The sequence below is a fragment of the Cydia splendana genome, unplaced genomic scaffold (genome assembly GCF_910591565.1).
Source record: "Cydia splendana unplaced genomic scaffold, ilCydSple1.2 scaffold_66_ctg1, whole genome shotgun sequence".
NCBI classification, from domain to species: Eukaryota; Metazoa; Arthropoda; class Insecta; order Lepidoptera; family Tortricidae; genus Cydia; species Cydia splendana.
Genome location: NW_026946897.1, coordinates 663,434 through 735,522, shown reverse-complemented (window position 1 = coordinate 735,522; position 72,089 = coordinate 663,434). Strand labels below are relative to the sequence as shown.

Sequence of the window (72,089 nt, the reverse complement as noted above, 5' to 3'; positions counted from 1 at the left end):
ACGCATGAGTGATATATTTACACGGGGATGTAACTCGGTAAAAACAAGTTGTTGGTAGATCTTGTAGCAAATGGCAAAAATAAATTGTTTCATATCATGCACAAAATAAAGTACCAGAGGATTATTGGGAAAACGTAGACCGCAGTTATTATGGTATGAATTTGTGTCGGTGACTTGGAAGGAAAAAGAACAGAACAGAAGACGTCACTTTTCTGTTTTAACACAGATCCTTTACAGTTCTAAAAATATGTAATACATCATTAGAAGAATATTATGGTTTTCTCAAATTGTGAATACTACTTACATTGTAGCTTGTAATCCTTTATGGAAATTGCGATCTTCCCTGAGTTGGGGAGGGCTGCCGAGTATGGCGCATGTCGGCAGTAGATTAAAGTACTTTACAAGGTAAATTACTGTTGATTCTATCGGTAGTATTCAGTAGTGGAAAATCAGAACAAGTGTAGAGAAGTAAATGCTTGGGTTGCATACTCGTTCCGTTCGGATAAGACATTAACACTTGTCTGTGTAACAGCGTGCTTTTGATAGTATGTATTGCTTTCGGTTATTTGATTACGCGGATAACATCAGACATCATACGTTTGCAGTAGTAAAGTTATGATACTTGTAATGACATGTGAAATAGGTTCATAATAGAAGTAAAAGAATAAAGAAGCATATTACATTTCAGACGTTAGTAGTAACGTACAGAGTTCATATTGTATTATCAAACCAATGTTTGATAGCGAATTGCATTGCCACTTTATGGCTCATGGATAGAATGACGTGAAGTTAAGTAGTAAGTAGACGAGAACATTTACTTAACTGTACCTTAATAACTGCTCGGAGCAGTCGTGAATCTAACGCGTATGGATACACCACTGGTCATAGGTGGATAGAGATTATAGTGATGGACCAGAGATGACATACGTATATTTACCGAATTATGCTACGATCTTGATAAAGATGCGAAAGGATATTTGTATTACTAACTATTTTGGGTTCATAACGGTATGAGTAGTGAGGTGAACCGCAGGAAGGTCCAAGTGAAATAGAATTTGTCCATATATTGCTAACAATATATTAGTTTTTTAACATGTAATGTTGATACTCGTTGATAAAAACGTAGACGTGTCAAAATCGTCTCAGGGTGTCGTTGGAGACTGTTGATAAGTAACCGTAGAATGTTCAGTATATTAATTCTGAAGGATACATGTAAGCTGGCTAACTAGAGCTTTATAAAGACGGGAGTTGATTGCGCTCAGTGATTTATATATGAAGAGATATAAGCATATGCTCAGTGACGAGCTTGAATGTAATGAGTTGAAGTAGACGATATCTGAGATTCAACATAACGTTGATGCGTTGATGGTAGAACTTAAAGTAAACTTAAGTTATAGTATAGTTGAGTAAGGAGACGGACAACAGCAGGGTCAGGTGTTAAACTAAAAGGAGATAGTAGATCATTCAAAATATTTAAGAGAAGTGCAGCATTGCATAATGATTGTAAACAGCGATGTTTCCTATTTTTCTCGGCCGATTGGGTGTGTCGCGACTCGCGATAGCACAGATACTATTACATCTCACAATGTTAGCTGACATCTAAACGCGCCCTAAATGACGTCTGTCATCTGTCATCGGAGCTAACCTGTCAAATATTTTCTCACCGGCACAAACTTGCAGACAGTTTTTTATCCGCCAACAATATTCGCTTTGGTTCCTTATTAGATGTTGTAAAAGTGGGTAGTAATGTGCTTTAGAGCTTCCGGCGCGTCCGGTCGCTCTTCCATTTTGCCCTATGCGGCCATAGTGTGAACAGTCAGTAGTGTGAACAAGTGTATACGTGACGAGCACGTGCCGGTTGGTTGTAGCCGGCCACTGGCTCATCTATTGGAAGTTGAGTATGATTAGCTTGATATGATATAACTTAAGTATTGATAGTTTGATATAGGTACGCTTGCTTTGATATCTATTCTTTGTATTGTAACTGTGTAATCTCCATTTCTCGTAAGTCTCTTGCTATACCATGACAGTGTAACTTGTACTCGTAACTATTCAGTGTTATCTCGTGGTCCCTTAGCCTAATACTAAAGACCCTTGGTCTGTGCCCTCTAGAATGTCTGTCCCCGTAACTTGATATATGTGCCCACAACTTAGTTAGGGTCATCGAGGAGATGGTGAAGGCAGGTTATCTGATAGGCAGCCTATGGAGGGGCGTTAATGCCTCGACTGTGCCTGACGAGGCTTATCTGATCGGCGGCCCAGTGCGGCGTGTAATGCCTTGATGTCTAATCAATGTGTATGATCTACGGGACATTACGAACTAACAGACCAAGTGACCATGCAGCGTCTTCCTTTACATTACTGACGGACTTTAACTAATGACCATATGTCTCTTACCATATCAGGCTAAACGTACTTAATGACTGTATAGTCATGAAACTATTCCACCCCCAGGTGTCGGACGGTAGCTCCGCGGTAACGCCGAGGTAACGGCGAGGCCTTAATAAGCGAAGCAGGAAAAGGACTGCAATTGTACATCATCAATAAAAGGTAAGGATCTAGGCACTCACATATATACAGGAACCCGGACACTAGTTTGTTTGTAATATAACATCTCGACTTTTTAGATGACAGCCAGCACATTTGGAAGACATTTTATATATTTTGTTTTAGTTGTTCTAGTCTTAACTTTTAAGTAATAAAATAACGAAAAGCAATGGACTGCGAAGCAGCGATGTAAAGAGTTCAAGTCTCGCCTCAATAGTTATAATGTTGTTGGTATAATATTTTTCCGGTTACTCGACAGAGACGACAGATTTGTTCTTGCACCGATTCTCTTATTATGCAATCTTCTATGACCGTCTCTAATTTTAGTGTAACAACATTTAACTAATGTGTCTCCCGATTGCAGGTTGGCAGAAGTGCGTGAATGTCAACTGTCAGTGTAATCGTCTAGAATTTTAGTGTAGCAACCTTTATTATGTTTCACATTCACAAGTGCAGGTTGGCAGAAATGCGTAAATGTCAACTGTCAGTGTAACAGCCAATTAGTTGTCGGCTGATCACATGTGATACCGTTAGTGGTCCTCAAAAAATCAGTTTTTTTCCGTTTACTGTTCAAATAAGATGTGAAGTGAAAGTTCAATGATAATAATATCTTCTCACCTTGTGTATTTCGTCCGTAATGTGCCTCAGTCTTCTCATTGTGACGTATTATTAGGATGCAAGGTTCGTGGTTATATCTTTTCTTGCACTTTTACCGTAATTAATGTGTTTTTCTATTATTTTGCAAATAAATTATCCGACGGTCTGCTTGATGTGTGTTTACATGGCGGGGGTTGCCAGCTACGTACTAGATATTTCCAGCTTACAGTTAGATATTTCCGACGTGATTGTAAAATTGTTATGGAATAAACTATCTTATCTTATCTTATAATGTGAAGGTTGGTGAACAAGACGGGAGCAGACACATAGACCAACTTATCAAAAGAAAAGTTGTAGTACGTTACTCATTACGCAGTGACAATTTATCTTCTGAACCCGATATTCCCCTGCCTTCACCGAGCCAGCAAAATGAAATTCTCTCCAGACCAGAGTCCCCAGAATTTAAAGATGCAGAAGCATCATTGGAAAAGGATGAGTCGAATAGGGCCCTACTGCCCCCGCCGGGCACGCCGGCCCGCGAGCCGGTCGCGAGCACGGAGCAGGCGAGGGCGCTGCGCCCGCGTGCTAAAATGAATTATAAAATTTAGGTAGGCACGAATAGGTAAGGTAAACGTACGATAACACCATTCATAATAATTTTTAAGAAAAAAAAACTGACTTCTATGGGGGCCGGTGAAAGATTATTGTAGATGGTGCACTATGTAGAAAAGGAGGTAAAACCACCCACTTTTCTAGTAGCATTTCGTTTCTGTAAGGCTCGCAGTTCTAACCTAACCTAACCCACTTTTGTTCGGTTCTGTGAGGATCGCAGTTCAAACCTAACCTAACCCACTTAACGGCGTGTGCGGTGCGGTGTACGGGGGTTTGAGCGGGAGGGGCTAGTAAGTTTGGCATCATTATACTTTATACCTACATTTTATGGTAGGTAATTATAGTGGTTTATTTACTTTAGGTATCATAGTGGATTTCCGGGTCAAGGTCCGGGTCTGAGTCGGAGTCCGGGTCCGAATCCGAGTCCGAGTCCGGGTCCGGGTCCGGGTCCGGGTCCGGGTCCGGGTCCGGGTCCGGGTCCGGGTCCGGGTCCGGGTCCGGGTCCGGGTCCGGGTCCGGGTCCGGGTCCGGGTCCGGGTCCGGGTCCGGGTCCGGGTCCGGGTCCGGGTCCGGGTCCGGGTCCGGGTCCGGGTCCGGGTCCGGGTCTGGGTCCGGGTCCGGGTCCGGGTCCGGGTCCGGGTCCGGGTCCAGTTCCGAGTCCAGGACCAGGTCCTGGTAAGGTCTAGGTCCTGGTCCAGGTCCAGGTTTGGGTCCAGAGCCAGCTCCGGGTCCGAGTCCAGGTCCGGGTGCGGGTCCGAGCCCGGTTCCGGGTACGAGTCCGAGTCCCAGTCCAAGTCAAAATCGAAATTCGAAATCGCCAAACGTGTACTATGCGTCGTTGAAGAGTTCTGTTCTGATCATCATCAGCAGTTCCACTTCATCAAATGCGACAGTTTTTAATGTAAATGCTTGATTTTCTGATGAAAATACAAAAATCTCTATACGCATGCCTTTAAGATTTGAGGAGTTCCCTCGATTCCTCATGGATCCCATCATCGGAATTCGAGCTTGAGAAAAATGTGGCTTAAAAACTTAACTTGCTTAACAAACATAACGAAGAGGACAAATCGCCAAACGTGAACTATGCGTCGTTGAAGAGTTCCGTTCTGATCATCATCAGCAGTTCCACTTCATCAAATGTCACTTTTTTGAAAGTATATGCTTGATTTGTTGATAAAAACACAAAAATTACTATATGTATGACTTTAAGTTTTGAGGAGTTCCCTCGATTCCTCATGGATCCCATCATCAGAACTGGGTTTTGACAAAAATGGGACCAATCTGTATGCATATACATACAATCAAAAAAAGAATTTTCAAAATCGGTCCAGTAATGACGGAGATATGGAGTAACATAAAAAAAAACATACAACCGAAGCACAGACCAACCCCTATAGACATAGCTTATAGGACGACTCGCGGCCTCCACTCGTGCGAGCAATAGCGCTTATAAAATATTTCACGCGCGCCGCTCCGATCAGTTGCGTCCAAATTCACGACCTGTTAACAGTGTGCGCGCGTTTACGAAAATAAATCGCAATTTATTCAAATCATGGGATTTTGCAGTGTGAAATGGTGTGGCAAGTCACCTAAGACTTCCAGTTATAAAACAGATGGAATAACATTCCACAGGTAAGTCAAAATCACTATTTTGTTGAAAATTATTTCTTGTCCGCGGGGTTCATTTTATACTGGTCAATATGGTTGTACTGAGCGGCAGTGAAGTAGCCCGTCCTTTTCCGTCAACTTGAAAATGCAATGTGCTATCCCTTTCACGTCAACAACTAGTGATGTGACGGTGATGGTTTTGTCAATTGCGGTAAATTCGTGCTTTCGCTCGAACCATATTGTACCATTTTAAGAAATGTAAAAGATAATTGTGATTCTCTTTCATTTTTAATTGAGAATAAATAAAATTGATCTGTAAAATCTATAGTTTTAATTAGGTAGTTGGTAGTTTATCTTAGTGGGTATATGTAGTATGTAGTTTAGTTTTTAGTTAGTAGTACCATTATTGAGGTAGCATCAAAATAAGAAAATGATCATATTTTAGCAGGTTTTCAGAGCAACGCCCATGTGACATTCTCCTAGTTGCAAGCGCCATTAGTTAGTAGTATAGTTTCCATAGGCTGCGTTTGCCACCAAAGTGTATTTTTGAAATTCATGATTGATTTATTAATAATAAATGAATGATGTAATTTGTGATGGTTTGTGATAGACACATGTTGTGTGGGTTTGTTAGAATCCTCTAGGTGAGCAGTACGGTGGGGGGGCACGAGATGGACCTGATGATGAACTTTGAAGAAGTGCGAGGGAACTCGGTGTTGGTTTGTGATAGACACATGTTGTGTGGGTTTATTAGAATCCTCTAGGTGAGCAGTAAGGTGGGGGGCCACGAGCTGGACCTGATGATGAACTTTGAAGAAGTGCGAGGGAAATCGGTGTTGGTTTGTGATAGACACATGTTGTGTGTGTTTATTAGAATCCTCTAGGTGAGCAGTAAGGTCTTGGGTCACGAGATGGACTGAAATGGACTCCGACGAAATGTGAAATTTATTACACATTTATATTATTTTATATTTGTTTATGTTATTGCCGTAACCAAACTAATTTTACAAATGTGCTGGGATCATATACAAAATTGTCGCGTCGGTTTATTCGTAAACGTAGGTACTTAGATGCTTTAAATAGATTATGCATGGTTGTTTAGTATGAATTAGACTAGGAAAATAATACAGTATTTTTCATTAGCATGCATTGTGTCAGTGACGTGGTGCCTCAACGGTACTACTGTAGAAAACAGCGTTAATAAAAACTGAATATCTGAGAGACCGAGCTTTGCACAGCAAACATAAAAAATCTAAAATGCGCGTTTTCCTAGAGTTAAAACGCCTCGCCTCCGTAAACCCCCATATAGCAAATTTCATCGAAATCGTTACAGTTTTTCTTATGTTTACAATCTTAGCTCATTAATAATATGCAAAGTAACATTTTTAGATACATTTTTAAAGTACCTAATGAATGATTATATTGTATGAATATTCTGAAGTAATTAATCTGTGGACTTTATTGATAACAATTATTTTACCACAACAGATTACGGTACCATTGGTACCAGTACCACTGCAAGTAATGAACATGTCCCATCCCTACGCTTACACGTGTCAGCGCGCCACGGCCAATCGCAACGCCGGGAGCACCCCTCCCGCGCCTCACAGTTTGGTGATTTGCGTCGCGAACAAAATGGCCAATATTAGGTTTCTAGTCGGGTGTTCTGTGAACCGAAGTGATAACCTCCTCCTTTTGAGATTTGGAAGTCGGTTAAAAAAATATAAAAAAAATTGCCTTTTATCTGTGTCCGTATGTAAACTTAATATTAATAGTAAAGCAAATTAAATTAATGAGGATATGTATAAATACATCTAATTAGTAATACTCGTAAGATACAGAGATATCAGGTATTTATATTTCATAAAACTAAACATGTACCTATTTAATTAACGCTGCAAATACATACCTAGTAGAAATTTACCACAATGCCCAACCTATTCACTTATAAATAAAGTTGTGTTTATTTTAGCAAGCACATAGTTTTTAACGTTGTAATTTTATTGTAAGTATTAAGTAGTAGTAGTCTACCTCACACCTCACCTGTCCTGTCAGGAGGAACAGATACGTGTTACTCAAAGTGTTACTATGTATAGTTAATATGGTTATAATTATGTAGATAAGATTTTTGTACTAATCATAGTTTGGTAAATCTTGTATTACTTAACACATAAGGCGCCGACTGATGTATGTACTTATGTAACTGGATAGTAACAAGCACTTGTCATTGTCAGAAATCAATTGTTTAAAAATGTACCTTACGGCGCATATCCATAAGTCTCTATTTGGTTTGTTAAATTGTTACCTGCTTTGTTTCATATATTTTTCTGAGAGGAGGAATGTGATATATGTACTTATGTAGGTAGGTATAAAAATGAGTATATGTACCAACCCACACTATCTATAATGAAATAGTCTTGCATGAACACCATTGTGTTTCATTGTGTTGTTGACCTATTTTGACCATTTTTTTTATTATTTGTTGTCAGTCATAATAGCTCTTAAATATAAAGAAGAAAAAGAAGTCATAACACATTGCAGGTTTATACCTACATTTTTTTTAAACCTGGGCGACCGAGCTTTGTTCGAAAACGGAGTTACGGAGAAAAGGAATTTTAAATTATTTTTTAACAAGCATAGAAGCAAGAGTACAATCAATTTAAAAGTGGAAAAATGCTAACATAATATACTGCCTTGGGGGTTAACATAAAGATTTTACCGGTTTTATGTGATCTTTTTATGTATTTTCAAATCAATCCTTTTAAATCCAAATAGTGATTAGTTATTTTTATCGTTTAATCCTAAAATATGGTAGGCACTAGTATGGTTAACGAGTCCGAATGCTTATTTCATGCACTGGTAGCATACTAATTTAGCTGTGAAGTCAATACATAGAGGTACTACGCCCATGCGCCCACCGCCATTTAGACCTCTCTCCGACATCAGAAGTGGGATTCCGAATATTCCGATCCTCATGTATTGCTTGCACAGCCACCTGGGAGCGTGGTGTATTTCCGGTGTGTTTTCAGTGACCTACATTCCATAATCTAGACACGTGGTAATGGTAAGCTCACGTATCTAACCTACATTAAAAGTGAGTGCAGTTCATTATGTTATTTGATGTGAATTATTGTGAAATTGTGAATCGTGATTGCGACAGTCGTCGTGACGTGACGTCATCTTTGAGATCGCCACGTTTCTTTATAATAGATTTTTATAATCCATTTAAATCAAAGTGATCTTGAGTTATTTTGATGTGAAATCCATATTGTTGATTAAAATCAACTATCGGCTATCACGACGTGATATTATTTCATCGCTCACTTGTGAATCTACCCTCAAATATGGATTTTTCATGAAAATACAAGTGCACCGTTAGAAATTGATCCTGCTGATTCGGCAATGCATAATTATGACATTCTTACCCTATAACGTTTTGTAGTTAATAAATTGTGGCGATTTATTCTCCGTAATGCCGTGATAGATCACAAATCGTGCATAGGTACTTTGAAAACATGAGCTACGCATATGAAAATTAATGTTAAAGTGTCCTGCAGCCCGAGCCGAGCCAACTTACAGTCGCGATCACGCCAGAAACACAGAAGCTGTGCAGTGTCTTCTGTGGTGGAGATTTGGAAATAAAAGGACAGGTTTCGTTCCAACTGTTTATTAGTGAATTTTATTTTGTGTGTAATGGCGAAGCATAACAGTCGAACGTAATTAATTGGCTGTCACTTTTCGTATTGGCCCTTTTTACAGCTTTACTCATTTTTGGGATACGTGTTTATTCATAGAGTAGAATAAAACGCACTCATTGAAGTTTGAATTTTAAAGAAAGGATGTGTTGTTTTGAAAAGATGTGTCCCGCTGAGTTTGTTGCCGGTCACATATTGGGCTAAATCTTCTCGGGTCAGAGGTGTAGGGTTGGAGCCGGCATAGCTTGACTTGAATAAAGATTTGACCGGTTTTATGTGATCTTTTTATTTTCAAATCAATCCTTTTAAATCTAAATAGTTATTAGTTATTTTTATCGTTTAGTCCTAAAATATGGTAGGCACTAGTATGGTTAACGAGTCCGAATGCTTATTTCATGCACTGGTAGCATACTAATTTAGCTGTGAAGTCAATACATCGAGGTACTACGCCCATGCGCCCACCGCCATTTTGACCTCTCTCCGACATATTTATATAGAAGCACGAAAAAGTACCTATCTTGGCTTAAGTTCAGCTGATTAGTAAGAGGTTACACTGAATTTGCGAAATCAATTATACATAAATCCAATGAAAGGCCATGAAATACATGTTCTACGTTTTCAACAACTTTTGAATAAGAATCGACATACACGACATGATATATGTCGACGCGCAGGTGATAATAATTTGTAAATTCAAATAATGGGCGCTTACATGACATACTTACGATTTATCAAAAACACTTGTAAGCGACGTGGGTAATAAAGATGTCTCTTCAAGAGGCCTGGGAGCGTGTTAAAGGCGTCAGGGGTTTTTGTAACGTCTGAGTGTGTTCTCGGAAATTGCTCTGTTAGATAATTAATTAGCTCATGGTTTTTGTGGACTAGTGAGTGGGATCGCCAAGCGGTAGGCTGGCGTCACTCTGGGATTGAGTCTCATTCTGGTCGGACAGTGCAATAAAGATACTGCATTACGCCTCGCGTACTTGTTCTCGTGTTAAATATCTACGTCTTACGGATGTACTACCTAGTGCATCTAGCCATTCCTGAATACCTAAACCTACATTAAGCCCCGACATCAGATCGTGGGATCGTAACGCGAAAGTACTGCGGGGTACCTAAAGAAAATTCGATGCATTGTGAATGTTGTGATTTGTGATATCGTGGAATTATGAACTGAAGAGTGAATATTTCAATTCGTGCAAAGACGGAAGGTGAAACTGGTGGTTTCCTGTAAATCGTGTTTGGAGTGACCTGGACATCAAATCGGGTCAGTTCGTTCCATGTTCCGTTCGTTATGATTTATGATTGTTACCTTGATGATTTATCAATATCATTCATGACGTTAATTTGATCCATTAAAAGTGGATTGTCCCGTTTTACGTATAAGCGGAGATGTTATTCTTGGGTATTTATTATGAAATTGAATTGAGTACTTTATCTCTACTTAAAAACATTGTGGCATTTGTCCGACGGTGATATAGTATGTAGCCTGTTTGGAGAATTTGTAGTAATTTTCCAAGACAATAAATCGATGTTTTTTTATGGTAATTAATGGAAAAAAGATATGAGTGAACTTGAAATTAAATTTGAAATCATTTGCGATAGAGATTTAAGATAACGATCGAAGAGTAATAATCTTCGTTCACCAACTCCCTGTCTGAAGTTTGCCTGGAGGAGATCGCTGTTTGGCGATGAGTCCGCTTGTTGTTACGTACCTACCGGTTTCTATTTGCCCTCAATTCTGTACCATTTTTTGTAGTGAACGATAAAGCATTTTTATTGTTTTTTTTTATTATAAACTCGTAGTTGGGCTATATGAGATTCCTGATTACCTACATATATTTTGTTTATTTCTAAATTAGAGTTTTGAATGAGGTATTTAAAAGCGAGTATTTTCAAATTACGAAATTGTTGCTTGTCGTGGAATCCGTTTTTAGTATACCTACTTTAAAAACTAAAAGAAACATTAATGTTAGTTTCTCGTTTAATCCGTTAATTCATAATGCAATGCTTAATTTTAAGCTAGTAATACGTAGTTACGACGTTGTAAAGAGACATTTCGTAGCAAACCATAGTCTAATAAAACATGGTCTTCTCTTCCCAGAGTGCCACAAGCCTACGTCACACTAACATTGCCACTTTGTATAGCGCTATTGCATACTATTATATAGCGCTGTCACATGATGACGTAGGCTTGTGTCAGTCACGTGATCGTAAGAGAGTACCAGGCGGAGTATATTATTATACCATGGTAGCAAACTAAAGAATGGTTTAGTTGTTGTTTAAATTAACGGATATTGGTTGAACATGGATTGTTAAAGGAACTAGAGCTTACCTAGTTTGATATTGATTTGAATGTTTCGACTGAACAATTGATTGTCCACCCATCCATCATTTTATGGACTTTAGCTTGCATAGTTATTTTTAATGGTTGAATTGTGATCGATAAAAAGAGTTTTTCCAATTCTTAAGTATCTGACTGGTATTTTGGTTCGATAAACTCGAATAATACGTAAGCATGATGTGATGATGCAAGAGCAATGAGGTCTTGTAATGTCAATGGATGGATTGAAGTTATTCGATTAGTAACCTTTTGTAAGGTAATTGTTTTTATGGCGACTGGAGAGTTCATAAATCATTATCTTCGACTTAGTCACCTAGTTTTCAATTAAAAATGTAAGTACCTAAATTAAGATTGAAGCTTTCAATCTGATTATTTTGGTCTAGGTATGTCTTACAACACTTTACTTATCGAAGTATAGTCAAAGTACTACAACCGATAAATTACGAGACGTAAGATGTACGCCCATTTCTGTGAAGAATACAAGTCTTATTATCGATTAAAATAGAGTTTAAAGTATTTTGGCGATGAATCAGTGAAATACAGCGTTGAACTCTGGAGTGATGCTAAATGGGTCCATTCTGGGTACCTACCTGCTGTTTTTTTTTTGTTCATGGCCGTATGGTGCACAACTTGTACAAGTGTTGTTGTTTGGCTTTTTGGAGTACCCAATGATTTGGGCCAATTTTTTTTTGGTCGTCAAGATGACGACAATTGACGTTGTTTGATAACGTTGTTTGGCAATAAAAAAAAATATTGCAGATACGCTTTTGGAGAGACGGCAAAAACATGAACAAAAAAATCTTTGAAACTGAGTTAATTTAAATGAGGACTAGCCAGTATTGACTAATTAAGGTACATTGATAAAGTACAGTGATGTAATATGAATATTGAAAGTGAACTGCTTCTTTTTCAATGTTAAATTTTGAATTATTTGGTATAGTACAGAAGCACAATTCAATGCAAATTCTGTTTTGATTAACTATTTGATTTTGTATAAGGAGGCTCAACTAATTTGTATGTATGTAATGATACAACTACAAATGAAGGATTACTAGTAAATGTGCCTTCTGATTTTTGTGACCTGCAACTCGAATGATAACTAAGTGCAGTTATAATTATATTAATTTTGTACGTTTATGCGTTTTGTAAATTTTTCCAAGATAAGTGAAAAATTATAACGAAATAATGTTATGAAAAGTGTTTTCTGACACATTTCAGTATGTATGTACGAGTATGTTATGTTTTACTTTTATTATGAGTAGCTTACCTTGGTATAATTGTGGATTAGAACATTTGGGTCAAAATTTATTTTAGAAACTAACCTAGGTATAAAGGTAAACACTGAAATGTAGGTGCTCATATGACGTGTCAAAATGGCACACTAGTTGTGTTAATCCAATTAAGGTTGACTTGTGGGTTGGAACGTTAGTGCATAGCTACGTCCAATTTTAAGTAATAACTTTAAACGATAAAAGCGATTAATAAAATCTAATATATTTTTTTATTATTTTCGGCTTTAAAATTATTGTAATTTTGGCGTGATAAAAAAAATCAACAACTTGCATTGATAATTTTGTAATTTATAATTTTATAATAGTGGTCTAAGATCCGAGATATATGGTCGACCTTCACCAATCTTTCTGACGGATGAAACTATGAAAATATGAAAGAAAATGTCCAGAACATAAATAAATAGGGTTGCCTAAAGAAATATGGTCAAGGCTATTTTTCATCGATTTTTCTGACGAACGAAATAAGTTTCAATGGAAAGTATACAACTTGTACAACATAAATCAACTAGGTTGCCTATCTTTTTCCGGTCACTATTATGTGGTTGCCGTGTTTAAAGAGGTGATTTTATATCGATAAATGCACTCATCTGTCTGACGCTTGAATTATACATCAAAATTATGGTAATTTTATTGCAAATACAATGCCTGCGAAAATCCGGTTACAAATAAGGGTTGCCAGGCTTTTAATTAAAATAAGAAGGGAAGACTTTTACCGATAACTCATAAACGGCTTAACTGATCAAGTTTGTTTTAATTTTATTTGATTGAGTTTTTTAAGCACTATTTTTATGATTTTTTCCATATTTTTTGGACAGATGGTTGGTTTAAAAGTTAGAAGGAGAAACCTTTATTTTGAAAGGCCTATCCAACGACACCCGACACTATAAGGTTGAAACGATAAAAAAATTGTCACACACATTTTGTTTCTTTCAAAACGATTATTTCCGAAAATATTCACTTTATCAAAAAATGTTCTTCTAAAACCCCTAATCATTTTGAGAGACCTTTCCAACAACATCCCACACTATAGGGTCGACACGAAAAAAAAATCCTCACGTACATTTTGTTTTTTCGAGGCGATTATTTCCTAAAATATTCACTTTATCAAAAAATGTTTTCTAAAAACCAGTATTTATTTCAAAAAACCTATCCAACGACATGTCACACTCTAGGGTTGAAGCGAAAAAAATGGTCACATACATTTTTTTTCTTTTTTTTTCGTTTGATACCTATGTTGTAAGATGTAATTTGATATGAGTTTTAAAATAAATAGGGTTCTTCAAAAAAAACATTTTTTGATAAAGTCCCTTATTTCCCTTCCCTTCTTATTTTAATTAAAAGCCTGGCAACACTTATTTGTGACCGGATTTTCGCAGGCAACCCTATGCCATTGTATTTGCAATAAAATTACCATCATTTTGATGTATAAAGGGATTGCAAATATTCGAAACTTTCAGGTATTCGAATATTCGACTTTTTCTGATGACATATTCGAATATTCGAATAATTATTCGAATATTATAAAAAATAAGAAAAAGAACGAGAAATCGGTTTATTATCGTTTTATTCAAAAGCTTTTTTCACATACTTATTGCTAAAACTAATGATATTTTGCAGAAATCCACTTAATTGACTAGATTTTATCATCCTACTATGAGATGCCCACATTTATAAAAACAAGTAAAACGCTAAAATAAGACGTATTCAATATTTCTACATAAAACTTTTATTATAAATGCGTCTATAACTTTAACCATTCAAACACCTAGGTATGTAAGATATTTTTGTAGTAGGTAATTATTTTCTGATTTAAATTAACTTGTAGTCACTCAGAGGCCTGTTAAAAGGCCTTTAATTCCATTGTATTTTGAATCTTTATTGACTTTATTTGTTTTGGCCAGTTTTTATTCCTAATGGTCGGCTTAATTATATAATATTGGAATATTTAAGGGAAAAAGTTAGTTGACTACTGGGTGGATTATTCGTCAGCTAAAGGTGCATAGTTAGATTACCTAGTTGGGCAGGTTTGATATGATCAAATTTAAGAATTGCGATAAGTGCGGGCAAGGTTTAGTCTTCAAAAAATCGCTTAACGCACGCTTGCACTGAATAAACAGAATGACCCTTTAACTTAAAACTTACGCACCGTAAAAATAACATACTTTTTGATTTCGCTTTCTTTCAAATTGAGTTAGGTTTCACTGTATTCACGAAGTCTATCGAGAGGAATACAGTAAAAATATTATTTACTTCGTATTTGGGTACCTACCGTTCCTCATTCACTGTAAATACCCGGAAAACACACAGAAACTGTAACTACAGCGGATGAAATAGATTTTTTATAGTATTAAAAAATATTCGAATATTCGAAACCTGAGCGGCCGAATATTCGAATATCAAAACAGGTCGAATATTCGACAAATTCGAATATTCGAATTGCAAGCCCTATGTATAATTCAAGCGTCAAACAGATGAGTGCAATTATCGATATAAAATCACCTCTTTAAACACGGCAACCACATAATAGTGACCGGAAAAAGATAGGCAACCTGGTTGATTTATGTTGTACAAGTTGTATACTTTCCATTGAAACTTATTTCGTTCGTCAGACAAATCGGTGAAATTTGCCGAAAAATTTTTTTTTTCTAAAATTTATTAAAAATAGCCTTAACCATATTTCTTTAGGCAACCCTATTTATTTATGTTCTGGAACATATTTTCTTTCATATTTTCATAGTTTCATCCGTCAGACAGATTGGTGAAGGTCGACCATATGTGGGATCTCCTACTTGGAAACATAACATTAATACCTACTAGATAAACTGTAAATCGAAATTACAACTTAAATTTGTAGTAGGTATGTGTTTGTATCATTGTGGCACTCTTCGGTGGAGGCCTGTGTCCGGCGGTGGACGTCCTCTGGCTGATATGATGATGATGATGATGTGTTTGTATATGATTGTGTACGATTAAGACACATTTTCGATTATGTAGTGAAGACAAAGTTTCTGGAGTCAGCTGTCGGGGTTTTGTTTTTAGACTGACATTTAAGTGGGATAATTGGGTGATTGGGTACGCAGGAGTGCGTACACTGGGTGTGTTATGTACCTACACCTAATCAACATCTAACTGTAAAGATATGTGAAAACTATGTGCATTTTAACGAATGAAATTCTGTGAATTTAATGGTATGGAAATAAAGTTTTTGAGACGCTGAATTGCAAATGCAAAGTAAATACATATTAAAGTAAAGTAAAAGTAAAAAGTCATTTATTGTCGCAAAACATACAGTAACAGAAAAAAAAACAAACAAAGAAAAAGAAAAAAGACACAATAAGCACATAAGTACAATAGGGTTGTTGACTGTATAAATATATATATATGTCGGAGACCGATGGTCCCAAAGGCGGTGGGCGCGTGGGGGTAGTACCTAGATGTATTACTTCACAGCTAAACCAGTATGCTACCACTGCTACCAGTGCATGAAATAAACATTAGGACTCGTTAACCATACTAGTGCCCACTATATTTCAGAACTAAATTGGGTCTCACTCAAATTACTATTAAAATCAAACTTTGTTATCAATCAAACCAGAAAAAATAATTGTTCAAAATTACTTTAACAATCCTCAATTCTCTAGTCAAAATTAGTCCATCGAGCAACGACTAAATAAAAATAATCATCAGTAATCATCGCCGCTATCTAACGGATACACTACAATAATCATCGCCTCCATCTGGCGGATACTCTGAAATGTACGTGAAAACAGAACAATCTCAAACATCAAAAACACAAATCACAACAGCTCTAATTCATTGCTCCACAGTATCACTACTATTGTCATCAATATCAATTTACGGGAAAATTTTCTGGCATTAAAAAAAATCTTTGGTCATATGTGATAATAATCATTGTAGGACATCTTAAATTAAATAGAACTCTGACTATTAATGCCAATTTTACAAATATAAACCCAGTACATCAACGGGAATTCATTTTAAACAATACAACACCAGTCCTTCGGCAGACACCAGACCCTCGTCAGAAGTAAACATTTCAGCCGCGTAAGTGCTACTCCTCGCAAAGAGCATACTGCACATAAAAAGCAGACCACGTGCACCTCTTACATGCTCCGGCACTTCTGATGCGGTCACTAAACAATACCCAGTCCATCGAAAGCAAAACAGTAACAGTGCCCAGTCCATCGGGCTTGCCTTCAGTCCATCGAAAGCAAAACAGTAGTGCCCAGTCCATCGGGCTTGTCTTCAGTCAATCGAAAGCAAAACAGTGGTGCCCAGTCCATCGGGCTTGCCTTCAGTCCATCGAAAGCATGACAGTATTGCCCAGTCCATCGGGCGTACTTTCAGTCCTTCGAAAGTACAAGCTTTCAGTCCGTCAAAAGCAAAAACAACGTTAAGAGTGAATTCCAAAAAATAATTACAATACACATAAGTACAATATTCCAAATAATATTGTACTTATGTGCTTATTGTGTCTTTTTTCTTTTTTTTTGTTTGTTTTTTTTTCTGTTACTATATGTTTTGCGACAATAAATGACTTTTTACTTTTACTTTACTTTAATATGTATTTACTTTGCATTTGCAATTCAGCGTCTCAAAAACTTTATTTCCATACCATTAAATTCACAGAATTTCATTCGTTAAAATGCACATAGTTTTCACATATCTTTACAGTTAGATGTTGATTAGGTGTAGGTACATAACACACCCAGTGTACGCACTCCTGCGTACCCAATCACCCAATTATCCCACTTAAATGTCAGTCTAAAAACAAAACCCCGACAGCTGACTCCAGAAACTTTGTCTTCACTACATAATCGAAAATGTGTCTTAATCGTACACAATCATATACAAACACATCATCATCATCATCATATCAGCCAGAGGACGTCCACCGCCGGACACAGGCCTCCACCGAAGAGTGCCACAATGATACAAACACATACCTACTACAAATGTAAGTTGTAATTTCGATTTACAGTTCATCTAGTAGGTATTAATGTTATGTTTCCAAGTAGGAGATCCCACATATGGTCGACCTTCACCAATCTGTCTGACGGATGAAACTATGAAAATATGAAAGAAAATATGTTCCAGAACATAAATAAATAGGGTCGCCTAAAGAAATATGGTTAAGGCTATTTTTAATAAATTTTAGAAAAAAAAAATTTTTCGGCAAATTTCACCGATTTGTCTGACGAACGAAATAAGTTTCAATGGAAAGTATACAACTTGTACAACATAAATCAACCAGGTTGCCTATCTTTTTCCGGTCACTATTATGTGGTTGCCGTGTTTAAAGAGGTGATTTTATATCGATAATTGCACTCATCTGTTTGACGCTTGAATTATACATAGGGCTTGCAATTCGAATATTCGAATTTGTCGAATATTCGACCTGTTTTGATATTCGAATATTCGGCCGCTCAGGTTTCGAATATTCGAATATTTTTTAATACTATAAAAAATCTATTTCATCCGCTGTAGTTACAGTTTCTGTGTGTTTTCCGGGTATTTACAGTGAATGAGGAACGGTAGGTACCCAAATACGAAGTAAATAATATTTTTACTGTATTCCTCTCGATAGACTTCGTGAATACAGTGAAACCTAACTCAATTTGAAAGAAAGCGAAATCAAAAAGTATGTTATTTTTACGGTGCGTAAGTTTTAAGTTAAAGGGTCATTCTGTTTATTCAGTGCAAGCGTGCGTTAAGCGATTTTTTGAAGACTAAACCTTGCCCGCACTTATCGCAATTCTTAAATTTGATCATATCAAACCTGCCCAACTAGGTAATCTAACTATGCACCTTTAGCTGACGAATAATCCACCCAGTAGTCAACTAACTTTTTCCCTTAAATATTCCAATATTATATAATTAAGCCGACCATTAGGAATAAAAACTGGCCAAAACAAATAAAGTCAATAAAGATTCAAAATACAATGGAATTAAAGGCCTTTTAACAGGCCTCTGAGTGACTACAAGTTAATTTAAATCAGAAAATAATTACCTACTACAAAAATATCTTACATACCTAGGTGTTTGAATGGTTAAAGTTATAGACGCATTTATAATAAAAGTTTTATGTAGAAATATTGAATACGTCTTATTTTAGCGCTTTACTTGTTTTTATAAATGTGGGCATCTCATAGTAGGATGATAAAATCTAGTCAATTAAGTGGATTTCTGCAAAATATCATTAGTTTTAGCAATAAGTATGTGAAAAAAGCTTTTGAATAAAACGATAATAAACCGATTTCTCGTTCTTTTTCTTATTTTTTATAATATTCGAATAATTATTCGAATATTCGAATATGTCATCAGAAAAAGTCGAATATTCGAATACCTGAAAGTTTCGAATATTTGCAATCCCTTTATACATCAAAATGATGGTAATTTTATTGCAAATACAATGGCATAGGGTTGCCTGCGAAAATCCGGTCACAAATAAGTGTTGCCAGGCTTTTAATTAAAATAAGAAGGGAAGGGAAATAAGGGACTTTATCAAAAAATGTTTTTTTTGAAGAACCCTATTTATTTTAAAACTCATATCAAATTACATCTTACAACATAGGTATCAAACGAAAAAAAAAGAAAAAAAATGTATGTGACCATTTTTTTCGCTTCAACCCTAGAGTGTGACATGTCGTTGGATAGGTTTTTTGAAATAAATACTGTTTTTTAGAAAACATTTTTTGATAAAGTGAATATTTTAGGAAATAATCGCCTCGAAAAAACAAAATGTACGTGAGGATTTTTTTTTCGTGTCGACCCTATAGTGTGGGATGTTGTTGGAAAGGTCTCTCAAAATGATTAGGGGTTTTAGAAGAACATTTTTTGATAAAGTGAATATTTTCGGAAATAATCGTTTTGAAAGAAACAAAATGTGTGTGACAATTTTTTTATCGTTTCAACCTTATAGTGTCGGGTGTCGTTGGATAGGCCTTTCAAAATAAAGGTTTTTCCTTCTAACTTTTAAACCAACCATCTGTCCAAAAAATATGGAAAAAATCATAAAAATAGTGCTTAAAAAACTCAATCAAATAAAATTAAAACAAACTTGATCAGTTAAGCCGTTTATGAGTTATCGGTAAAAGTCTTCCCTTCTTATTTTAATTAAAAGCCTGGCAACCCTTATTTGTAACCGGATTTTCGCAGGCATTGTATTTGCAATAAAATTACCATAATTTTGATGTATAATTCAAGCGTCAGACAGATGAGTGCATTTATCGATATAAAATCACCTCTTTAAACACGGCAACCACATAATAGTGACCGGAAAAAGATAGGCAACCTAGTTGATTTATGTTGTACAAGTTGTATACTTTCCATTGAAACTTATTTCGTTCGTTAGAAAAATCGATGAAAAATAGCCTTGACCATATTTCTTTAGGCAACCCTATTTATTTATGTTCTGGACATTTTCTTTCATATTTTCATAGTTTCATCCGTCAGAAAGATTGGTGAAGGTCGACCATATATCTCGGATCTTAGACCACTATTATAAAATTATAAATTACAAAATTATCAATGCAAGTTGTTGATTTTTTTTATCACGCCAAAATTACAATAATTTTAAAGCCGAAAATAATAAAAAAATATATTAGATTTTATTAATCGCTTTTATCGTTTAAAGTTATTACTTAAAATTGGACGTAGCTATGCACTAACGTTCCAACCCACAAGTCAACCTTAATTGGATTAACACAACTAGTGTGCCATTTTGACACGTCATATGAGCACCTACATTTCAGTGTTTACCTTTATACCTAGGTTAGTTTCTAAAATAAATTTTGACCCAAATGTTCTAATCCACAATTATACCAAGGTAAGCTACTCATAATAAAAGTAAAACATAACATACTCGTACATACATACTGAAATGTGTCAGAAAACACTTTTCATAACATTATTTCGTTATAATTTTTCACTTATCTTGGAAAAATTTACAAAACGCATAAACGTACAAAATTAATATAATTATAACTGCACTTAGTTATCATTCGAGTTGCAGGTCACAAAAATCAGAAGGCACATTTACTAGTAATCCTTCATTTGTAGTTGTATCATTACATACATACAAATTAGTTGAGCCTCCTTATACAAAATCAAATAGTTAATCAAAACAGAATTTGCATTGAATTGTGCTTCTGTACTATACCAAATAATTCAAAATTTAACATTGAAAAAGAAGCAGTTCACTTTCAATATTCATATTACATCACTGTACTTTATCAATGTACCTTAATTAGTCAATACTGGCTAGTCCTCATTTAAATTAACTCAGTTTCAAAGATTTTTTTGTTCATGTTTTTGCCGTCTCTCCAAAAGCGTATCTGCAATATTTTTTTTTATTGCCAAACAACGTTATCAAACAACGTCAATTGTCGTCATCTTGACGACCAAAAAAAAAATTGGCCCAAATCATTGGGTACTCCAAAAAGCCAAACAACAACACTTGTACAAGTTGTGCACCATACGGCCATGAACAAAAAAAAACAGCAGGTAGGTACCCAGAATGGACCCATTTAGCATCACTCCAGAGTTCAACGCTGTATTTCACTGATTCATCGCCAAAATACTTTAAACTCTATTTTAATCGATAATAAGACTTGTATTCTTCACAGAAATGGGCGTACATCTTACGTCTCGTAATTTATCGGTTGTAGTACTTTGACTATACTTCGATAAGTAAAGTGTTGTAAGACATACCTAGACCAAAATAATCAGATTGAAAGCTTCAATCTTAATTTAGGTACTTACATTTTTAATTGAAAACTAGGTGACTAAGTCGAAGATAATGATTTATGAACTCTCCAGTCGCCATAAAAACAATTACCTTACAAAAGGTTACTAATCGAATAACTTCAATCCATCCATTGACATTACAAGACCTCATTGCTCTTGCATCATCACATCATGCTTACGTATTATTCGAGTTTATCGAACCAAAATACCAGTCAGATACTTAAGAATTGGAAAAACTCTTTTTATCGATCACAATTCAACCATTAAAAATAACTATGCAAGCTAAAGTCCATAAAATGATGGATGGGTGGACAATCAATTGTTCAGTCGAAACATTCAAATCAATATCAAACTAGGTAAGCTCTAGTTCCTTTAACAATCCATGTTCAACCAATATCCGTTAATTTAAACAACAACTAAACCATTCTTTAGTTTGCTACCATGGTATAATAATATACTCCGCCTGGTACTCTCTTACGATCACGTGACTGACACAAGCCTACGTCATCATGTGACAGCGCTATATAATAGTATGCAATAGCGCTATACAAAGTGGCAATGTTAGTGTGACGTAGGCTTGTGGCACTCTGGGAAGAGAAGACCATGTTTTATTAGACTATGGTTTGCTACGAAATGTCTCTTTACAACGTCGTAACTACGTATTACTCGCTTAAAATTAAGCATTGCATTATGAATTAACGGATTAAACGAGAAACTAACATTAATGTTTCTTTTAGTTTTTAAAGTAGGTATACTAAAAACGGATTCCACGACAAGCAACAATTTCGTAATTTGAAAATACTCGCTTTTAAATACCTCATTCAAAACTCTAATTTAGAAATAAACAAAATATATGTAGGTAATCAGGAATCTCATATAGCCCAACTACGAGTTTATAATAAAAAAAAACAATAAAAATGCTTTATCGTTCACTACAAAAAATGGTACAGAATTGAGGGCAAATAGAAACCGGTAAATAAAAATGGTAAAGTACCTAAACATTCGAACTGTACTCTGGTGTACTCAGTATTTCATGGGATCATGGTTAGAATAATGGAATTCCATTGGTTCGTTGGAAGATGTTTATTGAAGTTAAATGACATACTTACCAATGGCAGGATATAGGAAGCAGACATACAAGGTGTATACCTATGTTTCAGGTTTATAAAATATGTTGCAAGTAATTAAAACCAAAATATTACTTTGCTAATCCGCGAAAAGATAACGTGCTAGTCAATCAGTGCTAACCCGTTATACTTACTTGCGTATTTTTACATGCAATTAATATTCCCACCCTCCCACCGCAAAAATAAATACGCAAATAAATATAACAAACCACCACTAAAAGAATAAACCTCGACACGTGTTTCGCCTCTCTACGAGGCATCCTCAGGAGTTGTTGACGGTCTGACGCCCGGCAACGGAATGACCTGTCTAGAATGGTCGGCCATATTTATACCTTGACCACTCCCCCTACCGTGCAAGTGTGAGTGAGATGGAAAAATTCGTAATAACGGCGATGACGCAACATTCAATTGTTCGTTAAGAATCATGCCCCTATTGTTGTACCTAATTATTTCCAGTTGTTCCAGAACACCTAAACGCAATCCCTTTTCGCAAACATGTAAAATATCAAAAGAATGATTCTCAGATAAAGTGTGACCTGTATCTAATAAGTGCTTTGCAAAATTGGACTTCTCTGGATGGTTATGTCTATATGACGCAACATGCTCTTTATACCTAGTAGTGAAACTACGGCCCGTTTGCCCCACATACACTTTATTGCAATCGTCACAGGTAAGCTTATAAACTCCAGACTTTTTCCCATTCTCGATCTTATCTTTGCCATTGCAAAGCTTCGAGTGCAAAGTATTATTTGTCTTAAAGGCCACAGGAATGTCGTTAGACTTCAAAATTTTGTAAATTGCATCAGACAACTTGCCAACATAAGTTATGCTCGCTTTATATTTCTTAATCGGTTCAGAGGATCGTGCCGCATACAACATAGTGTTGACCATACTATTCCGCTTTTTCCTGATGATACCATCCACAACAGACTTATCGTAACCATTCGAAACTGCTAAGTGATAAATATTATTTAATTCAATCTGATAGTGTTCATCAGAAAGAGGCACAGTCAACATTCTATGCACATAACAATGAAAAGCAGCCAACTTATGCTGCCACGGATGCGTGGAAGAAGCCGGGATAACTGTATCGGTATGTGTAGGCTTACGGTAAATTTTGAACTGATGCCTGTTGTTTACTTTAGTGATTGTTAAATCTAGAAAATTCAATGAGTTGTCTTGCTCTAGTTCCTTTTTAAACTTAATTTTTACTTAACAATTGAACTGAATTCAATTGAATTGAATTGAATTGAATTTTTACGAACAATTGAATGTTGCGTCATCGCCGTTATTACGAATTTTTCCATCTCACTCACACTTGCACGGTAGGGGGAGTGGTCAAGGTATAAATATGGCCGACCATTCTAGACAGGTCATTCCGTTGCCGGGCGTCAGACCGTCAACAACTCCTGAGGATGCCTCGTAGAGAGGCGAAACACGTGTCGAGGTTTATTCTTTTAGTGGTGGTTTGTTATATTTATTTGCGTATTTATTTTTGCGGTGGGAGGGTGGGAATATTAATTGCATGTAAAAATACGCAAGTAAGTATAACGGGTTAGCACTGATTGACTAGCACGTTATCTTTTCGCGGATTAGCAAAGTAATATTTTGGTTTTAATTAGTATGGATTTCCGCAAAGTAACGCCTGATTCTATTCACTATGTTGCAAGTAATTGAAATAAACCGAAGAAAAAGTGTATAAGTACAAATAATAATATTTATGTGACAGTCTGACAGTAATTATTGTGGAAATAATAATACAATACTTACTGGTCACAATTCAATTGAAAAATCAGCTTTCAATTAGTAAAGTGTTACGTTATTTTCATAACATAAATTGTAATTATGATTCTTCGCATAAGTAAGTTGCTAGAATAATATTACATTCGATATTATATTTGCTGTGTTGCTTTTTGAGCAATAAAATGAATAAAATAAATATTTGGATTAATTGATGTCAAGATTATATTATTCAAGTATTATAATTAAAGAACGATAATTAGATATGTATGCAATGCAATTAATAATAATAATGGTCAAATAGGCAGGTAAATCTTAGTAGGTACCTAACAAATTAATAATATACTAGTAGTTCGCCCCGAACTGAGAACTCGCGGTTCGCCAAAAAGATCAATTGAATGCAGTGCTACTTAGTCTTAGAGATGGGCATTTCGTAATTGATTCCTAGTTCCACGATTACTTGAAATTACTTTGATTACCGATTCCCAGATTACTTTGTAATCTTACAATACCGAATTACCAAGTACAATTCCATTTGAGGAATCAGGAATAAATTTTTCAAATATTACAGTTACTAGTAATTGGAATCAATGTCGATTCCTCATTACAGGAATGCATTACTTGATTCCTTTCAGATTACATTTCGTACTACTACTATCAAAAGTACATTTCGATAGTAGATATAGATGTTGTTGACTTACTAGGATGCATCTATACCTTATTTGAAACAGGTGTGCAGATTTCGAAAACGATGACGATGACCTATAAAACGATATGCATGACGAATTTTATGACATACAGCATGGCCGCCATTTTGAATTCCAAAATGGTCATCATTTTCGAAATCTGCGCCCACTAAAACCTATAAAACGACACAATGACGAATTTTATGACATTATGCGTGGCCGCCATCTTGGATTCCAAAATGGTCATCATTTTCGAAATCTGCGCCCCCTAAAACTTGTAAAACGACATCCATGATGACTTTTATGATGATGATGATGTCCTCCCAGACGTATCCGTCGACGGCGACATCCTGACAAGTTTTTATTTATTTATTATGAGTATTACTTATTATTAAAAGGGGTTTACTTAACTATTGCGAGCATGGGCGCGAGCGTGACTTGCAAATCCAAATTTGGTTTTGAAAGTCCGGCAGCACAAAACACAGTAGAGCTGTCCAGATGAGTTGTATGTGTAGTTGTAGGAGGGCTTGGGCCGAGTTTTTCGGAGCTGGCGTTTGGCGCCAAGATCTTCAAGCCGAGTGCGTTCAAAGTTATCAAGACCCGTATTGACAGCAGTTCGCCAGTCCGATCTCCGTGTTGCAAGCTCCTCCCACGTCTCGCATGATATGCCGGTGGCTGACAGGTGGCGTTTTACAACATCCTTGTAGCGCAGGTACTGCCCGCCAGCGTTGCGTTTACCTGAGGCTAGCTCAGAGTAAAACACTGCTTTAGGCAGTCTCGATGGGGCCATACGCACAAGGTGCCCACACCAACGCAATTGGCCTTTCATGAGCAGACACTCCATACCTGGTATACCCGTTCGACGTAAAACCTCCGAGTTTGGAACACGATCCTGCCACCTCACCCGTAAAATCTGCGCCCCCTAAAACCTATAAAACGACATCCATGACGACTTTTATGACATAGTGCATGGCCGCCATCTTGGAATCCAAATTGGTCATCATTTTCGAAATCGAGGCCCCTAAAACCTATAAAACGACATCCATGACGACTTTTATGACATAGTGCATGGCCGCCATCATGGATTCCAAAATTTTCATCATTTAAAAAAAAATCTTCATATAAAAAATAGTATTTCATACAATCGCGATACAATAGAGAGCTCTGCAGTCGAGCACCGTGTTCAGGCAACGAAGCTTGCTGAGTTGCCCAAGTAGTCACGAGACTGAAAAGCTTGACTACATCACTATTGTACACAATACTTTTTCTACAAGTCAACAAAAATAATACTTTAAAGTCTTTAAACTAGTAGAATCATACAAACAAACCAAACCAAAAGTATACAGCTAAGATACGCGAGTATACTTATAACCGCGATACCTTCATACTGAGCCTCTACCATGACTTGGCAGAGTATTTCTCACTTACTTTCAGTGAATAAACGTGCCGTATGTTTCTTTACGGTCTAATGTGCCTAACTTCACTCCACTCCAAACGATGCTGTCCCTTTCTAAGTATACTAAAAACAGAGCAAGAGTTATATCGGAGTTTTGTACAGCGCCTCTAGGTTTCACTTAAAGAACTAAATATCAAAAATGACACATTTTCTCACGTCTATGCCGTCTACGTAATTTACTTTCTATGCATCTCGCTCTCGCATATTAGTGCAAGTGAGATGTACAGAAAGTGTATTATGGGTGCGAGTCCTTTAAGCCAAATAAGTAACCATAGGGTATTATACTGTGTTTAAAATAAATTATTTTACACCATGCATGAAATAAAGCACCAGATAATTATTAGAAAAACACAGATAGGAGTTATTTTTAAACACAAGTTCTATTTAATAAATCGGATAGAAATATAAAAAGTAGGCGTGACGTCACGATGTAATGTTTCATATAAAGTCCATATTTACAAATCGTTTTGACAGTTCTATAAAAGTAACTGATTTGACTAGTAGGAAAATACCCTATTCTTCGACATCATTTGGCGGTTCGTGATCTCGGCCGCCATTACGCTTTGTATTGTACTAGACAAACAACTGTTAACTGAGGTTATTGGAAATACGGGTCGTGTGAGAAACTTGGTATGGCGGCCAGGCATTATTTTGCTTGGAATATGCTTGCGACGGCCGAGCGTGAAGACGAAAGACGGCAGCAAGGAAGATTCCAAGCAAACATACGAGACATAGTTTTTGAAAACCCGCTTCAAAATATAAGTGATGCAAACTTTATAAAAGACTACCGTCTACACAAAGAGGCATTCACTGACCTATGCGATGTATTGTCCCAAGAAACCGACTTGAAAGGGTCACAAAGAGTGTCTCTTCAAGCTAAGGTAAGCATGTTTCATAATACGTATATATGTACTTGATTTGCATTCTACGATAGGTTAAGTTTTAATCAACAATAAAACAACTTTTGCAGGTTTTATGTGCATTATTATTTTTTGCACATGGCAGCTACCAGAGGGTAACAGGTAAGGCGCACCACTTCTCTCAAGAGGCGGCCAGCGTCTACATTGAAGAAGTGACGAAGGCGCTAAACCACCCCAACGTGTTAAATAAATATATTAAATTTCCGTGCACACGAGAAATAAGATATAGAACAAAACGAAAGGTTAGCCAGGATGCACCCACAGGAGCACTGCTTACGTCTTGGGGTTAAATGCCCTTTCACCGCCGCTTTTTCTAAGTAAGAACAGTGAAGGGGTTGTCATGTTGGTAATAGGACCTGTAACCCTTTATTTACGATTGTTATAGTGTAGGCGTAATAGTTCTGTCATTCTTTATTTACATTCTCTAATAGGTACCTTGTAGAAAAGCCCTTATAGCCCTAAACAATTTTTTTACAGTTTCTACAGTATATATGGTATCCCGGGAGTGATTGGGTGCTTAGATTGCAGCCATTTTAAAATTTTCACCCCCGACAAGGGAGAAGAACATTTATACTTCTGCCGGAAACATTATCATTCGATTAATGTACAAATGGTATGTTTATTATGTAAGATTAGTGTCGTAGGGTTTGTCATATTACATCAAAATCAAAATAAATACATATTGACTTCTTCAACCCCTCAACTTCATGAGGAGCAATCGAAGCATATATACGTTTTTGAATTGAATTTGTTATATGTTATCTTTAACGAATTCGATTTGTGCTCTTTATGATAATATGCTTCAGAATTATTATTTTGCGATTGTGTATGTGTGTGTGTGACAGACACTGAACTCTTTCCGTTCCATCGACCGTCTTTAAGTAGCGTACGATAGTTCGTTTTTTTTAGCATTACAAAAAACTTGAAAGAAGGTAAGCGATCTAGACATGTCCATGGTATAATAATATACTCCGCCTGGTACCGTATTCCGAGATTCGCGTATGACCTAACTGACACGGGCCTACGTCATCATGCTGTTTACAGGTTCTCAAACTTTAAAATGTGGGAGAATTTTAACCAACGGTGAAAATTATTTTAACGGTATTAATTTTAAGTTATTCATGTAGAAACATAGTAAAATAAAACAAATCAAATGTAATAAATTAACCTTTATTTATCTATACAAGACAAAAGTTTAAAAAACTAATTCACAGTTACACATTAATTACCAAGCTTACGACGTGAAAAGTTTGGAAAACACTGCGACTGCTGACACTGAGCGAGAAGGAAATAACAATTAACACGCGTTCGACAAGGATGACGGTCAGGGCATGAAGTTATCTAGATCCGAATTGTCAAATGTGACAGCGCTATCCTGTGTTGCCAGTAATGTAAACAGAATTACCCGAACGTCTGAAATTTCTTTCGTGAATCGGAAGATATTGCTAACGAATAATTAAAAATGACGTGTTATTGTAAAATTTAAGATAAAATACATTATAAATGAAAATTATAAAATTATAAAGAAATATTTTAACTTATTCACCATAGCTATAATGTACCCATGTAACATGTTATGTTGAAATAAAGTGGCAATGTTATTGTGACGTAGCCCCGTGTCACTCTGGGAATAGAAGACCATGTTTTATTAGACCATGGACATGTCTTTTAAATGAAAAACGCTTTTTAAAAATCAATATAGTCGACGCGGCGAATGATGATCCGTATGACAGTCCTTGGAATAGCTTTGGATAGACCTAATAGACGATAAAAACGTATTTATATTACATAATTGTTATATTTCTAAATAAAAAAGTAGGTAGGTACCTATCAAAAAAAGTCTAGAAACATTTGATATTGATATTCACTCCATACAAAAATGAACTGTCATAGGGATCATCATTCGCCGCGTCGACTATAACTATTACTTATGAAAGCAGAAGAATATAAATAAATGATCGTATTAGATTCATAATTGTTACATATTTGCCGTAACTTATTTTTAAAATGTGTTTTTCAATTAAAAGACACATCAAGATTGTTTACCTTATTTCTAATGCTAAAAAAAACGAACTATAGCATATGTTCAAACATAAGGGTGTGGCCAGACATGCAGGGACTCGCCGAGTGCCGAGCCGATTATTTCATACATTCTTCAGTTCTTTTTTTTTTCTTTGATATAAGCGGCTCGGCACTCGGCGAGTCCCTGCATGTCTGGTTGCACTTTAAGGGTAAGACAAGAGGAGACAGCATGTAGTAGCAGTACAAAAGTAAAAAAGGTGAAATTACATTTCTGAAAAACTCGATCCTATTAGTACTGTACTTAATACTAAATAAAATTACGAAAATTTTACTTTTAAATAGACATCTCTCCTTTTTAGATATGTGACCATGAATGTAGAATATTAGCTGTAAATGCTAAGTATGGAGGAGCTGCCCACGATAGCTTCATTTGGGAAAATAGTAACATTAACGATCACATGCAACTATTGCACACGCGAAATGAAATTGTTTGGCTTCTGGGTAAGGCGCTATTAATTACAATACAACGTAATATTAAATATGTAGGTACCTATAGGTAACGATGTTGGTACAGCGATATTCTATTCTATGTTAACAGGTGATTCAGGGTATCCTCAACGGCCATGGTTAATGACACCCTATTTAGACGCAAACCCGGACTCTGCAGAGGAGATTTACAACGCCGCACACACTACTGCTAGAGTTTTGATTGAAAACACTTTTGGGCGTTTGAAAAATCGTTGGCGTTGTTTGCACCAGGAGAGGGCGTTGCACTACAGGCCAGAGAAGTGTTCGCGGATCATATTAGCATGTTGTGTATTGCATAACCTTGCTATACAACATAACGTGCCGTTTCCCGAAGAAGTGTCATCTGCAGAACCTCAAGGTTTTTTATAAAAAACATAATTAAGATAGATTGAGTAGGGAATGCTCCCGGTACTGAGTTTGTATGGCGAGAACCTGGAATTCCCGGTTCCGGTACTGTATTTGTATAGAAAGCCAGTACCGGGAGCACTCCATGAATATAATAGTACTTATATAATTATTAAATATATACGGTAACTATACAAAGTCTATTATTTTTCAGAATTATTCGAACGAGAGGAATTGGTAACAGAAAATGCAGCTAGTGAATTATTGATGGGAAGAGCAATGCGCGATCAATTGGCCAGGCGCCTTGCCGAACAACGCGGCCATCATGTATAAAACCCTTTGACCGCCGTTGGCATGTATACAAGACAACGATAGAACGATACACTGGTGCCACTGTCTTGTAAACAAGACAAATATTCAACCGCTCGGTAAATGTGGAAAAATTATAAATTATATTTTTTTTTACACTTATGTTAATGTTTTAGGACTTTGTTTAAAAAAAAAAAAACATTTAAAGCTGCTATATAAATCCATTCTTTTATAATAAGGCTATCAAAATAATTGCTCCAGATTTCAACGTTTTTCATGTTCCTCGTCGCCGTTGTCTTGTATACAAGACAGCTAGGGATGGGAATGTTAACTCGATATGAGAATATTCAAAATAAATATCAAATCGCAAATCTGCTTTTATTTAAGAATTTGAACACTTGTTAAATGCCAATTGGTGGTAACTAGTAACTAGAATAGGTACGTAAAACGAGACGAGAGAGACAGGCATAACTATAGCTGAAGTTCAGGGAGCTTCTCAGCTGTTGATAGTAGAGTCAGTCAAGTAAATCTGACCTTGTGGTTTATTTGCAGAACAAAAGATTCATTTTAAGATGATAGTGTAGTGGGGAGTCATACCCTGCAGTGACCGCTTCGCACAAGAATGGTACAGGCGGACGCTAGGACTAGTCAGTGTCGCCTAACTATGAGATTTGAAACTGACGAAAAATTGTCATGGTATAAGGGAGGATGTAATACGGGAACTGAGAAGCTCATCTAAGGAACATGTCGAATGTGAAACATGTATTCCCGAACATTTCCGATATTATTGTTTTTCACTCATTGACAATTCAATTAACCCACGTGTAATTTTCCCCAATGCAGTTCCGGTACTTACATTTTATATTATCGACACACGATGCGCGGCTCTACCGTTACGCTTATAAAGTTTACGTACCGACAAGCGCTTACGCCGTTGACCTAGAGACTATTATTACTTAACCTTTTCGACGCCGTGTCAAATACAAAAGCTGTCACTCAGACGCCACGTCACCGAAGTGACAAAACTGAAATTAAACTTTATACATATGCATGTAGGTCTATGTTGTTCTGTGGTCTGTGGCCGATTAATCGGTCTTTGGCGTTGAACCTGCGGTGCGGATATATCGGTCACTGGCGTCCAAAAGGTTAATCCGCGCGGAAAAAGTCCTTGTCGGTCTGCACTGCGGGCAGTCCATGCGCGCCGTTGTCTTGTTTAAAAGACTTCTCGTACAGCCTAGTGCGGTGATAATACGTCATGAATATTGATTAATGGTTGTTTTTAATGATAAAGACCTTGATCATTTTTGGCATTTTCGAAATAAATTAAAGTTGGTTAAGAACAAAGCCAAACTGAGAAGATTTTTACCATAAATTGTAAATATCGATATCACTATTTGCAATCCCTAAACTTTTTATTAGTTGTTTACTTAAAATTTGCTCTGGCGTGTGAGTGAGCGTCTTTGCGGACTAGGTCCGGCGGCCAAAAGGTTAAAGGGCCATATGTACTGTAAAACGTTGTACGATACACGTGCGAATAGGTAATTCGCAACTCGTGTCGATTTAAAACACTCCCTTCGGTCGTGTTTTAATTTATCGCCACTCGTTTCGAATTTCCTCTTTTCCGCACTTGTATCGTAAATAACTATTTCAGGTGTTAAGGCGGGATTTCACCAGTGCGGCTCTGTGCGGCACAGGCATTTTTGTACTGAATATGCTTGTGCCGCACAGAACACTGGTGGAATCCCGCTTTTATACTTGGGGGTACGTTTGTACCTAATTACGGTCCCATTAGGTACGATAACGGAATTCTTGTTTGAAATGAATAAGTAAAATATAGTAAAGGCATAATATATAACGTTATTTATTCTCTAGAATATCTGCTATTCTATTGACAACAGCTGTAAAATTTCCAAATAACTCCATCCACCGTTCCTCATTCCTCCTCCTATGTATCTCAGTTTCTCGCTGAAAAGCACGCCATTCGGTGTCAGATCTGACAAAGGCTTGCCTCGCTATTTCTGACTGTGTCTGAGTGCGGGTTCTCCTCTGCGCAGGAGAATTAGAATTTTGAACACCACGTCTTCGCCGCCGACGTGGCGGGGTTGGCAGGGGCGTAGGGCTGTGGGGCGAGCGGTGGCCAGCGGCATTGGCGCCAGCAACAGCTACGCGTGGCGTGAGCGGGCTGGGCGAGCGACTCCCCGACAAGCGGTTTGCGGCGGCGTCGGCAGCTGTCCTGATCACTACGCGTGGCGTGAGTGGCACAGGCGGGAGGCTTTGCGGCATGTGCTGCCTGGCATTTGCAGAAGTAGACACATGCTGGACTGTAAAAGAAGCAGACCAAATATATTTACTTTTAGCACCATTTTTTATCTTTTTAGAATAGTTATTTGCGATACAAGTGCGGAAAAGAGGAAATTCGAAACGAGTGGCGATAAATTAAAACACGACCGAAGGGAGTGTTTTAAATCGACACGAGTTGCACATTACCTTTTCGCACGTGTATCGTACAACGTTTTACAGTACATATGGCCCTTTAAACTTTTGACATACGCACGAAAAGTGCTATTTTACGCACTAGTGCGGGAAAATAGGACCATATGTACTGTAAAAGCATTTTTTTTTCTTTAATACACATACATAAAAATATGAGCAGCATAATATGGAATTATCTTACACAGAATAAACTATAAGATAGGTAACTTCAATTGCCATCTGGTATTCCAATTAATCCATTGGGGAATCTAAGATGCTAGTGTTTTTCTTTTAGCTGATATAATAGATATAGCTTACCACCATCACGGATAGTATTAGCACCGGCAACCGACTGAGTTCTGAGCTCTGCGATCCTGCCAAAGCTATCCAGTCCATTCAGGGCTAGTAAATACAAAACAAAAATATAAATATATCAAATTCTTCAGAAATTACAAAAAGGAAAAATAAGTCATTATGACATATACGTATAGTACATAGATGAAATATATACTTAGGCAGATTTTATGAATGCTTACTCTGCAGCACACACTGACTGGCACCAGCACTAGAAATTGACAGAGTTCTGTCACTATTCGTATGTAGTCCATCTTCCTGTCCGTGGAGGGCTATAGTGGAAATAAAACAGTACATGTATACGTTTTATACACATTTATAGAAATTACAGAAGAAATGTAACATTTAAATGAGATGATAGCATTAGACTCTACTATAGTATTTTTCAAACTGGGAAGGTACGTTGATGGGTGTCATCTCCATACTATGTATACCCTAAAAATGCCAAATGTCGCAAAATAGTATTAATTGACATCTATCCGCGTACCCTTCCAGTATGAAACATACTATACTTACTCTGGTTCACTTCACTAGCCACAAGAAGACCTGGAAGATATGTGGATTGAGCCGAGGTTCCCGGTTGATTCCAGTTATCTGCAATAAGAATAACACTGCATTATAATACTGTGTTGTGTGTGTCCAAAAAAGAGTATAATATTAAACTCACTGGGAAATAATTGTAATATGGCATTTTTAGGGTATACATAGTATCACCCATCAACGTACCTTACGTTGATGGGTGTCATCTCCATACTATGTATACCCTAAAAATGCCAAATGTCGCAAAATAGTATTAATTGACATCTATCCGCGTACCCTTCCAGCATTTTTTTTTCTTTAATACATACATAAAAATATGAGCAGCATAATATGGAATTATCTTACACAGAATAAACTATAAGATAGGTAACTTCAATTGCCATCTGGTATTCCAATTAATCCATTGGGGAATCTAAGATGCTAGTGTTTTTCTTTTAGCTGATATAATAGATATAGCTTACCACCATCACGGATAGTATTAGCACCGGCAACCGACTGAGTTCTGAGCTCTGCGATCCCGCCAAAGCTATCCAGTCCATTCAGGTCTAGTAAATACAAAACAAAAATATAAATATATCAAATTTTTCAGAAATTACAAAAAGGAAAAATAAGTCATTATGACATATACGTATAGTACATAGATGAAATATATACTTAGGCAGATTTTATGAATGCTTACTCTGCAGCACACACTGACTGGCACCAGCACTAGAAATTGTCAGAGTTCTGTCACTATTCATATGTAGTCCATCTTCCTGTCCGTGGAGGGCTATAGTGGAAATAAAACAGTACATGTATACGTTTTATACACATTTATAGAAATTACAGAAGAAATGTAACATTTAAATGAGATGATAGCATTAGACTCTACTATAGTATTTTTCAAACTGGGAAGGTACGTTGATGGGTGTCATCTCCATACTATGTATACCCTAAAAATGCCAAATGTCGCAAAATAGTATTAATTGACATCTGTCCGCGTACCCTTCCAGTATGAAACATACTATACTTACTCTGGTTCACTTCACTAGCCACAAGAAGACCTGGAAGATATGTGGATTGAGCCGAGGTTCCCGGTTGATTCCAGTTATCTGCAATAAGAATAACACTGCATTATAATACTGTGTTGTGTGTGTCCAAAAAAGAGTATAATATTAAACTCACTGGGAAATAATTGTAATATTGATGGACTGTCCTCCTCTGTCTCTTCGATTACCACGTCGACTAAATCATTCTGTAAAATTAAGATTGCTATCAGACATGAAATACCAATTTATATAATTACCTACATTTAGATACACATAATTATTGGGACCGTGAACGATGGCAGCGCTGCTTAGCGTTCGCAACGTTGAGGGCAACTGTCAAATAATGAGCGCAACAAAATAATTAGTACATTGTGCAACATTGGGCGTAAGTTAAATATTGCAAACGAGAGTATAGTTAAATCGCGACGGCTTGCCGGAGCGATTTATAGACTCGAGTTTGCAATATTATTACGCCCCGAGTTAAACACAATGTTTTTCATCACACTTGCGATACGAAAATTAAGTTTTAAGAAAAAAAAACTGTTAATTATGGCACTAGAAACTTCATAACTCCCTAAGGAAAACGCTTTTTCTATAACTCCCGCTAAACCTGCGTGCAATTCCACATTTACTGAGCAAGTGTGATGAAAAATATTATTATTTTTTTTTTTTTATTCTTCATATTTATAGAGGCTTTCGTACACTCGTGGTGACGATGCCAGCCTCATAGGAGAGTTCACGTGTGTAACTAACTCTCAGACCTTAGTGCGCGATATTTTTTATAATATGTAAACATTTTCTCAGCCCCTTCTGATAGCGGTTGAGAAAGCAAAATATTCAAGGATAATACGCTGTCCAACATATTTCCTAAAATGTTTTTCCGCTCGACTTGCCCTATGGTGCATTCTATAAATATGTGGACTAGGTCTTCTATTCTGTTACAATGATCACATAGGTTTGTATCTCTTTTTTTCATGAGGTGATAAAATTTATTACACGGAATATGTCCCGAACGCAGACGGAAAAATATTATGTTACTTCGCTTATAACAATGTGTTGTGACACAGACGACTAGACGACAGACAACCCTACGTGTCAAAAGTATGCTTTTGACGGGCTTTCAATAACTAATATTACAATCACCTAATGTTGGTACACTGTAATAGCCATATACTATTTTATTAACATCCAAGCAAAACTAGATAAAATGTTTACCCGTTTCGTTGTTAAGTCTGGAATAATACTATATGATAATATGATATACAAGGCTAATATTTAGCTCGGTGTTGAAAATATATAAAATTTAATATTAGGGCTCATACTAACGAGCGCTTTTTCAACGCGCGTTAAAAAAGCGATTGAATCTGTCCGCACTCTAAATTCGATTTAACGAACAAGGCTTAAAGTCGAAAATCCAACAACGCTTGATAAAAAGCGCCACCGCTGTCGTGTGAATAAATACACATGTATCCATTTGTGTCATTCAAACGCTTTTTTAACGCGCGTTGTAAAAGCGCTCGTGCTAATGTGGCCTTACTGTTTCGTCCAGTATTATTGCAGTTTACCACACAACAGCTATCGTGACCCATTTTTAGGGTTCCGTACCCAAAGGGTAAAAACGGAACCCTATTACTAAGACTCCGCTGTCCGTCCGTCCGTCCGTCCGTCCGTCCGTCTGTCACCAGGCTGTTTCTCATGAACCGTGATAGCTAGGCAGTTGAAATTTTCACAGATGATGTATTTCTGTTGCCGCTGTAACAACAAATACTAAAAAGTACGGAACCCTCGGTGGGCGAGCCCGACTCGCACTTGTCCGGTTTTTATCGTAAGTATGATTTAAAGAACAAAATAACTGAGAAGTATGGGAATTGACAGAAACACTTTACACGATGGGCCAGCGCCGGCCACTCCAAGGGACGCATTTATGCGTGATATTGCTATCTCATTCTATCGCATGGCTGCGTCCTATCGTGTAGAGGAGCCAACCATAATTGCCATTTTTGGCCACATCAAGCGCTGCGATCGTTTCGGCTTCCCCCACCACCCGCTTTGCACGGAGCCAATACTAAAACTTTTTTATGTCGTTATGGAATGTGGAATGTCACGTAAATTATGGAACTCGCACCCCTAAGTCTTTGCCAAAGATTGTCAGAGGGTTTAGGTCATTTATATTTTAATCTACCAACATGCGTGATCTATGACGACTCAAAATCATGCAGATTGAATAGTCGATGAAATTAAAAATTAATCACCCGTTACCTCTATTCCAACCTCAGGAATTTCTTCCATCCCTGTTGCGGCTCGGATGCCCATAATCGACAGGACCCGCTCCTCTAGGTCAGTCAATTTTAGTTTAGATGCTGGACCGCCGCCAGTTTTTCGAACGGACCGGTATATTTTTGCCATTTTCTTTTTGGTGTTGTTTTTCAAATCGCACCAGACCTTACACCATACATTCACAATAAAAAAATGTTAAGTTAATCAAAACATGTAAGCAATAAAAACATTACTTATTAGAAAGTAAGTTGTTATGAAAAAAGGAAAATATAATTACAGAGCGATTATACATACTTTTCGCCATTTATCAATGGTCTTGGATTCTCCTATCGCTTCAGAATTTAAAGTTGCCTGTAGACGCTTCCACAGGCGAACATTTTCAGCCTTTCCTTGTAGACCGTCTGTCGGCTTACATAGGTCGCCGTTTCTATAAGGAGAGAAAAGACACTGAACTACAATCCGCAACTCCAATAAATTTATCATCGTAAAGACGGATTTGTACATACATACCTTTCCATGAATTCTACGAGGAGTTGGAATTGCGTTGCACTTGTCCGCATTTTTCTTTTTGTTACAACAACGTTTATATTTTAAAGAGTTTTCCGGAGAAATGGCAGCTTTCTTTGTTAGCAACATTGAAAAACGAACTAAAGGTTCCATTTTTAAAATATTTTAAAATCATTAGAATATTTACTGCAGAGGCCGTGAAGTAAGGGATTGCGGACGAGATTGCGGCAGGATAAAGCGAGTCTTGCAATCCCTGTTCCGGCCAAGGATTGTATAGTGCTTTTCTCAAATAATGTAAGAAAATATTATAATTAAAATAACTACTAAGTAATCAAGTAATAAAAATGTTTAAATTGCCGCCTATTTATTTTTTAGACTTGACATTTGAAAAAGCTATTCGAGCACCATGTTTAACCGCCGCTTATAAATATAGTACCATACATTTGGTTTTTTGATAATTATCGTTTTTTCTTTCGCCGTCTTGCAAAGCCGAGCGGCGCAATACGAAGAAAAACGCAAGATTCATATGAAACGCTATGGTGCACCAACTAGCGCTCTCAGCGCGTCCAAGAAACATTCGTCTCGTGTAGTCAACGTGCAATCTGAACGTATCCCTTCGTGCTCGTTCCTCGACCAATCGCAGCGCCGCGCCGTACGTGAACGCCGAGAGAACGCAACACTGCGATTCAACACACAGCGATAACGCGACGACGCGATCCGTTTCGTGTTTGAACAATTTAATTTGTTAATAGCACAGTTAGATAGCATCATAAATGTTATCCGACTCGGGACAATCCTCCTCAAGTGAGCGCTACCAGCAGCAGCCCAAATGGCGTAAGTGTCAAGTCGGAGAACCTCAAACTGCCTCGGGTCGTCATAAAAACATCCACAGGTAAATACACAGAATATTACGAATTTATAAACATGTTCACAGCCATGATCGATAAGTGTACTTCTTTTTCAGCAGTGCAGAAGCTGTATTATCTTAAAGGTTTTTTAAGTGATGAACCGCTCGATTTCTTCGAATCTTCCATTAGAAGACAACAGCTACCCAGAAGCACTGCGCTTATTGAAGGAACGATACGATAATAAAGTTCGAATTACGCAAGAACATATTAATACACTGCTAGATATGCCTACAATCACGCGATCTAATGTAACTAATTTACGAAATTTTATTTCAGTTTTCAAACAGCATCTTGCTGCTCTGCAAAACCTGGGTGAGCCTGTAGATAAGTGGGATGCCATAATTATCTGCATCCTATCTAAAAAGATCGACCTGCCTACCTACAGAGTATTTCAACTGGAGCGAAATAACAATGTGTCGCCCACGGTAAAGGAATTCCTAGGATACGTTGAAAAACGTGCCCTAGCATTTGAAAACACTGACGTGCAGAAGAGGCCTTCGCAGAGCTTTGTCAGCCATCCTGTGGCTGCACAAGCAAAGCTGTCAGCGCATCAGCCTCAATGTTTATACTGTAAGTGTGCACACAGATTATATAATTGCCTGAGTTTTAATTTAGCTTCCATTCATAAACGCATGGAGTTCGCTTTAACAAACAATTTATGCAAAATCTGTTTGTCGCAACACAAGCACAAATGTAAATTTCATTTTCGGTGTGAGGTATGCAAGCTGCAGCATAACAGCTTGTTGCATCAAGACGAGTCTCCTACTCCTGTAACCTTGTCTGCAACATCGAATCTAACCCATATTCTCTTGCCTTCAGCTCGTGCATGTGAAACTAATTACCAAGTCAGGGTTAGCTATATATTGCAAGGCTTTATTAGATGGTTGTTCACAGGCATCGTTCATTACACAGAAGATTGTGGATAAATTGGGATTACCGATGCAAAATACTAATTCTAAAATAACTGGTATCAATAATGCCAAGCATGCGATTGACAAATGTATAAACCTTGATGTGCATTCTGCTGTTTATCCATTCAAAACAAATGTCAATTGCAAGGTTGTTGATAAAATAACAACAAAGTTGCCACAGATTCCTATTAACAAGTCACACATTACATTGCCTACTAACTGCAAACTAGCCGATGATAATTTTAATAAGCGTGGTGATGTGGATTTGCTGCTAGATGCTGGTGTCTTCTTTCAGATTCTTCTGACGCAGACGAAGAATAATGGAGACCAGCAAACAAACAGCCTATCGTGACTGCGGGCAGTGCAAGTACTTCCGCATCGAGCTTTACAACCTCGAGTGCTGCAGCTTCGAGTACTTCAATCACTACGCCATGAGGCCCTACACTAGTGCAGACATCATTTGGCGTGATCATCGGTGGTCGAATGCAGCTACCTGCAAGAAAAAAATCCAAACAGGTAATATCTTTGCTTTGTAGAGAATGCAATCCAAGCGACCTGTCAAGTGCATTTGGGGAAACTGAAAAGGTGCCTGAGATTTTCTTAGATAAAATACCAGAGCAAGACTATTGCGAAAAGCCTTTTAGGGAATCTACAAAGCTAGCAGATGATAAATATGAGGTCTCACTGCCCAATAAGGTCCCTTTAGAGCAAATCAACTCTGAGTTAGGAAAATCTTTTCACTTAGAACTCAATGGATTTCTCATTCTAGAAAAAAGAGGTTGCATGTGCCACAGAATCAAGCTCTTTTCACAAAATATCATGATGGGCATGGGCAATTAATCCTGCATAATGAAGATTGTATATTTTCAGAATATTCACCTGTGCCCACCGAGTTGCCTGAACTGAAAGCTGATCATACCAGTGCTCTGTGCCTTACAACCACAGCGCACTACCCTGATCTCTGAAATAATAAAAAAGTTCTCTACTATAGCAAAAATGACTCGTGTTCTTGCATATATCCTTAGGTTTTGCAATAATGTCAAACCGACTTCTCAGAACCTTAAGGGCTTCTTAACCATAGTCGAACTCAACAAGACCCTCATGTTAATAGTCAAACATGAGCAAGCTCAATTATTTTCAGTTGACTTAAAGATGCTGCAATCTCACAAGCAAGTTAAACGTAATTTAAGGCTACTGACTCCCTTCCTTGATAGCGAAGGCATTATGCAAACTGGTGGTCGACTGCAAAACGCGTCGCTTGCTCATACTGTGCAGCATCTTGCAATATTGCCAAAACAGTCTGCATTAAGAAACTTGATTATAAGAAATGAGCATATAATATATAATAATATATAATATAAACATATTATGTTTACTAGATACAGGACAAAATGTAATCTTATGTTATTCATAACAAAGGCACTGTATAATAGAAAGTTTAACTACTGTAAAAAAGATTATACATAAATGTGTAATGTGTTTCAGACTGAATGCCGTTGCCACAACTCACCTGATGTGTTTCATGCATACACCACGGTTCACTGCTTCGTGCGAGTTCGGTATTCGTAGTTTAATCATAATGCGTAGTGACAATTCACCTCCTCTCGAGTAGCCCATGGCGAGGGTAACTAACTTGTTCCCGGGGAAGGACGGCATAGTACGCGCAGTTGAGTGACCCTTGGTAAAGCGGTCATATTCACAATAGGTCCATTACAAAAATATGTGTACTGCCTATAGAATATAACTTAGCCTAATCTTTAGTTTTTAATAAGTGTCTAAAGTGCCTATTACAAAGGTATACATATGTATGTATTTAAGAGCTTACACATATTTATTTATTCTGTTAAGATTTGTGTGTTGATTAACCATCAGTTGTTTCTTTAAAAATAAGTAATAAGTATATAATTTAATTATTGTAGTGACTCCTGTTAAATGTTGCTCATGTTAACATACGCATTTAAATTTATTTAATCTCGTGGCGCAATAATGTTAGCAACATTGAAAAACGAACTAAAGGTTCCATATTTAAAATCATAAGAATATTGTTATTTTCGTTGCCATAGCGGCACTTCATCAATTTCTTTCCTATAACAATGTACGTTTCGTGGTTTACTCAATAAAACTAAATGTTTCCTACTGAAGATCTTTAAATTACAAACCTACAGTCCACAACTCTCCACCTATGAAGGCCATGGCCTTTTCATTCATAGAACGTAGTGCTTATATACCCATTCCTTGGCGGTCTCGAAGCCAACATTTAAAATTCAAAATAATATCATAACGTAAAGTCAGTAACATGCCAGCAGCAAGTGAGGTTTGCAATTATACATGCTACTTTTGGCTACATAAATAAAATTATTATGTTGAAAATAGTACAAACTTAAGAAGAAATCTGTATTAAAATAGGTCTCCTACTGCTAAGTAACGTTGTCTAATGCGTACGACCTTAATAGCGATCAAAATTTTATGGTAAATGATCTCGATTTTAACACTTTCAGTGCCAAGCGTCCCATTTCCAATACAAAAACGGTGGGTTCATCCACGCAGCGGGTTCTTGGCAGTGAATGTGTTTAAACCTAATTTAAATTTTCAGATTTTGAATCACCAGCAAAAGTTTTAGAAGAAAGTTTTATATTTCCTGTTGCTAAACTGAGACATGAAAACCCATAACCACACAGTAAAACTTGAACATCGGAAAATAATCTATAGTAAAGAAAAATAAATAAACTCAGAACATTTGTATGTTTCATTTTATTTAAGATAATTACACTTCCTAATAAAAAATACGTAGGAATTATTTCAAAAACAATAGGTCTTGCGGTAAGTATGTGTTACTATGTGTTATGTGCACTCAGCATCATGCCTATCTACCGCTCCTTGTATTGACTTAAATTTATAAGTAACTTCCACATGCATACGAACGATGAACAATCTTCTTGTACATGCGCTGGATGCCATCCGGGTTTTTATGGAAATGTGGTTTTCAATCATAAGTTTTTGCCTAAAAGCAAAAACTGTAGAACTTAACAGTAGAAATAGGAAAATATGATGTCAAGTATAACTCATTACCTTTGTACTAAATCAGCCTTTTTTCGAGCTATTAATTGATTTATCCGTTAAAGCTTTGCTTGAAGTTCACGTACTGTTATAAATTAATACATATTACGTTGAAAATTACATGGATAGTCGTGAAAAATCTGTGTATTTGTTGTGTTTAAAAGTTGACAGAAATGTCACGTTGGAAACGCACGTATTTTTCGATAACATCTGTCACGTTTACTCGCGTAAAGTATTTACGCAGAATAATTCTGGCTCAGTTTTCATTATACAATTAGAAAGAGAGCGTTTTAGGTGTGAAGTTAGGCAAGTATGGAAAACTGGCGTAAAAACGTTTATAACTCATGGTACCAATTGAAATTTTTAGTTCTTTAAGTAACCGGTAGAGGCGCTGTACAATTACTCCATACATTTTCCTTAACTTTCACGTTATCGACTGTCATTCACGGAACTCATGGTAGAGCTTCTGGTACGCGCCCCGGCCGCCGCGCCCCGCGCCCCACGGCGGGTTGGTCAGCGACACCTTCTCGTAACTCATGAGGCCCTGGTACTTGCTCCTTGCTAAATTCAATTTTTAAACAGTTTTTTTTTTAGATTTTAGCCACCGTAGCCTATGGAGACTAACAAGTAACGCTAAGCGGTTTTCGTAGTCTATGGATGTTTATATTTTAAGGGTGTCACATGCGCGTTTCTGACTTATGAAGCAATTGTTCCTGCAATACAACCTAAAATAATCAATGTGTAAACGGAGCACTTTCATTTGATACCAAACTCGACCATACTTTCTTGCAAAAAGATGACCAGAATAGCAAGACCCCTCACAAATAGCTTTTTAGCCTTCTAAGCTCTTCTAGCTCAATAACCCATTGATCGAGCCTGCTCATAATTTAATGACTAAAATATAATGCTCTCAACAACACGTTTACCCAATTTCATTTAAATTAGAACAAATTTACTTAAGTTCTTGAGTATCAAACTATCCTCTGATGTTCAGCTTAAATACATCGAAATGCCGGGACGTGCCCCTAGCCAGCCGCGTGTCCCAAGTCGAATGTAAGAACTTCGTTCGCTTCGCTCGCTCGTTCGATAAATCTATTTATATAGATTATTGTTTGCTTAACCTATTCACAATTAAAACTAATCATACTTGACGTGGTACCTCTACAACGAATGTAACATTCCTACTTTATTTGACCTTGGATTATCTACAAGTATTTTAAATTGCATTATATATATTAACATCATACAAGACAAGTAAAACTGAGTCAATCAGTTATTGCCAATAAGTAACTAATGTCCACGACGCTTGGCAAGCTTACAATGTTATTGTACCTAAATCATGAAATAGGTATTAATTAGTAAAATATTATATTGTATGCTAATGGAAATACCTGGAAATGTGTAAGCATCAAAAGGAAAATGTAGTAATTAAGGCGTTTAAAGTAAATCTCTGAGTTATAAGCAATTGAATAAAAAACTCAAAACTGCAAATAGGAGAAGGAGAGGGACTGACACCTAAGAAGAAATTGTAAAAGTTAAATAATAGTTTTACAGATTTAAAGGCTTGCTAGTGTTGGAAAATATTTATTTAGGTGTCCGTGCCTTCGCTTGAACCACATTATGAGATAACACCCTTGTAACTCAGCCCTAATCAAGCGAATTCATCAACTAGTAGCGCCATCTATCGCGCTACCCAAGTAGTAATGTCATCCGGTTGCCAGCGCGCGGCTGCTTTCTCTTCAGTACGCTTTTGTAACTCAGCCGAGCAACACGTTTACAAAGCAAGTTTAAAAAGATCAAGAAATTTAAATCGTAAAAATATTTTGAAAACCTCCGACTTCGTGACATTCCGCTCGGTGCCCATGGCCCAGCGACGAGACGCAGTGACCTTCCTACAGGCACCGTCACAAAAAGTACACGGGTACTTACGCCTCATGGCCTCGTCCTGTGGGACAACAAGCGTCGTCCCGTGAGACGACATGGCGTCGTCCCGTGAGACGACATGGCGTCGTCCCGTGAGACGACATGGCGTCGTCCCGTCAGACGACAAGCGTCGTCCCGGGAAATGACATGGCGTCGTCCCATGAGACGACATGGCATCGACCCGTGAGACGACGAGGCGTCGTCCCGTGAGAGGACAAGGCGTCGTCCCGTGACACGACATGGCGTCGTCCTGTGGTATCGTCCTGACAATGGTATTGTCCTGACAGACGACATGGCAGCGTCTTGTAAGACGACGAGCATCGTCTCGTTAAAAGACCTTGTGACATTCCGCTCAGTGCCCGTGGCCCAGCGATGAGACTAAGTGAGCTCTAGCCATCACCATAAATAGAATACCTACGGGTATAAATGGCACACGGCGTCGTCCCGTTGGACGACAAGCGTCGTTGCGTGAGACGACATAGCGTAGTCCCGTGACATCGTCCTGTGGGACATCAGGCGTCGTCCTGTAAAACGATAAGGCGTCATCCTGTGATACGACAGGCATCGCGATGAGTTACGTCCTCATGTGAGAAGACATTGCGCCATCCTATGGTATCGTCCCGTGAGAGGATATTGCGTCCCATAGGACTACATTGCATTGTTCCATAAGACTACATTTTGTCGTATCGTGAGACATTAATGCGTCGTCCTATGAGACGATATCGCATCGTCCTATGAATCGTCCATTGAAATGACGTTGTCTTGTTATACAAAAACCGTTGTCTCATGGTCTACCATTAATACGGTAGCGGACGTCTTATTGGTCGCTTTATCGTTCGATGTCTGCACGGTGGGCCTCGCATTTAAGATCTGCATGGTCATGAACAATGCACGACTTAGTTAGTGGCGTCATCATCAATGTAGCCGACCAAATGGTGTGTCACCTTTTAAACCGACGAGCAGCAGAATTTCTATTAGAGGGTTTGGCGCGAAATTGATAACGAAATGCAGTTACAGTAATTGTCTCAACCTGCCAGGAAAAAGGAAGGTTTCCGTCTTGGTCGTGTACAAATGTTGGTCTGGGTCGATAACAAACAATTCTCGTGAGATACCAAACAAACCAAAAATATACATTCTGAGGATCATAAACTGTATGACTAACCGGCCATGAAAAATAGCAGTTAAGAAACTGTGAAAAGGGAAAAGTACGAAGTGAAAAACCTTGTGTTATACTTTGCCCAACTAGATCCTATACCAAAAAGAGAGAGGGGGAGGCAAGAAAATTGACGTTAGCCTTAAAGAAGGAAAGAAAACTAAAACTCTCTCTTCTGAATAGGAATACCAATTCATTTACGGCTCTGTCATAGGCTAACAAGAGATATCTCTTTATTGCGGCTCTAAGCCTGAAAAGAATAGAGTTTATGATACTCATATATATTAGTGAAAAATCATCGCACTAAATCCCTCTTTTGAATGATGAATGACTAGTCAGGTTGATAGTATCTTTGGGAATACTGAAGCATCTCCTGTATACTCTCTAAATATTGACCATTAGCTAAAAAATTGCGGCCTGTTACAAAGAGAAATCTTTTACTTACTTTAAATCGTCTACTATGTAGCTGTGAAACAGAGACCACTAAACTAAGAGTAACACGTAGAAAACAGCAAGTACCTTCCATCGCATTCCGTCCAATAGACCGAACTGACAAAGGCATTTATAATGTAATTAGTGCTCTATTCACATCAGTCAGGTAGAAACTTGTGAAATTAGGTTCAAAATTCAAGTAACAAGCTCCACTTCGGAAGATTATCTAAGCAGTGGGTTGTCAATCGACCTGTCGTTGGTATAACAATCATACATCATAAAACGTTGACCATAAACGTTACATAGTTCAATTTCAAAGGAAATGAACTCTTACTGGTAATATAGCTATCGGAAACAGACGGTATTTGTAGGAGGTGCTTTCACAGAATGTCTAAAAGGACCAACTAGTAAAATATTAAATTAGTATGGTAATCCGCATAGTTACTCATGATTGTTCAATAGGTGAAACATCGGTTTCTTTAGTGGTAAATGTTATGCCTATGTAGAAGATGAAGCGCCCCTTCAAGTTATGTAAATAAATAAAGAATTTATGAAAAGATTTTTCGGTAGTTTAGTTAGAGTGGAGTTACTGATTCTGTTTCGAAAAATCGCGAATTGAATTAGAGGTGAAGCCGCCTAAGAGAACTAAGGTGTCGAACCAATAGCCACGGTCCACGGCTTTACATCTAAACGATGATTGTTTAATTTCTCCAAATATACAAATTAAAATGAAGTCACTTCAGAAACTTTGAAACCATGTGGACTGCGGGGCAAGCCAACGTACATACAAACGTACAACGTACGTAAACGTACACACATGCGTAATATGTAGAAAATATTTGCAGGCAGTCACCGATAGCAGATACCGGATTCTGAAAGAACACGGATCAGAAATATGCTTCTTTCGATTTCCAGATGAGAGGTTTCCTTTGCAGATAAGGAAGTACTCACGTGATTTTATAAAAGAACAACAACATACGGTGGTTCAGGAAAAAATGCAAGATCTAAGTGAAATATGATCCCAGTAGTGACTCATGACTACAAATATGTTCGCCGGTTAAATAGAGCCTGCAATTTACTCTGAAAATCAACACTAGTTCTGCTGTCATTGCCGGATCTAAGTACAATAAGCTTAGCTGAAAGGTAGTAGTCCAGGGTTTACAGAATACTGTTGTAACAGGTCTCGTAGGGCATGTAATTGGAAACGTCATCGTCAATGCAATCAATTAGAGTTCCAGGTGTAGTACCCTACAAAATCATCGTGTCTTGGTTATAGGGCAGATGCGCTGCTAATCGAATTACAGCATTAGTTGTGAAGACAACTACAATTCATATATTTATATATTCATGATAATATGCTTATATCATTAAATACAGTAAATATGAGATGTCAGTAGACATATATCAACGTTACGTCAGGCGTAGCTCACTCCGCGATTTCGTCGCGTCGCTACAAGTACATGCGGCCCACACCAATTTTGGTACCTAGCACTAATAGTTACCGCGCACCGCTATGGAACGGACGCGTGCTCGCGCTTGCGCCACCTTGCGGTCATAATCTGTCGTAATAGTACATACTATTATTTATTCTATGGTTACGTCAAGGTAGTGACATGAATATAATATGTCGCAGAAAGGCCTAGATCATCAATTAATTGTTTATTTGTGGGCATCATGATGCCTAATTAACCCTAGGGATCCCTCAAGATCATCAAATGATACACAACTTGATTGCACGAAAGCCGATAAACAACATACAACGTCCTTGTATTGCTAAATTTCTAATCAAAAGTACCTACAAATTAATAATAATAATAATTCAGCCTATATACGTCCCACTACTGGGCACAGGCCTCTTCTCACTCGCGAGAGGGCTTGGGCTATAGTCCCCACGCTGGCCTAATGCGGATTGGGGCTTCAAAGTACAAATTAAATAATCAAATTAATATTTGGTAATGAACGCGTCTACACGTGTTAAGGTTCGACAGGAATTGTGCCACAGCATCACCCGCGCGCGCCGGTGCTGGCAGCACTTGAGATTAGATGACATCATGAGACACCCGTGGTTTGTGCCACTGCAATGGTATAATGCCAAGAACTTACTGGTTCAGACCAATATACAAATAATAATAATGTTTTAATTTGTCTGGGTGTTACGAAAGTTCCGCAATTGGTTTGAAAAGGTTGCACTACAATTTAAAGTAGATAGGTCCACCTCCACTACTCTTACTCAAAGATTATTTCATCGTCAGTCAAGAGGTTTTACACTCTTATTAGAAGATCGTATGTATACGAAAGCATTAAATACTCACAAATCGTGCTAAGTCTAACAATAAAGCACAATCCATTACCAGCGCGCGAACCATAAAATCTTCAGTTTGGGAATCAGCTTGCCACCGGAAAGAGTGAACATTAAACAACCTACAATTACAAGCCTTTATTATAATTAGCCTAAAAATTATGGGTGAAGGCATTGGAATTATTCAAAGATTAAAAAATCTTCTAAAATATCCTACTTGGTAGACGGATCTTCAGTCTACGCACAACATGGTGAGATGCCACACAACAACTGGAGTTGTCAGCATCACTTTAAATTCATAATCATCGCCTCCATACGATTGTAACCTTCGTGTCAGTGATTCTGTTCATTCGTTACATTCGCTTGCATGACTGACAAGTGACAAGCATATAATATAAGCTTGGTTGACCCGGCACCAGCCTAATTGGCAAGTTTTCAGTTATCTGTGGGGAGTAATAAATTTAGCAGCATAATTGACACTTAAAATAGGTAGGAGCCTACCATTTCATATAAGAATTAATATCTATTCATGGCTTACTATTAATATGGTTGTTTTTAAAGCAACCCTCACCTAAAACTAATCAGTAAGGAAGGATGTATTATCGCCTCAGTTGAAACTACTGCTAGGTTGTTGAGAGTTGTTACTTGTTAGTAACGCATACATTAAATCATGAAGTGTTGTATTTTCTTCTTCACTTTCTGACGCTATTACTTTCAGGCAGAGGAGCACTTGATTCGAAATAAATCTCAATTGCTTCCACAAATAAGAACATCATGTTTATAATTTTTAACACATTTACGGAATATGTTGTCCTTATGTAATGATAGCCCATTAACAAATAAACCTGCTATACCTAGTCAATAACTATGTATTAATATCTAAATAATGTCAATATCGTATTGTAGTGGGTACCTATACAAACCTTTGGTTATTTGTCCACATTAAAAGTCATATTACATTACATCTGGCCTATGATGCAACTTACCAATTTACATTAAATTGTTGGAAAATACGATAAATCAGAGAGGACCCAAGCTTTTCCAATTAGTTACAAAAATTTTAAACAGTGGATGGGCCGACAGTGCTTTATTTGTGTTAAGCAGTAGATAAGTAGTAGTATCATGTAGTGGTAGTAGTAATATCATGACATCATACAACAAAACCTTTTTATCACCTAGTGGGCTATTGTAAGGAAAGAATCAGGTAATTTGGACGGGTTTAATGTAAAACTCACTCGATGAGGTTCACGTTACACGCATCAGAGCTACTACTTCAGATAGTGGTTACACTTAAATTTGTACGACCTACAAGTACCTACTTATGTCTTTAATTATGTTTTTAGGGACAGTCTTTCAACTAATAGTCACACAGTTTTGTTTTATATAAAAAGTTAAGTAGTTTTATAGTCGCAATGGATAACTTATGTTGCCAGTCAGTGCTAACAATTGTCTCGTCTATCGGTAATTACAAATAAGGAAAATCTAGTTAAGGTTTGACGTAAACAATCCTTTAGTATATCAATACGGAATAAATTTCAAACCCATATTCTTATTAAGTGATTTTTGCATAAATTTAAATATTATCAGTCACAGTACGCCCGGGCCAGCGCCGGCAGAGGTTTAAACACGTCTCATAATGTGGTTCAAGCGAAGGCACGGACACCTAAATAGAACCGTTTTTCCCCCGAAGGGTAAAAAACGGATATTTAGGTTCCTGCCGAAGCTTGAACCACACCTAAGGGCCTTGCCGGCTTATGTGGTACTGAAGAGAAAGCAGCCGCGCGCTGGCAACCGGATGACATTACTACTTGGGTAGCGCGATAGATGGCGCTACTAGTTGATGAATTCGCTTGATTAGGGCTGAGTTACAAGGGTGTTATCTCATAATGTGGTTCAAGCTTCGGCAGGAACCTAAATATCCGTTTTTTACCCTTCGGGGGAAAAACGGTTCTATTATTTAACTGTTGTAAAATGAATACATCCACACCTCGCCGAGTTTCTTACGCCGGTTCTTCTCGGGTCTGAGGTTAACCTTTCCGAACCGGTGGTAGTATACCTAGATTGGAAAAATAAATTAACCTAGCGAGTATAAGATAATACGATAAACTGAACTATTGTTGCATGATAAATATATAAAGTAAAAGAAATAAATCGTTATAAAAAAGGAGAGATGTGACGATTACACAATAAACAGTACGACGCAACTACCCGCTAGCTTCACTTCGAGGAGAAGTGTCATGGCATGCGGGTGGCTGGCGGAGTGCACGAGTGATAACAGTTGTTTCATTTGATCACCCAGTACACAACGGAGCCTGCATGGACGTCACAGGTACAATAACATTGTAAGCTTGCCAAGCGTCTTGGACATTAGTTACTTATTGGCAATAACTGATTGACTCAGTTTTACTTGTCTTGTATGATGTTAATATATATATAATGCAATTTAAAATACTTGTAGATAATCCAAGGTCAAATAAAGTAGGAATGTTACATTCGTTGTAGAGGTACCACGTCAAGTATGATTATTTTTACTTGTGAATAGGTTAAACAAACATTAATCTATATAAATAGATTTAGTACCTACTTAGATTTACCTGCCTATTTGACCATTATTATTATTAATTGCATTGCATACATATCTAATTATCGTTCTTTAATTATAATACTTGAATAATATAATCTTGACATCAATTAATCCAAATATTTATTTTATTCATTTTATTGCTAAAAAAGTAACACAGCAAATATAATATCGAATGTAATATTATTCTAGCAACTTACTTATGCGAAGAATCATAATTACAATTTATGTTATGAAAATAACGTAACACTTTACTAATTGAAAGCTGATTTTTCAATTGAATTGTGACCAGTAAGTATTGTATTATTATTTCCACAATAATTACTGTCAGACTGTCACATAAATATTATTATTTGTACTTATACACTTTTTCTTCGGTTTATTTCAATTACTTGCAACATATTTTATAAACCTGAAACATAGGTATACACCTTGTATGTCTGCTTCCTATATCCTGCCTATAGTGTTTGTTAAATTAGTAGTTATGTAACTATGTAACACCTAAACATAAACACCGGCTCGGCAATGCCCTCGCAAATACAATATAACTTCACTTCCACAACAGCAATCGTACAGCCCGCGGCCATCGTGCCATAGACAGTGACAGTTACTATTTTATGGCATTGCAGCCAACACAAGGACACACGAGACGGCGTATGTATGCTATTTAAGCTACTCGCATAATCGCATACACTACATCCCTCCCTTGAACTTAAATTAGATAATTAACAACAAGAGTTTTATGACCACAACAAATATATTTCTAGGTACAATACTATAATCAGTCTTCCAAATTAAACAGTAATGAAACATATTATATGTACTTTTGAAACAGATAAATCAGGTACATATTATATTTATAAAGTATGAAAGTACATACTAATTAACAACATTACAACCACAACCAAGAAACAAAATAACCAAATCATGGCACATTAAATCACAGCTACATTCGCTCATTGTCACTATCATTGTGTTCTCTATCAGTTCCTTCTTCCTGATCCTTCCTCTGAACATCTTCCCACTTTTCAGATGAACCATGTTCCTTCTGAGTATTTGCCCTGTTACATAATTCTCCACAGATACATCACCTCTATTAAAACTCTGTACAGTATGAGGTGTTGGGTTGTAGTTCGATCTGAATTTATTTCCTTTATCCATATTCTTAACATATATACTCTATCTCTTTCAGCTAGACTCATACTCTCCCCCCTTTTCTGTATGTATCTTCGCTCACGCACATCCAGGTCAACATCAGTGCTTTTAAGTCTATCAATCGATGGAAGTTTGTTCCTGTTCTGCCATCTAATGAACAGTTTTTTTTTTCTGTGGGTGAATGAGGCTGTACCTACATACATTAATACGCTAATATAATATAATTTTCACCACACCAGCTCGGAAAGGCTTACTTTGTACTTCAAAAACTGATAGCAAAGTTGCATTTTATTCACATGTGAGGCAAAGTAATCAAATGCAAATTTTGAGTTGTTTTCTTATGTTTGCTGGTAGAATTGACTTTTAAATGATGATTTTGGATGATAAATATTTAAAAACATTCATTTGGATTTGATTTGGTTTTGCGTGCTTTGAAACCCTCGCAACGCTCAAGATTCTATTTTCGAACCACTCGCTACGCTCGTGGTTCAACTTTGGGATCTTTCGCTTGCTCGGGTATCAATATTAGCACGAGCGGTTAAACAACAACTTTGCCCCCTTGTAAAACAAATAACTATTATACCTTAATAGGTGCATTAGGTACTCCATCAGACTTTCTTGAAAGTCCTTTGTCTCCATCCTAAATTACTAAATTTGAAACATTTCACTCATTCATATAGGGCCAATATAAGTACTAAACAATGATATTACACTACACAGAACGATCAAAACTCCTCCCTTACAACCTGCTAGAGCTGTCTGAATTCAAACTTCAACATTTATTCAGCAAATAAGCCACAAGGGCACTTTTACACGTGAACATTGAATTTACATACAAGCAAAAATAATAACAATACATCAACAATTTTATAAAATACAACTAACTGCAACTACCAATTCAAACGAATGTAGGAAATTACCATAGCTAGCAGTTGTAAGCTTAGGAAATGGTTGTGACGTGACATATTCATATGAAATTTGGTTGGGATGGACATTTGGTTAATAGCTCTAGCTTCTAAACTATTCAAGGCATTCAAGGTTTCCAATTTTTCTACAGTAATAAGGTTCGGTTTACAACCAGAATTAACCAGCAATATTTGTCAATCAATACATATTAAAAAACCGGCCAAGTGCGAGTCGGACTCGCGTTCTAAGGGTTCCGTATATTACACAATTTTTAACAATCAGTGCCGGATTAAGATATTTTGATGCCCTAAGCATTTCTAGGTGCCCCCTCTCCCTAGGGTCATCAAGATTACATTGATTTTTTGGTAAATTGAGAGAAGTTCATTGCCGCATTACAGCTGAGAATGGAAATCAGTCACATCATTTTATCACGAAAATTGACAGTGCCGCAGCAGTAATGTTGCAACAGAGTACCTAATGCTGTTGCAGTCGCCACCCGAATGTCACCTTTATCATAGCTTAGAAAGTAATAGAAACGCGAGCGAAGCGAGCGCGGAAATTTTTCGATATAAAAACGCAATATGATAGACAGTTGTACATTTTTACTTTTAGTATGGAAATCAGTCACATCATTTTATCACGGAAGTTGACAGTACTGCAGCAGTAACGTTGCAACAGAGTAATGTTGCTGCAGTCTGCAGTTGTGAAAACGCGAGCGAAGCGAGCGCGAAAATTTTTCGATATAAAAACGCAATTTTAGTTTTAGTCCCAACCAGGCGCGAATCCAGGATTTCATACAGAGAAGGGATGGGACAGTTTTCTATCAGCCTAGCTTCGCATAGGGCTCGATATTTAAGGGTCTCAGCGAGGTTGTTTTCATGCATAAAATATGCAAGAAAGCAGAGCTTGGAATTGAATTGGCGAAGTGTGAGAAAGGCAGTAGGCCCAGCTGCGAAAGAGGAAAGCTTGGATTTGGATCCACGCCCAAGTGTAATTAAGGCAGAAGATCAACTTTGCCGTAAGGCAGAAGGCCTCGCATAAGACCTAACGCCGAACCGCAAAAGAGTGGGTTGAAATCGAATCTATGCATGTAATCACGACTCTTCTACTGCGACCGATTGTTTCCCAAAGAATTACGCGCCATTATTTTTGCAAATTAGCTTTTGGACAGCTAAAAAAATCGTGTGGTAAAAACGATGTGTCTGTCCCTAATTTTAAAATTTGTTCACCTTTTTCAACCTGGCATTTTGGTGCCCCCCCCTGAACGTGGTGCCGTAAGCACGTGCTTGTTTTGCTTATTGGTTACAAAGTCTTTATTAATTCAACCATTAAAGTCGAAGAGTACAAAAAATTTTGAGCTAGCTCTCAATTTAACATTTTGTTTTAAACATTATTTTTAATTTGACCTTACAATTACTCGTAAGTAGGTAAGACCGTTAAATATTTAAAATGATTATCTTATCAGAAAATTATCACCAATTACTCTAAGAAAACTACTACTCTAAGTAATCCGGCACTGTTAACAATGTATTTTTTATGTGAAACGTGAGTGAAATCTCTTTAAAAAATCCGTAGGGGTCGGATCAAAAACTGTAATTAAGTCCAACTCACGCTTGACTGTACATTTCTAATAGGTTTTCCTGTCATCTATAGGTATAGACCAATTTTATGTATTTTTTTTTTAATTTAAGACCTAGTAGTTTCGGAGATAAGGGGGGGGGGAATGGTCATTTTTTGCCTATTTTCTTGAATAACTTCTAAACTGTTTATTCGAAAATTATAAAAAAAATATATTTGAGATCCTTACAATAAGCTCTTTCATTTGATATGTAACATGATATAGTTTGAAATCTTAATTTTTTTCATTTTTTCATTTACCCCCCAAAAGTGGCCCCCATGTTTAAAATTCATTTGTTTACGTTACATGTCCGTATTTGGGTCACAAACTTACATATGTGTACCAAATTTCAACTTGATTGGTCCAGTAGTTCCGGAGAAAATCGGCTGTGACAGACGGACAGACAGACAGACAGACAGACGCACGAGTGATCCTATAAGGGTTCCGTTTTTTCCTTTTGAGGTACGGAACCCTAAAAATGTAACCTACTTCATCTCTAGCTTTTTTGTTTCCTTTTGTGTTCATATTTGAGTGCCTTTTCATACCACAGAATTGGCGAAAATGTCCCATTTTTCCACATATAAAACAAGTTTTTTCTAGTGCAGGGCAATCTTTGTAATGCATTTGATGATTTTTATTTCCACAACGTCCACAAGAGTTTATATTATTATTGATGTGTGTCCCTTCCCTTTTAGTTCTGTAAGTACCATATATTTTATTATTTCTATTGACTCTATTGTAAATAGCATTAACTTCTTCGTCTTCTTGTTTCTAATCTAGGTTTCCTTGTTTTTATCCTCGTATATGTATTTCTAATTTATCAGTGACATCCGCCGCGTTCAGATATATGAACAATGACCTCTTCCATCTCTTCCATTTGCTGCCGATGGAACTTCGGTCGCCTTCCAAATCTAACCCCTCCAGGGTCAGCGATGGTTGTTGATCATGATATGTATGTAATCACTTTAATGCAACCTGAAATATCAAATTTGTTGGTAACCAATAGGTAACCCATCAGACTGTTCTCAATTTAATGAAGGTTGTCAACCCGTTCCAATTTAATGGAGGTATTCATTTGAACTACCAGACATTTTCCAATTTGATGGAGGCTGTCAACCAATTCCAATTTAATGGAGGCATTAATTTGAACTACCAGACATTTTCCAATTTAATGGAGGCTGTCAACCAATTCCAATTTAATGGAGGCATTCATTTGAACTACCAGACATTTTCCAATTTAATGGAGGCTGTCAACCAATTCCAATTTAATGGAGGCATTCATTTGAACTACCAGACATTTTCCAATTTAATGGCGGCTGTCAACCCATTCCAATTTAATGGAGGCATTCATTTGAACTACCAGACATTTTCCAATTTAATGGCGGCTGTCAACCCATTCCAATTTAATGGAGGCATTCATTTGAACTACCAGACATTTTCCAATTTAATGGAGGCTGCCAACCAATTCCAATTTAATGGAGGCATTCATTTGAACTACCAGACATTTTCCAATTTAATGGCGGCTGTCAACCCATTCCAATTTAATGGAGGCATTCATTTGAACTACCAGACATTTCCCAATTTAATGGAGGCTGTCAACCAATTCCAATTTAATGGAGATATTCATTTGAACTACCAAACATTTCCTAAGTTAATGGGGGTTATGTTAACCAATTCCAATTTAATGGAGGCATTCATTTGAACTACCAGATATTTCCTAATTTAATGGGGGTTATGTTAATCAATTCCAATTTAATGGAGGCATTCATTTGAACTACCAGACATTTCCTAATTTAATGGGGGTTATGTTAACCAATTCTAATTTAATGGAGGCATTCATTTGAACTACCAGATATTTCCTAATTTAATGGGGGTTATGTTAACCAATTCCAATTTAATGGAGGCATTCATTTGAACTACCAGATATTTCCTAATTTAATGGGGGTTATGTTAATCGATTCCAATTTAATGGAGGCATTCATTTGAACTACCAGATATTCCTTAATTTAATGGGGGTTATGTTTATTAATTCCAATTTAATGGAGGCATTCATTTGAACTACCAGTTATTTCCTAATTTAATGGAGGTTATGTTAATCAATTCCAATTTAATGGAGGCATTCATTTGAACTACCAGATATTTCCTAATTTAATGGGGGTTATGTTGGGGGGGGGGGGGGGGGGGTATTTCTTTATTTCAAGACGAGGTAACAAAATATAAATTGGATACATGCGTATATATGTGTATACCTTTCCTTGCAAGTTAAATAAAACTGAAATAAATGTTTACTTATTATTTGAGACAAACTCATTCCAACCAAAATAGAACATTTGAACCTTGATTCCTATTTCACCATCATTATCATCTTAGGCCTTTTCACTTTATGGTGTCACCAGTGAAACACCGTTTTATTTTGGTGGCTGAATAGACCGATGCGAGACCAACATGGTCTACCACATGTCCGACAAGAGAAGTTTGCAGAAACCGGTACTGAGACACCTTGTCGTCGTTTTTACCTCTTGTCAGCGAGTGCGGCGAACCAGGTTTCATTTCATTACAAAACTAGCGACCCTCCACAACACGTTTGCGCCATTCCATCCGCTGTTCACCGTCAGTTAAGTTGAAATTTAATAAAGTATGCAATACATGTTTCTTATGGTGTGATTATTTAGAGGCTCACTGTGTAATAATAATTTATCAGATAATAGATATGTGTGCAACTCACAGAAAGTATTGTTTCTTACGCCCATATGGTATGACCCATATACAGTTAATGAAATGATTTGCCTTAATTAAACTAGTGTTTTAAATACTATATTCTTATAATATAATTACCATTAAAATAAATGTGTTTATAACAACCCAGGAATCATTTTGTATCTGTAGGTACTAGCAGTACTTGTCATTATGAGTGAATATGGACAACTTATTTTTTAAGTACTTAATAGCAGGAGGAAAGTAAAAACCACAAGTTAAATGCAATGTTAACATATAAATGTAATAAGATTGTAGAAATCCCAGAATGAAACACTATCTGGTATTTGTAAATACTAAATAAACTAAGTAAACGCTGTCTAGGTTCCTTACTTTGTTTATATACGAGCCGGGTAAACAAACCTCGCATTTGCATTAAAAACCCCAATTACATCATAATGTATGGAATTTAATGTTAGAAACGATCGAATATATTGTAAAAACAGTGTTTTGTATACGATGCTACGCAAAATGACGAAAAGATCTTGATTTTGTAATGCAATTATAACCTTAATTTTGTATCGAGACCGGTCATCCCCTTCCTTGAAATTTTAGCCTTAAAGCTTACCTTTTTCTCGTCGCCACTTATAGTGTTTGTTAAATTAGTAGTTATGTAACTATGTAACACCTAAACATAAACACCGGCTCGGCAATGCCCTCGCAAATACAATATAACTTCACTTCCACAACAGCAATCGTACAGCCCGCGGCCATCGTGCCATAGACAGTGACAGTTACTATTTTATGGCATTGCAGCCAACACAAGGACACACGAGACGGCGTATGTAAGCTATTTAAGCTACTCGCATAATCGCATACACTACACTGCCATTGGTAAGTATGTCATTTAACTTCAATAAACATCTTCCAACGAACCAATGGAATTCCATTATTCTAATAACCATGATCCCATGAAATACTGAGTACACCAGAGTACAGTTCGAATGTTTAGGTACTTTACCATTTTATCGTTACGTTTAACGTTTCTAAATGATAAGACCTAGGTTTTTGGTCTTTTGAGTCTTAGTGCTCAATTAGTACAATAAATGTGTACTCTTGTGGGTAGATCAATGAAGTGGTTCAAGCTACAACTTTAATCTACTAGTTTTACTTAATTAGTTAGCCTCAACAAATTAAACATTAGGCAAACTGTCATTGAGAGCGATCAAAATCACGGTTAATTCGAATACTTATTGTTTTTATTTTATAATGTGTAGGTACCTACACACAGTATTTAGTTATTTGTTTCTGTTTTGATTTAATGTATCGGTTCTGAGACTATGTATAATTTCTAATGTATGTATTGTCTCAACCGCATACCTAAGAGTTTTGGCATCCTTAATTATTGTAAGTTTATGCATGTGACTGAAATAAGGAAATATATTTTCCGGTAAAGTGCCTTTTTAATTACACTTAATTATAATTAGTCATCACATCACACACATCACTCATCTTCATCTGAGTACGTTTACCTACTACCTAGGTAGTTAAAAAGGGACTTCGTCATCTATTATTATTATTATTATTATTTATTTTCATAAGACACAGTACATATGTTTTACATTGAAATAGGACTGCCAAACTGCAAAACAGTTTGATGGCAGTTAGTAAAGCTCTTGATATACATGTTTGTGTCAGTTAGATATTTATAAACATGCTGTATTATTTTAACTTAATAACTAAGCATGCAAATTTAAATCTAGTTATTCTATTATAGGCCTTCAGGGCCAGCAAAGACGGGTCCACTTTTATATGTTTCCATAATAAGTTGACCCCTCTCTACTGTTACTGTGGGCAAATATCTATTAAATATTTCTTAACACTTGTTCTAAAGGTATGTGGGCTTATCTCTTTAGCAAATAGTTTTTCTGGAAGTGCATTAAATATTTTAGGTACCAAATATTGAAACGTCCGCTCTCCATAGTAATTAATGGGAGTAAAATTTTCTAAGAATAGTTTAGGTTTTCTTCTTGTCACTTTATCTTTATTCTGTGTTTTACATGGAAATGACTTTGTACTATAATTATGAGATGCTACAAATAACTTAAATTTTTCATTTACGGGTAGAATATTACACAATCTAAACAGCTGATCATAATCTTTGTTACAAGTTTTTTTCTGTTTAGGATTAACTAATAATTTTAAATACCGAATCTGTAGCTTTCTAATCATATCTAGTTGTGTTTTAAATGTACGACCATATGCTATTAATCCATAATCTATGTGTGATTCCACTAGGGCAAAGTAAAGTGTTCGCATGGTTTTACGATTTACATATTTTTTAAGTTGTTGGAAAGTTACGTAAATATATCTCAATTTGTTACATAATGCTTGTACTTGTAATTTCCAGTTAAATGTCCTGTCTATTATTAACCCTAAATATTTATATGATTCAACAAACTCAATTATGTTACAATTACAGTTGTCTTTTAGTTTATGTAAGCAGTCGTATGTGTGCCCTATAATATTATAATGTTTACATTTTTTCTGATAATGTGTAGACGATATGTGCATAGCTTTTGTTTTAGACATATTTATAATGATACCGTTGTCATGTGACCATTTTATTATGTTTTCTAAATCCGATTGTATGCACTGTTCTATTTTTTGCTGATCTTTGTCTGCGTAAAATATACACATATCGTCTGCATACATATACATACTACAATTTTCTACTATACTACCAATACTGTTTACGTGCATTATATAGCCTATTGGCCCATATACAGAACCGGTTGGCACGCCGCCTGTTATCAGCGCTTCGTCGCCGCGCACCTTTAAGATCTCAGTTATCATTTTGCGGTTAGTTAGGTATTGTTTAAACCAGTCGTTAACCAAGCCGCGAATGCCACACTCGAACATAGCTTTTAAAAGCACACTGTGTTCGAGTGTGTCAAAAGCTTTTTTAAAATCAATAAAAATGGCAACTACGTGATTTTTTTCGTTTAACTTATGACATATATCGTCTGAAAATTGCGCTAATGCTGTAGCAGTACTTTTATGTTTCCTAAAGCCGTGCTGATTTATTGATAGTATGTTATATTGTTCTAGGTACTCCGTTATTTGCGTGAGGATAGTTTTTTCGACAATTTTATTTATAACAGATAATATCGCAATTGGCCTGTAATTAGAGTAATTCATATGACAACCGCTTTTGTATATAGGTCTAATGATCGAGTATTTTAAGTCATCCGGGTACGATGACCTTTCGACACACAAGTTAATGAATCTAGCTAGAATTGGGCTAATTTTTTCCTTGACAAATTTAATATCTTGCACTCTAATCTCATCGTATCCGGGCGACTTTTCCATTGACAGGCAATCTATGATTTTCTCTATTTCTTTATGTGATATTTTTTTAAATCTAAAGGATAGTGTACAGTCATTGACATACTCAGCCCTGTTCAACAAAGTTACATCGCATTGGTGCTTAATATTTTCTATTTCTTGTGTGAAGGTTTTAGTGAAATTATTACATATCGAATATATATCATTGTTTCTGCCCAAATATTGTATTATTGTTTTATCTATGTTATTGGATTTTTTACCTATCCATGTGTTTATGTTTTCCCATATTTTTCTAAAATCCTTTTTACAGTCTATTATTCTTTTTTGCCTATAACTATTTCTAGCCACTTCTATTTTCTTATTTACTTTATTTCTGAAACGAGTGTATTGCAATCGACAGGTATTGGATGTTGGGGTCGATTTCCATTTCCTAAACAACTCATCACGTCTTTCTATTAGGGACAACAACTCTTTAGTGACCCATGGCTGTGTATGTCTTTTGTTAGATATTTTTACATTAATTTTACAGCTATTATATATTTCACTAAATATTTTACGGATATTTTCATATAATGATAATGGACAGTTAATATCTAAGAGTCCGTCCCACTCAACTTGACTAAGTTTTTGCCTCACTAACTTGTTATTAATCACTGAACGTACCTCGTTACTTGCGTTATCTCCGCCCGCACAGCTGTCTCTTTGTTTATCCTCGTACACTAATAAACCGGTTAAATAGTGATCTGAAATCTTTCCCGCCGCTAGTACGAACGATGAGTGGCGATAGGTATTGAAGCGAGTCCACACGTGATCCAGGCATGACGCGGTCAGCTGTTGTCCATATACCTCTTCTCTCGTAACTTCTTCGTACGCACACAATAAACCATACCTACTCATTACGTCTTTGTACTCTAGGACTTGTTGTTGCAATCCATTGCATAAGTTTATATTTATATCGCCGGCGTAAATAACATTCATCTGTGTTGGTATGTTCCTTATTAAATCTCCAGTTATTTGAAGGAATTTCTGTTTACTTGCGCTTGGCGGTCTATATATGGCTATAAGGTATATAGGCGTTTCACCATAAATGTTTCCGTGCGTTATTTCACAATCAATATTTGACATAAATTTCGGCGTCCAAGTTAAGGTGTTTCGGAGGTAAACCATAACTCCTCCCCCTCTGCGTGTTTCTCTTGTATTCGGGTACATATCAAAGTTAGGTATATTATATAGGGCCGTCTCGTTTTGTCTAATGTTTATCTCAGTTAATATTATTATATGTAATTTGTTGAGTACAGGATCCAGTAGGGTAAGCAGTGTGCTGAAATTTTTCCTAAGCGATCTTATGTTTACTTGTAATGTACATATTTTTAAATTTGAATCTACACTGTTAACCGACAAAAGTCGTATGTCTATTTACAAAACATTAGGTTAACTGCTGGTCACTAGAGTTTTTGCTGTTAGTACCTAAGTCATGGTTGCCTTGGGTATAGTTTCGTAGTTTAGTTAAGTAAGCAGTGCTTCCTCACCGTGTAAGGCTCCCCGCATCGCCACTTCAGTTTTTACAGCATTGACTTTAGGTACTACATGACATGATGTATTATGACAGGCCTAGCGTCTATTTACGTACCTGTTGTACTTGGGTTTGTAATTGAGCTTTGCCCTGATTATTATTCTATAGAATCATGTATTCCGGCTCTAAAATAGATTGGAATTGGGATTTATTATATGAAATCTGGGTCATATACGATTTTGAAGAATTGTATATCCTCATCTATTTATAGGTTTTATTTGGGCAGTTTAGGCATGCCTCTGTGTTCCACAATTTCCACGGCTACTTACGCAGTATGCATTATTACTCTTATCCTGGTCACCTGCTTGTTTCTCTTAAACTATAATTTAACCTGTCTTCTAACTGTTCCAACAGGATTGCTACAACAATCTTTAACCGGAATACCGTCTAAGTCGTCGTATAATATATTTTTATATATTCTTTGTTCGTTTTTATTTAAGCTGATACATTAAGTTCTTACCCATACGAACATCTGCAAAATGCAGTAAATTTATGATACGGGTATAGGTTAGAAGAAGGTTAAATTGTAATACTTTACAGGAAATGTTTTCCAACTGGCGTATTTTTTATTTTTTTTGTATAATTGAAATCTACCCTGAATCTACATTAGTAGATATGCCTATTCCCGAGGCCATCCATCTATACCTACGCCTTAAGTTAACTGGAACAGTAGGCAGGGGCACTAAACTGCTTATTATATAATTTCGAATTCAATAAATACATTACATAATAGGAGGTCACTCTATACTAACATAATGTCCGTTTATGACTATTTTGCCTCCCTATTAAGTTTTGGTGGGCTAAAGAATCCGTCTAATGGTGGTATCTAGGACATTTTGGATGACCTAAAACAAGATACTATCGTTAGTACCAACCAACACTATATCGCGTCGGTTTACTTTTAAGTACTATGTTGTACTAATTTGGACGACCTATAACAAAAGGTCCTATCGTTAGTACCAACCACCACTATCGCCTCTACTAGACTAGTTACTAGGTACATTTGACTCTTTTGGTTTGTTAGTACCAGTTGAACATTCAACTTACTAATTATTCTCTGTTTGTATCGCAGGTAAGTGTTATGATTTCGCTTATCATTTCTTTTGTTTTGCTAGTACTAGTTGAACATTCAACCCACTACTTATTTATTTTGCTAGTACCAGTTGAAAGTTCCAACCTACTAATTATTTGTTTTGCTAGTACCAGTTGAAAGTTCCAACCTACTAATTATTTGTTTTGCCAGTACCAGTTGAAAGTTCAAACCTACTAATTATTTGTTTTGCTAGCAACAGTTGAACAATCAACCTACTAATTATTTGTTTTGCTAGTACCAGTTGAACATTTCAACCTACTAATTATTTGTTTTGCTAGTACCGGTTGAAAGTTTCAACCTACTAATTATTTGTTTTGCTAGTACCGGTTGAAAGTTTCAGCCCACTAACTATTTGTTTTGCTAGTACCAGTCGAAAGTTTCAACCTACTAATTATTTGTTTTGCTAGTACCAGTTGAACATTTCAACCTACTAATTATTTGTTTTGCTAGTACCGGTTAAAAGTTTCAACCTGCTAATTATTTGCTTTGCTAGTACCGGTTGAAAGTTTCAACCTACTAATTATTTGTTTTGCTAGTACCAGTTGAACATTTCAACCTACTAATTATTTGTTTTGCTAGTACCGGTTGAAAGTTTCAACCTACTAATTATTTGTTTTGCTAGTACCGGTTGAAAGTTTCAACCTACTAATTATTTGTTTTGCTAGTACCAGTTGAACGTTTCAACCTACTAATTATTTGTTTTGCTAGTACCAGTTGAACGTTTCAACCTACTAATTATTTGTTTTGCTAGTACCGGTTGAAAGTTTCAACCTACTAATTATTTGTTTTGCTAGTACCGGTTGAACATTTCAACCTACTAATTATTTGTTTTGCTAGTACCGGTTGAAAGTTTCAACCTACTAATTATTTGTTTTGCTAGTACCGGTTGAAAGTTTCAACCTACTAATTATTTGTTTTGCTAGTACCGGTTGAAAGTTTCAACCTACTAATTATTTGTTTTGCTAGTACCAGTTGAACGTTTCAACCTACTAATTATTTGTTTTGCTAGTACCAGTTGAACGTTTCAACCTACTAATTATTTGTTTTGCTAGTAGCGGTTAAAAGTTTCGACCTACTAATTATTTGTTTTGCTAGTACCGGTTGAAAGTTTCAACCTACTAATTATTTGTTTTGCTAGTACCAGTTGAACATTTCAACCTAATAATTATTTGTTTTGCTAGTACCGGTTGAAAGTTTCAACCTACTAATTATTTGTTTTGCTAGTACCGGTTGAAAGTTTCAACCTACTAATTATTTGTTTTGCTAGTACCAGTTGAACGTTTCAACCTACTAATTATTACTTATACCAACTGCAGCATAGATGTGATGTACAGTTTACTTCTTGCAATTTATTTTTCTTGTTAGTCGACTCCGACTTACTACTCAATTCATTTGATGCTGAGTTTACGTGTCTACTCCTACAGGAAAACAATAACAAAGCCCTCGGCATTCATCAGTTTAAGTACGCTATCTATAGTTCTTGACTCACTTGACATCGTAACTAATAAAACTCGTGTTGACAGTTGCAAACAGACTAATTTTATTTTTAAATATACCCTTAACCGAGGTACAAGGTTTTGCTTAGCCACTAACAGATAGCAGCACTAGTATATACTACATGATGATTTTGTTACAATTTTAACACCACCACCTAACAAAATGAAAAAATAAACTTATATTTATTATACAGCTGTAAATGCCTAATAATTTTACAAATTTATGATATTTAACAGAAGTCAAACTTTTTGTTAAAACATCTGCTGGCATTTCAGCTGTGGGCATATACTTAATTTTAACAATATTATTATTTGCCGCAGCCTCTCGGACAAAATGACAACGTATGTCGATATGTTTTGACCTCCTGTGTAAAATAGGATTTGCAGCCAGTTTTTGTGCACTCTGGTTATCGTTATACAAAACAATGGTATCACAGCTACCTAAAATTTCTGTAATGAGATTTTTTAAATAGATAGCTTCCTTACACGCTTCTGACATGGCTACAAATTCTGATTCAGTACTAGAAAGTGACACAGTTCTCTGTTTTCTACATTCATAGGATATTACACTATTTGACAATGTAAAACAAAACCCAGAATATGACCTTCGGTCATTGACATCTGACCCCCAGTCAGCATCTACAAAACATTCCAGAGATGAATTGTCCTTTTTATACACAACACCATAATTTTTTGTTTTATGTAAGTACTTCAAAATTCTTTTAGCATGTTTCCAATGATTTTCATTGTGACAATTATTAAATTGGCTTAAATAACTTACACTATATGAAATATCAGGTCGGGTCAAAACTGATAGGTACATTAAACTACCTAACAATTGCTGGTAAGGATATTTCTTATCTTTACATACATTTTCTGATTTTTCACACTGTAGATTAACTTCCATAGGAGTTTCCGCTAACTTACTGTCAGTCATATTAAATTTATGAAGCAATTCAGTTACATACTGTTCCTGGTCTACTGTTATCATACCATTTTTGACCTTGACCCTCATGCCTAAACATTGTTTTAACTGGCCTAAGTTTTTGATCTTAAAATTAACACTTAGCTCCTGTACTAATTGATTAGTCGCTGGTTTACTGTTGGAGAAAACAAAAAAGTCATCAACAAACAGAGCTATGATAATTTTAGTATCACCTTCAAACTTAGTAAACAAACATGGCTCAAATTTAGATTTCTTATAGCCAAGACTATGCAAGTACTCCTCTACTCTTTGATACCAAGCCCTAGACGACTGCTTGAGCCCATAGATAGCCCTTTTCAATTTTAAAACTTTATTATTATTATCATCACTGCAGTCAGGAGTAACAGGCTGATTCATATACACTGTCTCATCCAAAAAACCATTTAAAAAAGCAGTAGTTACATCCAAATGACTTACATCTAAATCAAGTTTTACAGCAAGAGCAAACAAAAGTCTTAATGTGGAGTATCTAAGCACCGGAGAAAATGTCTCATGGAAGTCGACACCTTCCTTTTGGGTGAAGCCCTTTGCAACTAAACGCGCACGATATCTCACTTTATTTTCTAAGTCTATTTTCTTTTTGAACACCCACTTACACTGAACCACTGTGCTATTCTCAGGATAGTCCACTAATTCCCACGCACTGTTCTCTTCAAAAGAATTTAATTCTTCTCTCATAGCCTCCTTCCAAAATGAAGATTCAGGGCCATTCAGAGCTTCTTTGAGACTAATACCTCCTTCAACTGGGCTTTGACTCGATTCCACACACATATTTGTGAATCCATACCTCTCTGGTTTCTTTCTTATTCTCTTGGTAGGTGAGGCGCTCGATGCATCTTGAACTGGTGCTTCTTCAGTCGCTGAAACGCTTACCTCGATGGGGTTAGGTCCATGGTCATCTGGGCCACTTGGAACCTCAAAAAACTCTGCCTCATCAGATTCAACTGAGGCATTCACCATTTAGTTCTTGTCCGCCATGATCTGAAGTCTCGACATTTTGCTCCTTTTCAGCTTGAACCTCTACTTCTACAGAATCCACCTTCTTTTCAGGACATGAAATATCAATCTGCACGCTGCTCTCCTTCTCAAATCCCTCTTCAATTATAATCACATCTCTACTTGTAATTATATTGTTGCTATTAGGATCATACACTCTATAGCCTTTGACATTATCAGCGTAGCCAACAAGTATGCACTGCTTTGCTTTCTTGTCCCACTTCAGACGACGTTCCTTAGGGATATGGACCATAACTTTACTTCCGAAGATACGTAAGTTACTAACATCTGGCTTCTGCCCCGTCCACATCTCATATGGTGTTCTGTTATTCAAACCTGATGATATAGACCTGTTTTTTAAATATACTGATGTATGAACAGCCTCTGCCCAAAACTTCTTGTCTAATTCTGCATCAAACACCAAACTTTTAGCCTTCTCTGCGATCGAACGATTCTGCCGCTCAACAAGGCCATTCTGTTCACTCGTATATGGGTTGCTCTTCTGATGTACTATGCCTGAGTCTTGTAAATATTTTTCAAAGATTTTATTACAAAACTCTAATCCATTGTCTGTCCTAATGGACCGAATTTTCTTTGAAGTTTGGTTTTCAACCAACAATTTAAACTGCTTGAAGTGTTCGAAAGCTTCATCTTTTGTTTTCAAGAAATAAACAAAAGTCATTCTACTATAGTCATCTACTAAAAGCATAAAGTATTTTGAGCCTCCTATAGATTTTGCCTCCATAGGCCCACATAAGTCTATATGTACCCTCTGAAGAACCTCCGTGCTCCTGGTACCAATGTGAGAAAACGGTAGCCGAGCTTGCTTAGCCTCACAGCATACCACACAGTTTTCTTTGGTTATATTTATCTTGTCTTTCACTGACATTCCTGTAACTGCACCTTCATTCATTTTATTAAGGTCGTCACTATTAATATGACCATATCTACGATGCCAAATTCTTGCCGTCGTCGATGACAAAAAACAGCTGTTCGATTTAAGTAAATTCAGCTTATATACACCTTCAACTAAGTCCGCTGTAGCCACCAATACGTTATCTTTGTTGAAAATACGACACCCGGTCTTCTCGAATGAAACTGTATTGCCCTTGCGCAAGAGTTCGCTAACTGACAATAAATTCGTTGCTAAACACGGTACATATAACACGTCCTTAACTGGAATCTCGTATTCGATACCCTCAGCCTCTGTGGTGATGCACAAATCGCCACTGCATTCAACTGATATTACGGTTTTATCTGCAACTACGATATCCTTAACTCGAGGATGACACATTTGTCAACCATTCTTTATTCGGACTCATATTAGAACTCGCTCCCGAATCCACGTAGAAATCAGACGCGCTGAATTGCGCACTCAAAAATACTGCACTAAATGCGTTTGATTGCTTCGGTTTTTCAGTTTTATTGATCATTTTACATTGATTTCTGTAATGACCCGCCTGGTGACATAAATGACAAATAATGTTTTTCTTGTTCGACTACTTGACATTGACATTTCGTGCCATAGACTCATTTTTATTAGTGTTGCCAGGTTTCTTCTGAAAACCTTTTACTGCAAACGCTCCGCTTGACTGCGGTTCACTCGATTCCATATCGAGCAGTTTCGACTTAATGACATCTGCGTCGATAGAAATACCTGAGTGTTCGATCGCCATTATCATTGGCGAAAACTTGTCCGGCAATCCTGCCAACAGTAACGATCCAATCCATTCTTCGTTTATGTCAAATCCCGTACCTTTTAACAGCTGTGATGTTTCAACAACTTGAGTTACGTATGACGTCATTGAATCACAATTCTCCAGCCTAATTGATATTAAATTACGAAGAAGGGTAATTTTTCTGGAAAAACCTCGATCATCAAACATCGATTTTAACTTGTCCCATAATTCCTTCGTGGTCTTCGTACTTTTAATATGGACGTATAAGGTCGGGTCGATTGTTAAAACTAGCTTCGCTCTGGCTTTTGCATCCAACGTCTCAGCTGCTGCAGTCGCTGCCGCCGTAGTTGGTTTAATTTCGTCGCCCTCCTTTCTGCTTAGGATGACATCAGTCATTCCCTCCAAGACGAGCAAATTCTCGGCCGCAAACGCCCACTCATCGTAGTTTTCACGGCCCTTCAATTTTGGCACATTCGCGATGAAATTTGAAGTCATTTTGACAAATAAACTACACTACACAACTGAACAATAATTCTGGACTAATCTGATCGCTTTTACTTTACTTTTAGTGAAAAAATTGCACTGGACACATAACCTAATAAAACTCGTGTTGACAGTTGCAAACAGACTAATTTTATTTTTAAATATACCCTTAACCGAGGTACAAGGTTTTGCTTAGCCACTAACAGATGGCAGCACTAGTATATAATACATGATGATTTTGTTACAATTTTAACAGTAACGGTCCTTGATAATTTAACTGGTCCGTTACCTGTTAGCGTTGTTTATTATCATAAACAGCACATACCTATGTATATATAAATACATGTTAAGTCGACACCAAGTTAACATCGATTCATACCCATATCGTGCTATAAATAGCATTTCAATTGATTATAACTGGTTATTTTAACCGAACAATATTTCTTTTAGGACATAAGGTCCATAAAATGTATACAACTATACCGACTTAATATGCAGGTTTCTCTATACGTTCCCTCATGTAAAAATATCTTAGTATTTAATTACACGACTAAGTAGGTCGGTATATTTTAAGTATGAACGGTAAATACACAACTCATAATAATCATGATTTCCGCGAAGGTAGTTTGATTATTTACCCTTTATATCACATGAATTCTAATATACGATTTTGAGTCAGAAAATAAACCATGTACCATCTGTATTTGTAACACGCAAACCATCAGCATATTCGTTTCTGTCATTTCATGGAAAAATTCATGGCTAATACGTCCGTGCCACATCATAGGGATAATGTAACATGAGTACATTATTTTTTGTAGTGACCCCAATTATTGATCTATCTTGCATTGATTACACTTTTGGATTTACAATTGGTAACCAGGCTCACGCACAGTAGCCATTGTCAAAGAGTTAGTAAACATTCCTCCCGAGCTACGTACCATCAATTATTTACTCAATAATAGTTGTAAAGTTAACCACTGTTCTTATGTAAACAGTCGACAAATTCAACTGTGCATATACATAATTGTTTTTATTAACATTGATTGTATACAAAACTATAAAATTAGGTATAGTTACAAGATCTACGTTTTTACAGTAATATTTACATTCTGCATTAGTTCCTTTAATACTCCTCTTACGTGAGTTTGGAATTTCATAACCTACTTACGTAAGTACCGCCTAACAAAATCGTTGCAGTTTTAATATTTTCGTATTATGTACAACCGTACGTCACTCGTTACACCGAATATCACCTCGCACAAAATGTTGTATTACCTGAATACAATCGGCAGCTCGGGAGGAAATGGACAAATACGGTAGCTATTAGGTTAGGATTTCCATACCTTAGGTTTTTTTTTTTTTTTTCCGCCACCGTTACCTTTCCTTTCCGTGATTTTTTGTAATATTTTACCCTCGTCGCCATCTGTGACGTCCAGGCTCCGTTGTGTACTGGGTGATCAAATGAAACAACTGTTATTGCTCGTGCACTCCGCCAGCCACCCGCACGCCATGACACTTCTCCACGGAGTGAAGCTAGCGGGTAGTTGCGTCGTACTGCTTATTGTGTAATCGTCACAAGTTCATTGCAAGCAATATTGATAAACCTATGTGTTATTGCTTATAGTTTCAATATATTGTGGAATGATGGAAAGAGGACGGTTGCACAGCTCAAGAAGAAATGTTGGAGAAATGTTAAGGCCGTTCCCTGAGCCAGAAATGTAAAAATACCCCAATAATTATCCTATTTTTCTAAGAAACGGTGATATTTGTAGACGTGGGAAAAATAAATATAATTCTTGATTATATTATCTTTAATAACACAGCTTTCGATACACGATTCATAACACTTCGCTCGATACAATTTATTCCCAAAGTAACCTCCAATTCGAATTTTTACTCCAACTTTACTCGTTTCTTTACTATGTGACACTATGAAACAAAAAAAGGAGAAAAATCAATCATAACTATAACAGTAATTTGACAGCTTTAGAAAAACGATAATTAGAGGCAATATTTTTAAAATAAATAAACATCAACTAATTCTATCGTAACAAAATATCGACTCCGGCCTGCATGCTCTATCTCCGTCCGTCTTTCGAAATGAGACAGTGATGGCTGAGCGCTCGTGCCAGACGGACCTGTACTAGGTGTCCCCAAAACAAATATAAGATTTACTTATAAAAACTGTGCTGTGTTGTGTGTCCTAGTGATATACCGTGTGCACCAAAACCTTTAAGTTATAATGGGTAACAAGCAATTGAATAAAAAGAAGACATCTCGAAAAAGACAACTCGGAAGATTCCAACAAACAATGGAACTAACGTAAGTAAAAATGTATATTTATTACACAGTGAAATACGTAATTATTACTTAATTTAATATATACAGATCGTACTAATTAGTAATCCATATAACTTAAAACATTCTAGAATTTAATAATCACTCCATCTACCGGTTAAACATTGTCATCAATTCATCATCTAAATAGCTTAAAAGGATATTGCGATTCGCGACGTTTACACCACGCGGCACTAGCGCCGCAGCCTTGCACGGCAAAGACAGAAAACATTGCCGTCTATGTGTGCGGCTCCGTGAGTCGCAGTTACGCGGTTGCGGTGTAGTGGGCCTTCCTATAAATACGAGCACACAGTGATACATGTAACGCACACAATTAGACGCATAAAGCGTTCTTTTAGCAATCCATCCACCTATCGAGGGTTCGAACCTCAGCTCGTGATTTGTCATGCGTCTAAACTTTTTACTTTTTTGTTTTTCTAGGAAAAGAAGAAAATTGGATAATTTCACAGCCGAACATGATATCTTTATCGAGTGAGTATAATTATTTGACTTGTGCTTTTTAGCCCTACCTACGTAACACAATACACTACTACAATTTATCTTTATTTACAGACTGCAAAATATTATGGAAATGGAATCTCCGATTTCATCAACCACTGACATTCAAAGTAACGAGTAAGTTCTAATTCTAATTGTGGCATTATCTATGAAAAGGGACCTTAT

General features: G+C 36.7%; 1 protein-coding gene and 2 long non-coding RNA genes across 3 annotated transcripts; 1 reads left to right on the top strand and 2 right to left on the bottom strand.

The window, feature by feature from the left end:
- Window positions 1–27,135: 27,135 nt before the first annotated feature.
- LOC134805809 (putative nuclease HARBI1) lies at window positions 27,136–30,312 on the top strand. The gene is made up of 5 exons (XM_063779021.1): window positions 27,136–27,354; window positions 27,444–27,635; window positions 27,872–28,006; window positions 29,775–29,916; window positions 30,014–30,312. Exons 1-5 carry the CDS (start codon window positions 27,136–27,138, stop codon window positions 30,310–30,312), a joined length of 987 nt encoding a protein of 328 aa, XP_063635091.1.
- A 2,207-nt stretch (window positions 30,313–32,519) lies between these two features.
- Window positions 32,520–33,691, bottom strand: LOC134805813 (uncharacterized). Its single transcript, XR_010146399.1, has 3 exons — window positions 33,606–33,691; window positions 33,388–33,471; window positions 32,520–32,918 (listed from the first exon to the last, which is right to left on the bottom strand). It is a non-coding gene; the product is annotated as an uncharacterized LOC134805813 (long non-coding RNA).
- Window positions 33,692–34,694: 1,003 nt separating this feature from the next.
- LOC134805823 (uncharacterized) lies at window positions 34,695–35,636 on the bottom strand. Its single transcript, XR_010146401.1, has 3 exons — window positions 35,128–35,636; window positions 34,977–35,054; window positions 34,695–34,732 (listed from the first exon to the last, which is right to left on the bottom strand). It is a non-coding gene; the product is annotated as an uncharacterized LOC134805823 (long non-coding RNA).
- Between the last annotated feature and the right edge of the window lie 36,453 nt (window positions 35,637–72,089).

Bases quoted from the DNA above. Each gene is read 5' to 3' on its own strand.
- LOC134805809 (XM_063779021.1), top strand. From the start codon at position 27,136: ATGCTTGCGACGGCCGAGCGTGAAGACGAAAGACGGCAGCAAGGAAGA. The intron at 27,355-27,443 runs GTAAGCATGTTT...CAACTTTTGCAG, and splicing joins GAGTGTCTCTTCAAGCTAAG to GTTTTATGTGCATTATTATT. The intron at 27,636-27,871 runs GTTAGCCAGGAT...TTTTTTTACAGT, and splicing joins GATATAGAACAAAACGAAAG to TTCTACAGTATATATGGTAT.